General features: G+C 39.7%; 2 protein-coding genes across 2 annotated transcripts; both read left to right on the top strand.

The window, feature by feature from the left end:
* The first annotated feature begins 1,304 nt into the window (after nt 1-1,304).
* Nucleotides 1,305-9,347, top strand: LOC115815917 (adhesion G protein-coupled receptor E3-like). The gene is made up of 12 exons (XM_030778887.1): nt 1,305-1,593; nt 4,469-4,522; nt 4,883-4,996; nt 5,166-5,347; nt 5,645-5,809; nt 7,189-7,369; nt 7,551-7,809; nt 8,072-8,138; nt 8,323-8,414; nt 8,524-8,701; nt 8,844-8,915; nt 9,273-9,347. The coding sequence occupies exons 1-12, from the start codon at nt 1,305-1,307 to the stop codon at nt 9,345-9,347; spliced, it is 1,728 nt and encodes a 575-aa protein (XP_030634747.1).
* A 10,504-nt stretch (nt 9,348-19,851) lies between these two features.
* LOC115815916 (adhesion G protein-coupled receptor E3-like) lies at nt 19,852-40,951 on the top strand. The gene is made up of 14 exons (XM_030778886.1): nt 19,852-20,011; nt 27,278-27,380; nt 27,655-27,670; nt 29,593-29,660; nt 32,959-33,176; nt 36,151-36,204; nt 36,588-36,701; nt 36,891-37,072; nt 37,371-37,535; nt 39,370-39,603; nt 39,761-39,993; nt 40,256-40,322; nt 40,507-40,598; nt 40,708-40,951. Exons 1-14 carry the CDS (start codon nt 19,852-19,854, stop codon nt 40,949-40,951), a joined length of 1,950 nt encoding a protein of 649 aa, XP_030634746.1.
* The last annotated feature ends 26,549 nt before the right edge of the window (nt 40,952-67,500 follow it).

The following is a 67,500-nucleotide window of genomic DNA, read 5'->3' as shown; positions in this document are numbered from 1 at the left end:
TGAAGAAATATTGATGTTAAGCAGTTGATTGATTAGTATTTTTGCAAGCTGTATAACAGTATAAAAGTGTATCTGTCCTTCACTGGGAGCACTTCTTAACATGTTCATGCTTTTGCACAAGTAGTTTTTTTGTCTGACGAGTGCCAACGGCATAAAGGTTCAAGTCTGTGTTGGATGCTCAAATGCCTGAAGCATGTTAAAAAAAAAAAAAAAAAAAAGTCAGTAACCATGACAGCCTATGTCTGAGATAATGTCCTACTGCTCTATCTACGTATGCATTTGCCATAGTTAACACTGTAACTTCTGTACTTTGAGTGTTAACCTTCAGAATATTAACCAAAGATCTTTTTTGGGTTTGGGCCAAAAGTTCAAACTGTGTATTCACAGTTCCATGCCTGAGAAAGAGAGATAAACTGTAACAGTTGGTGGCTGATTGCGCAAAAACACAAAGCGTTTCCAACCCCATAACACTCTTAATGCTGTTTACGCTGCTCTGACCTAAGACCCTCCCTTTACTGCTCTTTCGTGAGTTTCATGAGGACATGCAACCGTCTCAAGCCACACATTCAAGGAATTGAGGATCGTTATTGCTACGGCCAAATTTCTGTCAAAGAGGCCGAGGAAATTTCAAGTCTCAGCTCAAACGTGGTTAGATGGTTCTGGAAGAACCTGTTGCTACTCCAACTGGAAGGTGACAGAATAAGTTTAGAACATTAGAATCTCCCAACTGTTGTGGTATTGTACTAGGCAGGAATAGATGTAACATCTGTTAGTTTATCAAAATGTGGACTTTTCATATTGTCATTTGGATTGTTCTCTCAGGTGAGTTTTGTTTGTTTTTGGTTGCTTTTTTTTTCAAACGAGATCAAGCTTTTCGATAAAATTGTTGAAAGATAGTTGTATGACATGCTAAAACTAGTTAATTACGGTGGAGTTCTGCTTTGACTGCAAGCCAGAGAATGATGTTCACTCACTACGGTCATGACCATTGGATAGGTAAGGTTAGGGCACAGTTCATCTAGAATCCAGAACTCAAATATAGATGTTCTTAGACCTGATTACTGCCTAAACCCACGTCTTAAAAGTCAGACAGTAATCTATGCACTGTAGTATCTCTTTTGGCAACTATAGCAACAAAAATACAAGGGATATATTAATGTGTTCATAGACAATGAATAATCCAAAATCAATAAATAAGCAAAAAGCTACTTATATCAACTGTGTGTTCATGTGTGTGTGTGTGTGTGTCTTGTGTTTGTGTGTGTGTGTGTGTGTGTGTGTGTGAGACAGGTGAGAGGTTTATGATGTCCTCCCAGTCACTGCGTGCACATGTCGGAGAAACAATTAATGTGACTTGCCCAGCCCGTGATTCTGGGCGGGGAACCAGAAAGTTTGTCTGTAAGAAACCGTGTGGTATCAATGACTTCACCATCATGTCTGATCAGCCATCGTATGGGAGATACACAGTGGAGACCTCAGGAACAGGAGAGTTCATTGTGACCATCAGTAAACTGCAGAAGTCAGATGCTGGGACGTACCAGTGTGGAGCGGGCGCCTTTACATATTATGACGTGGATGTCACAGTTGTGGGCGGTAAGATTAAGAACAAAAGTACATTAAGTATATTAAAACAGATTCATTTATTGATTGATTAATTCATAGATTAAGGGACTGATTGTTTGTACAGACCCTTGTTCCCTTTATCCAATTTCATGATCTTGACAGGTTCTGGGGACCCTCTATTGATTTTCACTATAACAAAAGTAAACAATAACAACTTAATCCTAACCCTTACATTAACCCTACTCTAACCAAAAATACTTTCGAAATTAGCTTTACCAAGATGCTTTATCAGAAGTAGTTTTACCAATATATTTTATAAAAAGCAAATGTGCAATGGTTTTTAGTAGTGTTGCCTATGTCTTTCACGGTTTTCCCAGCATGTCCCCAGTACAACAGGGTTCTTTCAGTCAGCTATCTCCCTAAGTTAGCAAAAACAAGTATTCACATTCATTCTCTCTCTCTCTCTCTCTCTCTCTCTCTCACACACACACACACACACGTGCACACACACATAGTCACTGCTAAGTTTAACAAAGATGTTGCGAGATGAGAGCTAGATATGCTATTTCCCAGAACCAGAGCTGTACCATGGGAACAGGATGTATGACCATATCAGGTGATCTGTGAGGAAGTAACACAGGAATTTGTTTTCGCAGAGCAAAAAAGAGACACAAAACTGGTCAGAACATTCCTTTTTCTTTTTAAGAATGAGATATGTGATGTAAATTCATGATGCCATTCATGACAGTAGGCATGAGAGAACAGGACATCAGTATTCTGATGTGGAGAAGCTGGCTGAGGAAATTAATGTCAGGGGGCCATGTCTCCCATCTCTGTTCTTGCACACCAAAGCTTGTTAACTGAAAATGAAGAGGAGGCCCTTCAACAGGCAACATCTCGAAAAACTCAGAGATACTCTTTGAAACTTTTTGGTCACATTTGGACCATTTGAGTCAGTAGTTGGTCAAGGTGTAGATTTCAGCTGCAGGTGCTCTTTCTAAACAACTGGTAAAAATACAAGGACATACACAATGTCATCATTCAGTTATGTATCAACACAAAGTCCTCTACCTGACCCTCAGTGTTAATTATAGAGCCTTTACACAATCTGTTGGATGACTGGTTAATAGCAACATTTACCTCTCTCTGTCTGCTGTGCCTGTGGGGCATTTTTGTGGGATATGAAAACCCCAGTTTGCATTAGTCAATACTGAACATCCATATATTTTCCCCAATTTTTTTTTACTCCATTTTTCATTCTTTACAGGCTACGAAATATAAACCTCCTGTTTATGGTTATCAGTGTCTGAAGGATGAGTTTAAATGGCTTCCTGGTGCAACAGTGAGCCTACAGCAGGATAGTACATGATTGTATCTCAGACTGGTACTACAGTACCCTCAGTGTCATCATTAAGTAAAAGCCTGGCATCATGCCACTTATTGGACTGGTAGGACAAGTACAGATTAACATGAACTGGTTCCTCCCAAACAGGCCTGCCCAGCAATGTTGATTAATAAACATCCCCTAAACAGCCTAAGTGGGAGGCTTACGCTTCACCCATACAGTCACTATGCTCTTCATCAACACTGTCACCTTCTATATCAATACATCATCATGTTGTGTCCCTGAGATAAATGTACTTCTGGATGGCTTAATTAGCCATGCCCCTTTGAGGTTTGTGGTTCTGAGATGTGGTTTATGATGATGGGGAATTACAGGACATTGCCAGTAAAGACACAGCCTATCAGTTTGACCTATCAGAGTTTGACTTTAGTTTCACAGTCTGAAAGCACCTCTGTGCGGTGAACATTAATCATATGTTGAAATAACCAGCAACAGATAACAGAAAGATTATAGAGTTTATAAGTCAGTATAACTTTTAGGAGTAGTTACATATACTGAGAGGCTATGCCCTCTCTTGGAAACTTTTTAAAATATGCACAGAATATTTTTTTATATTGTTACTTTTTTATTTCTTTGAGTCTATAATCAATAAATTAAAAAGAAAAGTGCTTATACTTTCATACTTCACAAATATTTCTCTCTCTCTCTCTCTCTCTCTCTCTTTCATTCTAACAGGAAACGATATTGACTTGCAAAAGGCGTGGAAGGTATACATGAGAGTAACTGATGATTATCACGGATTTCAGACCAGTGACCAATGAACTGTCATTAATAGGACACAATAACTTTTTTTTTTTAACTTTGGTGCAATATTTTCTAATTTCTTCTTCTGAAATAACCTGGCAGGATGAATACAGATATACTGAACAGATGTATAATGTGGTGACACGCTTGGATGAAGTGATTTTATATTTTATGTTAAAATGCAGGAAAGTTACAGCAAAGATCACGGTGTGACATTTCTGGAATGGTTACGAAATATCTCATCATTCACTGTGCTGCCAGAGGATGTGAGTTACAGTGAAGAAATTGCCTATCTATCTATCTATCTATCTATCTATCTATCTATCTATCTATCTATCTATCTATCTATCTATCTATCTATCTATCTATCTATCTTCCCACCTCTTGGAGTGCTGTCCCATTTTGTTCTGTGTGCTCACATGGATGTCTTAAAGTTCTCATGTAATATACTACACTCTCTGTTGTGTTTCCCCTTCATTGTTATTCACAGTTAAATTAAAATGAAAAGAATTAAAGTCCTACTCACAGGAAATACTATAATAATAATGTAAAAAGGTGTAGAAATGTTCCATTGCAAAGTTGAATTCATTTTATCTATTAATTATTCATAACTTTTTTTTAAACAGCAGGTAAAAGCTCAACTGGATGAGGTGTTAAATACACTGGAGAGAAAATCTGATAAATCCAGTGAATCAGAAATTCCGGCAACATGGGTAAACACAGTTCTGAACATCTGTGAGGCACTGGTCTCTTTAGTGGTGAAACCAACAGACACAGAAGAGCTCCTCAACTTTACCTCCAACACCACTGGTACATAATGTCTTTACTCTGACATCACACACACAGTACCCTCTATCAGATACGTTTACCTATGCATGGATGGACTCCATGTCAAATACATTCAAAACAGATCAGTGTTCCTCTAGCTCTGGACTTGCATATCGCTGTTTTAGACCAACCTACCTAAATGGTGCAAGACAACAAAAACCTAACAAAAACCTTCAGTTAGGAACACAGGCAATGGACTCAAATGTCTCCAGATGTGTTTTAACAGGAACAATAATACTCTTAATGGATGGAAGAACAGCACTTATATGTGCATGCCCTTCATGTCTTCTGATTAATGTGATGTGGAACTGTCTGTTTAAATTCATGTTGTCTGTCTGTCAGAGGTCAAAGTCTACACTGTTGGACCAAACGCCACTTTAGAAAGCATCACTCGACTGAATAATACTGCCGCTCTCCTGGATATCGACATCATCAGTATCGCCAAGAACAACAAGGGTAAGTTTAAAATCTGATTATGCAGAAATTATGATGGTTGGCCTTGATGTGTGTTTGTTAAGTTTGACTAAATGTTAAGGACTCAACATTAAACACTGAATAACAGAGGGTACTGTGGTGATACATTTTTGGTAGTTTGGATTTAAACTATTATTTATCTGAAACTCAGGACATGCATCTGTGGCCTTCATGACGTATGACAACATGTCAGAAATACTGAAGCCCACCTTCTTCCCCTCAAAGAAAGACACAGTCAACACTATGATGTCCACAGTAGTCTCAGCCTCCCTGCCCAAAACCACCAACAAAACACTTACCAATCCAGTTAACTTCACCCTGAAACACATCAGAGTAAGCATTTTAACTTCTTAAATGGATATATGGAAGGAAATAGGGGATCATGACATGAATACAGCATTACGTATGATAAATGAGAAAATAAATAAATACTTCATATGAGCAATAATAACATATGCCACAATAAGCATAATCACAAATCATTAAAAAACATGTGATATACATATGAATGTACATTTAGACATGTGAGAAGGAGGCACTTGTGTAGAAAGACAGAAACACACAAGCATTCCATTTCATTTTATTGGATTTTACACTTAAATTTACACATGTTCCACCTCCACTGACCAGGAGATGGATCCTACAGGAACCCTTTACTGTGTCTACTGGGACAAAACTGCATGGAGCACAAATGGCTGTGTGAGAATCAGTGAGGAAAATTCCAATGATACAATCTGTTCCTGCACACACTTGTCTACCTTTGCTCTCCTCATGCAAACTGAAAAATTACCTGAGGTAAGGGATCACAGGTACTTTATCATGTAGATAAAAGTAAAATATAGTACAGAATGAGGAAGTAATGGCATTTGAATAAACTTGTTACTTTGTGTCATGATTAATGTGTGGAGTGATGTCAGCATCACAGCATTTTTTTGGGAGAAAGTGTCAATAGTTGACGTAGTTGCGATGTCATTCTCTGTCCATTAGTGGCCGCTAATTTTCCCATCTTGGTTCTAATTTTTACTTTCATCAAGATTTCATGGATTTATCTCATTCATAAAAGTGACCAACAAGGTAATATTTCCAAAGTCACAATATAGCTTATGTGATATTTCATAAGGGATGATAGATAGACAGTGATGATTTTTTTTTTATTATTACGTTAGTATGTACGTTTCCTTGTGAGATCTGTTTGTAGTAATGTAACATACGTATATATACTCAGTGGCCATAGATGCAGTTGTTCATGGAAGCAGCACTTCATTCACAATGATAAATGACTTCTAGTGATTCAGGTAACCATGGCTTTATAGATAAAACAGAGAGATACTGTATCATGGGATGCAGATTCTGATCAGTTGTATATAATGAGAAAAATGACTGACTTGACTCACTGTTGCTGTGACATTATTGTCAGTTGAACATCTCAGTCAGTCACCCGGCTGGGCTGTTCACCAACAACAGTGGATGGGATTTATTTAGAAATGTGTGTCAAACAAAAAATACCCTCTGAGCAGCAGTTCTGGGGATAAAAGTAGCTCTTCAAACTTCAGAGTTTAAAGATGAATGCAAAGAATAGTTCAGTCTAGCACGAGGATGACAAGCACGTGAATTATAGTGCAGAATCACTCTGGAGTGCAGAGCGGTATCTCAGAATATAGAAAACTTTTCGACCCCTGTCAGAGATAGACCCCACCAGATTCTATTATCATTACCACCAACACCAACCAGCTGAGTGAATCCTGGTTCTTTATGCATCAAGCTGTGAACAGTGTCTGGATTTAGTGTAAGCAGTAATAAACCGTGGACATGTCCTGCCTGGTATCAAAGTCTGGTTGTTGTGGTTTAATAGTGAAGGGAAAGATTTCCTGAGATCCATGAGGTCATTTTGAAATAAATGCTTGTACACTTAAATGCCACAGCTTACCATAATATTAGAACAGGCCCAGTGCATGTTTCATATTCACAGTTTATCCTTTACCACATGGATGCGTTGGGTAGGCAGAGAGTTCACTTTCTTTAGACCTTTTTCAGTGTGAATGTGGAGTCCATTACAGCAGCATGGACCATTATTCAATTGAAACCTTTCTAGCAACTTGTAGGATCAAACATCTGAAGAGTTGAGAAAAAAATCATCTAACTCTGTTCAACTTGAACCACTTGTCGTTTTTCAGAGTCATCGCTTGGAGCTGCTGAGCACCATTGCTTTTGCAGTAGGACTGACATTCCTGTTCTTGGCTGTTTTGACCTTCATCCTGTTTCGTAAGAACTCGAGAGTGAGCAGCGTACTTCGAATGAACCTCTGCATCTGTCTGCTGCTAGCACACCTCCTCTTCCTGCTTACTCAACGTTTTCTGGCTGGCAGCAGTTACAAGGTGTTGTTAATGGCATATCACCCATCATCAATTCACTTCTATTAATGAAATGGTAACAGTGGTGTACTTGAAAAATAGCATGATAATAAGTTACTTTATCAAAGTCATGAAGATGCGTTATGATGATGATGATGATGATGATGAGAACTAACATATTTCTTTCTCTAACATCTCGCCTTCTGCTCAGGGAGCATGTGCTGTGTTTGCGGGAATATTGCACTTCCTTCTTCTCTCTGCATTTGTGTGGATGTTCCTTGAGGCCATAACTCTCTTCATCTCAGTGAAGAACCTATCAAAGATCAAATCCAGGCGGAGGGAGGTGCTTCACTGGAAATACCAACTTGTGATTGGTTATGTGGTCCCCACTCTTGTGGTTGGTGTATCTGTGGCTGTTCAGCGTGACGGTTATGACAGTGAGACGTGAGTACAGACAGAGCATTGTGTTCTATCCACCATCGATTAAATTCTTCAAATGATTTTCAAGTTTTTCAGTTAACAAGAACATGATGGTAATTGCACATTACTGAGAATTTAGAAATCAAAGTGTGATAGACAGGATGAAGCATTCAATTTTAAAGTGCTGTGTTGGTCAGTAACAAACAATAACAAAACATTTGGTGTAAATTTGGTGTAATGTTTTACACTGTATGATTTGTGATGGATACTCTTCTCTTCTGTGTAGGTGCTGGATTAAGTTGGAGACGAGCTATGTGTGGAGTTTTTTGGGTCCTGTTTGCTTCATTCTTGCAGTGTGTATCCTTTAGTGATCCTATTCTGTGTTGCTCAGATACTCTTGCCTCTTATACTGTGAATATACTAATACAGAAGGTGATGGGAGTTCCCTAGGTCCTGAACAGGTTTAAAGTAAAGTAATGTACTTAAACCAGTTTTAGAATCAGCAACTGAAATTTTAATTTGCTCTCACCTGTCCAGATGAATTTGATCCTCTTCATCACCATCATCATCACTCTTCAGTGTACACTGATGCACCTGAGCGGTGATGTCTCGCAGATCAAAACCAGCAGGTAACACAGAGAGACCCACAACACACTCCTTCACATAAACATCTACATTTTTCTACCACTCTATTACTAATGTCATTAATGCACCTGCAAACAAACTGACACTCTTTAGGACTATGGTGTTCAAAGCACTGGCCCAGTTTTTTATACTGGGTTGCCCCTGGATACTAGGGTTCTCCATAAAGCATGGTGAAGGGGTGGAGATCATCTTCCTACTCCTCACTTCTCAGCAAGGCACCTTCATCTTCCTGGTCCACTGTGTCCTCAGTGAAGAGGTAAAGCAGAATCAAGTTCAGAAACCTTTGAATTGTTTCTCATGCATATGTTTCCAAATGCACTGCAACCTGCATCCGTGAACTCTGGCCATGATATCTTTCTCAAACTGTTTCTCTTTGACCGCCCCCCCCCCCCTTCTTTTATGTTTATTTCCAGGTCAGAAAGCAGTACAAAAAGTTGTGGTACACCCTCTGCCCTCACCATGAGACCAATGAACAGATGACACAGGTGAGTGACATTAGGTGACACCAGTCAGATTCAAGTTTCACATTTTCTTGGTTTAGGACACGACTTGGACTTGAAATAAAAGACTTAGGGAAGTCTTGAGCTGCTGTCTTTTTTCTTTTTAGTTGTTTTTGCTCCACCAATTCACTGTACAGCATTTAAACACAATAAGAAATGGAATGAACTGTTGGAAACAATTATGCTGGTTGGATATCTCCAAAGGGTCCGTTTAGCACCTGTTATCAGTGTTAATGCTAAGGTTACGATTTAAAAATCAAAGTATATATAAAATAACCACTTTCTTACTACTCTGTCACCATTAATTTTGCCTTTGTGTGTGTGTGTGTGTGGGTTCTGCAGAATGTGAGGACTGTCCAGAGTACCATTTACAGTAATGACGCTGATCCTAGTGTTGACCTGGATAAAAAGGATTAGCAGGGAGAGGAGAGGAGAGGAGGGGAGAGGAAAGGAGAGGAGAGGAGAGGAGAGGAGGGGAAAGGAGAGGAGAGGAGAGGAGTGGAGAGAAGAGGTGTCTACAAACAGTTTAGTTCCTGATTTCGTCTTTTAGCCCCTAATTCATTGTTTCTGATGTATTTAGCAGAACAACCCATGGGCATTTCTGTACTAATTAGAGCAGTTTTTCTCAACCCAGTTCTTAACAAACATTCTCATATTTAATTGTCTGCAGTTCTGTACTGTGTTCTCTCACACAAAAACTGGATCCCTTGTCAGTTGGTGTCCTCTGACTCTCATAGGACATAATGTTGAACAGTGTGACACAGAGAACTCACTAGGAATGAACGCACCGCTTTACCTGTTATTTCTGGACATTATGGGTGACTTTCATAATTTACAGAGCAATTCCTGAATTCTGCACTTGACAGAAAATGGCAAATCTCAGCCCTTTAACAGTTAGTGGAATTTGAGTCACTGCTATAGATTTAGCCTCACCGTCACATGCTATAAACTGAGCCTCATTCTCACGCGTGATACAGTAGCGGCCTATAGGAAGTGGTTTATGAATATAAGGGAGCAGAATGAGGATAAAAGACCGTGACTAATAAAGCTGGTCATTCTCTCTCATGTCTTCTCAGAGGATGCCACTATGCACTGATTCTGCTTTACATTCTGCCTTTTGTATTTAGCAGTGCTAAAGTTGACAGGTGATCGTTTTGCCCTGTCTGAATCTATGCTAAATAACATGTTTAGCTTTAAGGCAAACTACCATGTATGTGATGTAGTTGTGATACACGGTTATTTTCATGAAGTTTAATACCGTACATTTCTGAGTGATCACCACGGCCCGGTTGTTCAGAAGTAATCTGATTGGATTTCGGCTGTCGGATTGGATCAAATCTTGAAAATGCGTTGTTCAAAAGAAAAAAAGGATTCTGAAATCAGATTAGATCATGTATTCTTGATCAAACCTTCAGTATGTGTTGTTCAAAACATTTTAGTAGGATTGGGATACCTTTGATCCGAAAAATCAGCATTATCCTGATCCCAGCAGGAGGGCGGATTCAGGGTGGATTTCAGGATCAAAATGTAATAAAACTTTAAAACTGGTCAGATAATACAGCTTTTGCTCCATGTAGTACATATACATTTGTTTATATTTTGTACTTGATTTGTTGAACCGTTGCAGTGATAAAGTAGACACTAGAGTACCTATTAGGCTACCTACCTAAGTCTTTCAGTGCAATAAAAAAAGTAGGGGGGGGGGGTCCCCAAAAATAATCCCCCAAACAGCTGTCAATATCAAATAAAAATAATATATTTATTTTGAACTGTCATTTATCACTGTATACTAATTACAAAGACACAATCATCAGAGATGAACCAGTGAAAAGTAGTCTCTCACAATTGCATCCCTTATTGCACATCCAGTCTGTCCCTCATTCTTTATCGTATTGGATGTTTGTATTGGTTTATTGTGCTGTTTTCTGTCTCTTCAAATAAAGTAATCCCACACCGGCTATTCCACCTGTTGTTCTTTTACATAGCTAGGAGCCAGCTACATTGTGATATGTAGTCCCATTTAGAGCACTGGTAATCCAGATTTGGTGATCTTGAAAAGTTTGTGTCTGGATCAGGGTGATCCAATCCAATGTTGCTTTGAAAAAAACAGCACAAAAGTAAGATGGATTACCTGTTCCTGGATAGCAAAACATGGAATTTACAAATGTGGATCATTCTGATCCAGATTAAACATTTTGAACAACTGGGCCCACCTGTTTGTCACAGTACTAATGAAACATTAGCAAGCTTAATGAGATAATATTTATTAAAGTTAAATGATTGAATCCAGATGTCTTCTGACCTGTTGTGTTTTTTTATTTATGAATCTAATAAAAGTAAAATTAAAAAGTGTTACAAACCATTAAAAAACAACAAGCTGAGGACAGAGCATGTGGAACATGGTTTTTATCTGCATGGGTGACTGTCTTGCCACTAGAGGGAGTCATTTCTACAGCTTACCCAAAAAGTAAGTACAAGCCTGTCTTCATTTTTGTCAATTGAAATAGATGTTATGAGTCATATCCTGGAGCGAGATTCCCCAGTGCATCACAGGACTAACTGCATTGTAAAGTCCATTCTAGGATCATTTGTTAAACACTGTGTCACATGGTGGGAGGCACGGTGGTGTAGTGGGTAATTAGGATAAGCAGCTTAGATAATGAGCGAGTGAGTTTTTCATACGGTTATATAATACTCACATACTTAGATCTGAAAGTGTCAAAACATCTGACAAACTTTGGCTGAGTACATTCTCATAAAAGAGATGAAGAACTCCCTCAAGATGTCAAGAAAGTTAAAAACAGTGTGATGTATGGACTTTGTGGGACAATTCCTCCAAACTCCAGTCTTCAGGGCAAAGTTGGCAGGAATATTGCTTCTAAATCAGCACCAGCACACTTGATTCAACTTCCTACAAGGGAAGATTTTTGCGGGCTGTATCCACTGCTGTTAGTGCTAAAGAGAAACTGAAAGTAACCTTTACAGAGAGTTGTGAGTTGGTTAGGTCTGATACATGTAAAAACTAAACAGCTAAATAAACAGAAATGTTCAGTTTATCTATACTCTGTTCTCCTCTGTCTTTTATTCCTTCTACTGCAAATACAGGTGGTCCCCGACTTACGATTTTTTGATTTTTCGAAAGCAATACGCATTCAGTAGAAACTTTGAATTCATACTTCGAATTTTGACCTTTTCCCGGGCTAGCCATACGCGGTACGATACTCTCTCGATGCTGGGTAGTGGCAGCGAGCCGCAGCTCCCAGTCAGCCACTCGATCATGATGGTAAATAACCGATACTCTACAGTGTACTGTGTTGCCATCACTTCTGAGCACGTTTCAAATAGGCTAGGCTTAGCTATGATGTTCGGTAGGTTAGATGTACTGTATTAAATGCATTTTCGACATACGATATTTTCGACTTATCATGGGTTATGATGAGCAACTGGATTGTTATTTTTCATATCTGACTAATGGTAAGCGTGGTAAGGTTGGTTTTATATTCGCATATTCGCTTGATATTCGGTGGCCGTGTAAGGGACCGTCTGCAAATTACCCATTTCACGGATGTTTCCTTTTTCACATGTTCGTTGGTATTAAAAGAATATTCACTGAAAATGAATAAAATCCACTTTACACCTCTACAACATTCTAATGATTCCAAAATGAAGAAACTGACTTCCTACAATGCGTATTTAGAAGAAATTCCCTGTTTCTGGAGGTTTCTTACAGAAATATTCACTAAAAATACATAAAATGATTCTGATGGCTGTAGTAGCTCGAAATTAGAGTGTATCACTTACTACAGGTGTAAATTTATCGAAAAGTGAAATTACTAGTAACTAAAGAGGATTTATTTCTGAAAAATATTCACTAAAAATCAACTAAATGACCTTTTCTCATTCTGATTACTGTAGTAGTTCCCAATTGCAGTGTCTTACTTACTACAGGAGAGATTTCTGAGAAAGGTCAATCTAGGTTTGCGCCTTCCTACCTGTCTGGCTTAATTACACCCTATAACCCACCTCGCACCCTGCGCTCTCAAGATTCTGGATTATTAGTCATTCCAAGAGTTCAAAAGAAGTCCGCTAGCAACCGAGCCTTTTCCTACCGCTCTCCCTTCCTTTAGAATGGTTTACCTAAAGAAGTTAGAGAAGCAAACTCTCTCAATACCTTTAAAACAAAACTAAAGACTTATCTATTTTCTCAAACTTATGCATGATATAATTTTGATTTGACTTTGTTATAGACATGTAAAACCCTTTGAGACTATAAATAGTGATATTGGGCTCTAAATAAATATTATTACTATTATTATTATTATATGGGAGCAGGAGTCATTTATTTCTGAAAAATATTCACTAAAAATCAACTTAAAGACTTTTTCTCATTATGAAAGCTGTAGTACTTTCCAATTACAGTGTCTTGCTTACTACATGTGAGATTTTTGAGAAAGGCCAATTTATATGGAAGCAGGAGTCATTTATTTCTGAAAAAATATTCACTAAAAATCAACGACATGACTTTTTCTCATTCTGACTGCTGTAGTACTTGCCAACAACAGTGTGTAACTTACTACAGGTGAGGTTTTTGAGAAAGGTCAACATGCATGGGAACAGGAGTCATTTATTCTTGAAAAATATTCACTAAAAATCAACTAAAAGACTTTTTCTTATTCTGATTGCTGTAACATTTCCCAACTGCAGTGCATAACTTAATACAAGTGAAATTTTGTGAAATGTCATCTTATATGGAATCAGGGGTCAATTATTTCCTGAAAAATATTCACTAAAAATCAAACAATACACATTTTCTCATCCTGATTTCTGTAGCAGTTCCCAACTACAGTGCGTAACTTACTACAAGTGAAAATTTTGTGAAATGTCATCTTATATGGAAGCAGGGGTCAATTATTTCTGAAAAATATTCAATAAAAAACAAAGACATGACTTTTTCTCATTCTGATGACAGTAGTAGTTCACAATGAGAGTGTGTAAGTTACCATAGGTGAGGTTTTTGAGAAAGGTCCACACTCTAACTAGGGACTACTAAAGCCTTTGGAATTCAATAAGGTCATTTACTTGATTTTTTGAATGTGTTTAAAAGAAATAATTCACTCCTGTTTCCACCGATTGAACCGAATTACTGCTGTTTTCCTGTCTAAGCCAGCTGTGAAACAGGGGTGCTTTGCCATATTCCTTAAAATAGACAGTCACTTCTTGATCCTATACTTGAGGTAGCTGCCAATGCAGGTTGCAGGCTGAAAAAAACCCTCATGTCCTTGACTTCATCTCCCTGTTCATCTCCCATTTCACAAAAATTTCACATGCAGTAAGCAATACACTCTAAAGTGGATCTCCTACAGCAATCAGAATGAGAAAAGGACATGTAGTTGATTTTTAGTGAATAATTTTCAGAAATAATTGACTCCTGTTTCCAAATAAGTTGACATTTCATAAAAGTTTCACTTGTAGTAAGTTACACACTGTAATTGGGAATCACTACAGCAATCAGAATGAGAATAAGTCATGTCATTGATTTTTAGTGAATATTTTTCCGAAATAAATGACTCCTGCTTCCATTAAGTTGATTTTTCTCAAAAATCTCACCTGTAGTTACAGCACTGACCACTCTACACTCTGCACAATGTTTCAACACATGCGCACTATGGCTGGTTGATCCAAGTACATACCCATGTCACACTCTGTTTAAACGTTTACATACTGGATACAGTTCTACAATGTACACTTTATTTATATTGCACTCCCTGTCTTTTGTACAGTACCTGTTTACACACTATTACTGTTTTACAGTTCTGCACTATTAAACTTATTTATATTCAACGCACTGTGTTTTCCTAGAATACAAAGGGACAACATCACCTAATGATATGACAAAGTTATACACTGCCTGGCCAAACAAAGTTGCTGTTTGGATTTGGAGCCTCTGGAGGCAGTGTTATGATCTGGGGTTACTTCAGTTGATCAGGTCTAGGCTCAGCAACGTTATGTGGCAATAAAATGAAGTCAGCTGAGTACCTGAATGTGATGTGATGGCCCGGGCATATTCCACGATGACGAGGCCAAGATTCATCGGGCTCAAATTGTGAGAGAGTGGTTCGGAGAGCACGAGGAATCATTTTTCACACGTGAATTGGCCACCACAGAGTCCATACCTTAACCTCAGTGAAAGTCTTTGTGATGTGCTGGAGAAGACTGTGTGTCATGAGAATCTTCCCTCTCCTGCTGTCACTCTCACTGTCACATGTGAGTGAAAAAGAATCTGATCAATGATTCTTGTAGTAATTTAATATAATTTGCATATCAGATCCTGAAACAGCTCAGTCCTTATTTTTTTTATAAAGACATTTGTGTAGAAAATTATTTTAAGTAACTTAGTCCCAAGGGCTTAATTCATAGGCATGAAAAAAACACAAATGGCACACCAAAGATAAACTGAGTTCTAAAATTCATGTTATTCTCAATACATCAAAAATACAACATTATAAAATATTATAAGGTACATGTAGAAAAGAAAGAAGAAAAGAAATTTCAACTGACCTGTACAGCAAAGCAGAATAATGACATATATTGAACCAATCAATGTTATAGCCGTGAACATACTATAGGACTTTAGATAACCACTGTCTGATTAACCAACAGCTGGCAAAAGCTCTCAGGCTGTCGGTGAACCTAAGATGTTCGCAATGTTAGAGCAAACATATTTGATATCTGCTGGTTGTCGCAATAAATGTTTACATTTGTGTTTCTGTACATGAGAAATCACTTCCTATTTTATTGAATGTGAAGAGTATTACTGTACTTGTTACATTAATGTTATTATTCAATATATGTTGATGTTAATGAAGAGTTATTCTGAATAATTTCTCGGTTCAGTGTTCAGACTACTGTGCTATGAATAGAGTTTTCAGAATAACTGTAATTTCACAGTGTTCAGGTTCTTAAATAAGGTTAAAATTAAAGCTAAGTGATATTAGTATTAAGTCTCATATTCATAGTGAACCATTAACCAGATTTTCTCTATACCACTGGCACATTAGGTGCCTTCACAGTTGGAGGAAATAAACGTTTTTCAGCAAGATATTTAAATCAAACCCCAACATGCTCTCTGCCGGCATCCTGCCCTGACACACATGACTGCACAGAGAGACAGAGAGAGAGAGAGAGAGAGAGACAGAGAGACAGAGAGACAGAGAGAGAGAGAGAGAGAGAGAGAGAGAAATAGAGATTCAAGCACTTTTCTTTAACCACTTCCTCTTTTTTCATCTGAAAATTCTTCAACTTCAGCTGGGCTAGAGTTAACATTAGTGTTAAGTAGCCAAGCAACTTTGAGAAATGTACTCGTGTGTGTGTATATATAAGGTTAAAGGTTATATATATACACATATATTTTTCTTTCATTTCACCATGAATAATCCACAGTGGCTGCTAGTGTTATTCTGTCGTAAGGCTGCATTTTAATAGCAGTAGAACTGAATACAACTATAGCTTTTTCTGAAACTTGTTTTGTAAAGTAGTTTACAGAGAGCTGAAAATGCTGCTGTGGAGAGAATCAAGTAACACTGCTTGTTCATACAGTTGATTAAATAAGCGTTCAACAATACTGTGTAATCATAATGATATTTGTTAGTGGAAACATATCAATGTGTATAAATTATGTGGGGTTTTTTTTGGCACGTCATGTATTTACTTTTTCATTCCAAATGTAATGATGTCATAGTTATTTATTTATTTATTTTCCACTGTTTGCTACTGTCACAAGATTCTTGTACTTCAAATAAATGTCATGTTGTAGTTTTCAGAATTCAGTACATTGTGGGGAAAACCAAGTGGGTATTTACACTGAATTTTCAAGTTATTTTGTAATTGAGCACACGCAAAAGAGAGATATGATTCAACAGGACTGTGGAAAACAGGGAAAAGATTAATAAGCTGGGGTGATCATGGTAGTAAACAATACTATTAAAGTAAATCAAATTAACATGCATGTGTGCGCACACACGCACACATACACACACGCGTGCACGTGCACACACACACACAAACAAACACACACATCACAAAAATGTTGAAAATAAAATACAATATTAAAAGTATACAGGGAAGTCTGAAGCAGAGGAACTAAAAATGAACTAAAAGAATGATGACAATAAGGAAAAAAGACAGAGGGAAATACAGAAATACAACAAAGGTCAAGACAAGGCTCTCACCGCAGGTCACCCTCAGCCAGCTGAGAGAGGTCAAATGTGCAGTTGTTTACTTCCTATATTCTCATATTCTCTTGCATAATCACAAAATTGGTCACTAGTGACAGGAAAGGGGAAAACTGTTTTTAGGCCCAACTCTTTTTTTTTGTCTCAGCAAGGTTGTTTCAGGCTTTCAGCCTATGATTTCTCAGCAAGGTTGTTTCAGCCTGTGGTTTTCTGGTGACTCTGAATATTTGCATTACAGTAGAAATAATACCTGATTCAGTTATTTCATGTAATATCCTGCAGTTTGGCCCTCTACTGCATGCATAACAATATATACAGTACAGACACAGACATGTTCAGCGGTAAAATCATTCAGGCAGCCCAGGGCTCAACCAAATCCCACCTTGACTCACCTGAAACCCTCTTAGACTAAACAAAGACATGTTCACTGGGAAAGACTGAACAGTTTGAAGGTACCGGCAATCTTATATGCCTGAGACATTTTGTTTTGCTTGACCTGATTTACACTACAGATGTGTGCATGTGCTGTGTTTCAAAAATGTTTTTGTCATATGTACATATGTGTACTTATTCTACAATGGGGTCTTATTACCTGATTCATTTGGAAACTTACAAATAAATTTATAGATTTAGATTTTTATTTTTTCTATTTTAGAAAACATATAAACCACACAGACAATTATTAATTTTTGAATGCAGAACTTTAGAAGCCTTTTGTGATGGAAGAGTTTCTGTTTGAGAATCAGGAAGAGACAGGAAGTAACAAGACACAATGCAATGAGAGAAGTGTATAAGAACTCAGTGTTGCCATAGCAATGGTGCCATGTTGCTAAACACTGGACTTTCCTTGACCTAAAAGTTCAAATTTGGCTGTTTGCACCATATCAGAAAAGAGAGAGAGAGATAGAAAGAGAGACAGAGAGAGAGAGAGAGAGAGAGGAGTAAAGGGAGAGAGAGGCACAGGATTTCCTCATCCTGTGACTGAGTGCACTCCTCTCTATCTTTCATTACATACAAATGACTGACTTGGGGATTAACTCTAGTTCATTTTTGGCTGATCTGAAAGCTCCAACCAAACTGACATATGATCTTAATAGTTCAAACTCTGGCTGACTGAACTTAAATCAGTCACAGACAACTGTTGACATGGTAATTATTCAGACATTGACATCGGGTATCGATACCAGGCATCGATACCAAAGTTTTCACCACAGACATCATGAAGGCAGTTGTTAAGAAATGGACTAACTGATTAGTATTTTAATTACAACTTTGTCATCTTTAATCAACTGAGTAATTACACACCTTGAATAACCTGATGTAACAGTCAATCTGTCCTTCACTGGGAGCATTTGTTAACATGGTGATGCTTTTGCACAAGCAAATATTTTTTTTTTTGCCTGGCAAGTTATAAAAGCATAGAGCTTCAGGTCTGTGTTGGATGTTCAAATGCTTTAGCAATGGAAAAAAAAAGAAAAGAAAAAAAAAGTTTTAAAAAAGGCAGTAACCCTGACAACCTGTTTTTGAGATAATGCCCTATTGCCCTATCTACAAATACATTTGTCAAAGTTAACACTGTAACTTCTTTGCTTTGAGTGTTAACCTTCAGAGCACCAACTAAAGATCTTTTTTTTGGGTTTGTGTCAAAAGTTCAAACTATGTTCCATGCCTGAGAAAGAGAGACAAACCGTGACAGTTGGTTGCTGACTGCGTAAAAACACAAGGCATTACCACAGCACTTGTAATGCTGTTTACACTGCTGTGACCTAAGCCCTTCCCTTTACTGTTCTTTCGTGAGTTTCATGAGGACATGCAACCGTCTCAAGCCACACATTCAAAGAATTGACGACCGTTATTGCTGCAGCCAAATTTCTGTCAAAGAGGCAGAGGGTATACCAAGTTTTAACTCAAACCCCAGTTAGTTCTAGAACAACCTGTTGCTACTCCAACTGGCAGTTTAGAACATTAGAATCCACCAACGGTATCTGACCGGGCAAGACTAGAGGCAACATCTGTTAGTTTGTCAAAATGTGGACTTTTTGTATTGTCATTTGGATTGTTCTCTCAGGTGAGTTTTGTTTGTTTTTGATTGTTTTTTTTTTTCAAGCAAGTTCAAGCATTTCGATAAAGATGTTGAAAGATAGTTTTTTGACATGCTGAAACTATGCTGACGGTGGAGTTCTGCTTTGACTGTAAGTCAGAGAACGATGTTCTCTCACTATGATCATGACCGTTGGATAGGTAGGGTTAGGGCTCAGTTCATCTAGAATCCAGAACTCAAATATAGATGTTCTTAGACCTGATTACTAGCTAGAACCCACATCTTGAAAGCCAGACAGTTATCTATGCACTGCAGTATCTCTTTTGGCAACTATAGCAACAAAAATACAAGTGATATATTAATGTGTTCATAGACAATGAATAATCCAAAATCAGTAAATAAGCAAAAAGGCTCTTACATCAACTGTGTGTTCATGTGTGTGTGTGTGTGTGTGTGTGTGTGTGTGTGTGTGTGTGTGTGTATGTGTGTGTGTGTGTGCGAGACAGTCGAGAGGTTTGTGATGTCCCCCCAGTCACTGCGTGCACATGTCGGAGAAACAATTAATGTGACTTGCCCAACTCGTAATTCTGGGCCGGGAACCAGAAAGTTTGTCTGTAAGAAACCATGTGGTGGAAATGATGTCTTCATCATGTCTGATCAGCCATCGTATGGGAGATACACAGTGGAGAAATCAGAAACAGGAGAGTTCATTGTGACCATCAGTAAACTGCAGAAGTCAGACGCTGGGACGTACTGGTGTGGAGTGGGTGGCTCTAAATATGATGAAGTGGATGTCACAGTTGTGGGCGGTAAGATTAAGAACAAAAGTACATTAAATATATTAAAACAGACTCATTTATTGATTGATTAATTGATTGATTGACTCATTGTTTGTACAGACCCTTGTTCCCTTTATCCAATTTCACGATCTTGTCAGATGTCAGGTTCTGGGGACCCTCTATTGATTTTCACTGTAACAAAAGTAAAGAATAACAATTTAGTTTTACAAATAGCATCAGTAAATTTGATAAAAAGCACCTGTGCAATGGTTTTTAGTGGTGGGGGCTACCTTTTTGACCGCTTTGTTAACGTGTCCCCAGTAGAACACTGTTCTTTCAGTCAAATTTCTTCCTTAATTAGCAAGAACAAGTACTCACACACACACACACACACACACACACACACACACACACACACACACACACACCAGAGAAATTGTTTAATTAAATAGATGGTGAGAGATAAGACCCAGACATGCTATTCCCTAGAAACAGAGTTGTACCATGAGGAACAGGATGTATGACCATATAAGGTGATCTGTGAGGAAGTGACACAGGCATTTGTTCTTGCAGAGCAAAAAAGAGACAAAATTGGAACCATTCAAAAAAAAAAAAAAAAATAGATAGATACATGATGTAAATTAATGATACCATTCATGACAGTGGGCATGAGAGAACAGGACATCAGTATTCTGATGCGGAGAAGCTGGCTGAGGAAATTAATGTCAGGGGGCCATGTCTCCCATCTCTGCTCTTGCACACCAAAGCTTGTTAACTGAAAATGAAGAGGAGGCCCTTCAACAGGCAACATCTCCAAAACTGTCCTCAGAGATACTCTTTGAAACTTTTTTGTCACATTTGGTCCATTTGAGAGTCAGTAGCTCCAGCTGTAGTTCTGCTCAAGCTGTAGATTTTAGCTGCAGGTACTGTCCCTAAATGACTGGTAAAAATACAAGGACATACACAATGTCATCATTCAGTTATGTATCAACACAAAGTCCTCTACCTGACCCCAGGGACCATGCTTCATCAGTCAATGCAGAACATCCATATATTTTCCCCAATTTTTCTCCTCCATTTTCCACAGTTTTTCACAGCATGACTGGTACAGGCTACGAGATAAAGACCTCCTGTTCATAGTTCCTTCCTGGCATTGCTGTTGGGAAGTTGTTTACTGGGCCTCTCTGTCGTGCACATTATCACCATCACTCCTAACAAACATCCTTCTCCAATTTTCTGCAGATGATGAAACTACCACAACTGTTTTGAAGATGACTACTCAACCTGCTGTGACAGATCATAGAGGTTAGTAAGAAGAACACTATTCATCGACCTTACCTCCACCCTCACTGCCTGTTCCAACATTGGCCTATACCATTATCTGTCTCTGTAGAATGAGTTTAAATGGCTTCCTGGTGCAACATTGGGCCCACACCAGCATGGTACATGATTGTATCTCAAGCTGTTACTACATCACACTACTCTCAGCCATCAGCATTTGGCAAAAATCTTGCATTTGTCCATGCAGAACCTCCATGTGTTTTCTTCAATTTTTTTCCACAACTTTTCACTTCTCTGCACAACATGACTGGTACAGGCCATGAGATAAAAACCTCCCGTTTATAATTCCTCCCTGATGTTGCCGATGGGAAATGATTTACTGGGCTTCTCTGTCGTGCCCATTATCACCATCACTCCTAACAAACATCCTTCTCCAATTTTTTGCAGATGATGAAACTACCACAACTGTTTTGAAGATGACTACTCAACCTGCTGTGACAGATCATAGAGGTCAGTAAGAAGAACACTTTTCATTGACCTTACCTCCACCTTCACTGCCTGTTCCAACATTGGCCTTTACCATTATATGTCTCTGTAGAATGAATTTAAATGGCTTCCTGGTGCAACAGTGGGCATATACCAGCATAGTACATGATTGTATCACAAGCTGTTACTACACCACACTACTCTCAGCCATCAGCATTTGGCAAAAACCTCGCATTTGTCCGTGCAGAACCTCCATGTTTTCTTCAATTTTTTTCCACACCTTTTCACTCCTCTGCACAACATGACTGGTACAGGCCATGAGATAAAAGACCTCCTGTTCATAGTTCCTTCCTGGCGTGGCAGATGGGAAAAGTTTATTGGGCTTCTCCGTTGTGCCCAGTATCACCATCACTCCTAACAAATATCCTTCTCCAATTTTTTGCAGATGATGAAATTACCACAACTGTTTTGAAGACGACTACTCAACCCACTGTGACAGATCATACAGGTTAGTAAGAAGAACACTATTCATCGACCTTACCTCCATCTTCACTACCTGTTCCAACATTGGCCGTTACTGTTATCTGTGTCTGTAGAATGAGTTTAAATGGCTTCCTGTGGCAACATTGGGCCCACACCAGGATAGTGCATGATTGTATCTCAAGTTGTTACCACACCATACTACTGTCAGCCATCAGCATTTGGCAAAAACCTTGCATCATGCCACTTATCGACTGGTAGAATAACTATCGGTTAACATGAACTGGTTCCTCCCAAACAGGCATGGCCAGCAATGTTGATTAATAGGAATCCGCTAAACTGCTTAAGTGGGCGACTTACATTTCCCCAATACACTCACTATGCTTTTGGTCAACACTGTCAACTCCTACATCAAAGACGTACATCTTCAGTAGACTGAAACATCCTTGAGAATAAGTATAGGGATCCTCTTTGCTTTTCTTGCTGCTTTCTCTTGTGTTTAGCCTTTGAGTGAGTGCCAAATGAACTTTGAATCTGAGACCTTGTCAGGGTTCCTACACCGTCTAAAACATGAAATTCAAGGACTTTTCAAGGACTTTCCAGGCCCAGTTTCCTCAAATTCAAGCTTCCAACATGGCATAGTTTGAGACACGCATCAAGGTTAATTACTGTTATGTTAGCTATTTCACTTGCTTGCCGCTGTTTAACCTGCATCATTCCACTTCAGTAACCTATGTGCGCATGTGGCTGTCGCGCTTTCTCGAGGTAGGTGGCGTGTGAAACAACGACGCACAGACGGCGGGAGACACACACGCAGACAGCGGAACATTTACTTACTGACGTTAGGCAAAAAAAAAAAAAGAATCAAAACGGCTTCAGTTTCTATTCTTTCACAAAATACATAAATGCAAGCACTTTCAATGATCCATGTCTATGTATGTCTATTTTCAAAAACTTTAAAGGCTTTGATTTTTTTTTTCTAAAATTCACAAACTTTCAAGGATGTCAAGGACCCATGGACACCATGCCTTGTGTCTACAATGAATCTATGTGATGGCCTTGTCTCTCGTAAGGTCTTCCAGCTACGGGCTGGTCTAAATCCTCAGCAGATGACTTTCCCTGAGCCCTCTGCCCAGTGGAGGCTGAGGAGGCCTAATATCCCTCTTTTTAGATGATTTAGACAATTTAGTTATTTGGCAGACGCTTTTTACCAAAGCGACTTACAATCAGTGCGTCAGTCGGATTTCTAATACCTTGTGAGCAGAGATCACAATAAAACTGAGCGTCAAATTGTCCCTTCGCATTGCGCCCCTGGAATACTTTGACAAACACAGATACAAGACAAAGGGTTTTTTTCCCCTAGGAAAGGGAGGTTAGGCATTGGGGGACAGGTGAGTTCTAAAGAGGTGGGTTTTCAGTTTCCTGCTGAAGATGGTAAGAGATTCCGCAGTCTTGACTGCATGGGGGAGGTCGTTCCACCACCGAGGGGCAATGGCGGAGAAGATGCGTGGTCGGGAGGAGCAGCTGCCGGGTTCCCGGAGTGAGGGGACCGTCAGTTGACCAGAGGTCGTAGAGCGGAGGGTCCTAGTTGGGGTGTACGGAGTTATAAGAGACCGAAGGTATGATGGGGCGGAGCCTCTTGTGGCCTGGTAGGCCAGCACCAGTGTCTTGAACTGGATGCGGGCTGCTACCGGAAGCCAGTGGAGCGCAGTAAGCAGGTGGAGTGACATGAGAGTGCTTAGGGAGGTTGAATACCAGGCGTGCAGCGGCGTTCTGCACGAGCTGGAGCGACCTAATGGCGCAGGCCGGCAAGCCAGCCAGTAGCACGTTGCAGGAGTCCAGGCGGGAGATGACAAGCACTTGGACCAGGAGCTGGGTCGCCTGTTGTGTGAGGAATGGGAGGATTCTCCTGATGCTGTACAGGGAGAATCGGCAGGATCGAGTGACTGCTGCGATGTGACCGGAGTAGGTCAGCTGGTTGTCGAGGGTTACGCCAAGGTTTTTGGCTGCTGTGGTGGGGAACACCACAGATCCCTCGATGGTGATTGCAGTGTCGATCGCTGGGGAGTTCTTAGCAGGAAAAAACAGGAGCTCCGTTTTCTCCGGGTTGAGTTTGAGATGGTTAGCAGACATCCAGGAGGCAATGTCAGCTAGGCAGGCTGCGATGCGAGGTTGAACCTGGGAGTCAGAGGGGGGGAAGGAGAAGAACAGCTGTGTGTCATTAGCGTAGCAGTGGTAAGAGAGGCCATGGGTGGAGATAACTTGACCGAGTGATCTGGTGTAGAGAGAGAAGAGGAGTGGACCAAGTACTGAACCTTGTGGGACACCCGTGTGTAAAGGGCGGGTGGAGGAGACCGATTCCCTCCAAGAGACCTGGTAGGAACAGTCAGACAGATAGGACTTGAACCATGCGAGTGCAGAACCCGCGAAGCCCAGCCCAGCAAGGGATGAGAGGAGGATGTGGTGGTTGACCGTGTCGAATGCTGTGGAAAGGTCTAGGAGTATGAGGACAGAGCTGAGAGACTTCGCTCTGGCCAGGTGGACCTCCTCAGTGACAGCAAGGAGGGCCGTCTCGGTGGAGTGGCCGGCTTTGAATCCGGATTGATTCTGATCCAGGAGATTGTACTGCAGAAAATATGGTGAGAGTTGGTTATATACTGCACATTCCAAGGTTTTGGAGAGAAACGGTAGGAGAGAGACTGGACGGTAGCTACTGACATCAACAGGGTCTAGGGTGGGCTTCTTGAGCAGTGGCTTGACCCATGCTGTCTTCAGGGCAGAAGGAACCGTGCCAGTAGATAGGGAGCTGTTGATCAAGGACGAGATGAAGGGCAGAATGTCGTCCGAGATGGCCTGAAAGAGAGGGGAGGGGATGGGATCCAGAGGACAGGTAGTGGGACGATGGGATTTTATAAGTAAGAGAGCTTCAGCATCAGATAGAGGGGAGAAGGAGGAGAAGATAGTGGGGGGGGGGTGCAGGATCCGAGGTGGGAGGGGAAGGGGGGAAGGAGTCGCAGATGTCATTGATCTTCTTCTCGAAGGAGACAAAGTCATCAGCAGATAGGGATGAGGGAAGAGGAGGAGGAGGAGGAGAGAGGAGGGAGGAGAAGGTGGAGAAGAGTTTGCGGGTGTTGGAGGAGGCAGAGTTGATCCTAGAGTGGAAAAAGGCAGATTTGGCAGCGGACAGGTTAGAGGAGAAAGAAGAAAGAAGAGAGTGGTAGTGGGATAGGTCGTTGGAGGATCTCAGCTGTGCGAAGTTTGGTTCTGTCAGCACGGATACTATCAGTCAACCAGGGACTGGGAGCAGAGAGGCGAGCAGGTTTGGTGACTGGGGGGCAGAGGGTGTCCAGGGTGGAGGCCAGCGCAGAGAGGACCGTAGAGGATTTCTCTTCCACGGGGAGAAGTGAGAAGGCTCCTACAGATGGGAGAGAGGAGCAGACCATGGAAGAGAAGGCACTAGAGGAGAGAGTGCGAAGGTTACGTCTAGCTGCGACTGGCAGCTTGGGAGCTGAGGATTTCAGGGAGGGAGAGATCGAGAGAGAGAAGGACATGAAGAAGTGATCTGAGGTATGAAGCGGTGTGACCGTGAGATCAGGAACTTGGCAGCCTCTTGTGAAGACCAGGTCCAGTTGATTACCACCCTTGTGCGTTGCAGGGGACTCCACGAAGGTAAAGTCAAAGGACTGAAGGAGGGAGAGTAGGCCATCAGATTAAGTAGAATTCGGAAGGTTGAAGTCTCCTAGCAGCAGGATGGGAGTGCCGTCTTCAGGGAAGGCGCTGAGGAGGATGTCATGTTCATCTAGGAATGACTGCAGAGGGCCTGGGGGGCGGTAGAGAACAGTCATATGTAGTTTATAAGCGGAATAAACAGAAACAACATGAAATTCAAAAGGTGCTGGGGAGATAAAAGGGAGAGAGGTTGCTTGGAAGCTCCATGAGGGGGAGATCAGGAAGCCAGTTCCCCCACCCCTCCCCAAGGGTCTGGGAGTGTGGGAGAAGGACAAGGCAGTGGAGAGGGCAGCGGGAGTGGCCATGTTCTCTGGTATGATCCACGTCTCAGTGAGGGCCAGAAAGTGCAGGGACAGCAAGGAGGCTTGAGCGGAGATGAAGTCGGCCTTCTGTACCGCTGGTTGGCAGTTCCAGAGACCACCTGAAATGCCAGTAGCAGTGTTAGCAGAGCGTGGTGGATGGATGAGGTTAGACAGGTTGCGTCCACGAGGATGCATCGGACACCACCTGCGGAGAGGAAACTTGAACCGGAATAGGGAGATGACACATGATTAGTGTGAGGGGGACAAGGTATTTTAGGAGGTAGGGAAGAGACACAATTACACAGATAAGCAAATGAAAATAAATAAATCAAGATGAAAATAAATCGCTTAGAGTACAGCAGATAGGCAGCAGTTGTCTTCCGCTTCCTCGTTGTCCTTCCTCGGTGGACTCCCGCAGGTAGACTCCCTTGTCTTAGTCCGACCGAGTCTTCGTCCGACGAGACAAGGGAGATGAGACCACTACAGCTGCCGCTACAGCTGCCGCTTGGCGGAAGCACTATTACTAATGAGTCTTGTGACTACAGCGTTCGCGGCTTAAGGGCTGGCTACAGCCCCGCCCCCTCAGAACAAAGCATAAATTGACTGAGACCGAGAGTAACAAACAAATGCAAATCAGCAACTCAGCAGCTGATGCGACAGGAATTCAATACAAACACCCTAGTAAAGTAAGCTAACAATGCTACCAGACAGTGAACACAGTTCTAAACAGACGGACAACCTAAGGTAAAGCAAACCCTGAAAGAATCACGCACAAAGTAAATTATATACGGTAAACGACAGCAGAGTATACAGAGCAAACAGAAATCGCGGTTACTCGGACAATCACACGCAACAGAGACAAGAGAGAGCCCAGAAATCGCAGCTACTAAGCAATTTAAAGCAAAGTCTTACTTGGAATCTGCTCTGAAGGAGAAGTAATCTGACTAAAAATCATCTGGTGATGGGTGACTCTGTCTGGTGATCGTGTCATCCATCTTTGCATGTGGCCCTTTTTTAGTATATGATGGTATTCTAATTGGAATAGTCCATGTGAAGCTTCCAAAGTCTTTCATTCTTATGTCCAGCATATCTGGCACAGCCCAAGAGGGTCAGCATTCCAGGTGGGAAGTGTGTGTGTGTGTATGTGTGTGGGGGGGGGGGGGGGGGGGGGGGGGCTTTGTCGTATCTGTTATCACCATGACTCCTGACATTGTTTTCCATTTTTCTGCAGATCCTGAAACCACTTCTCCTGTTTTAGTCTCTAGTTTGTGAGAGCAATGTTTCTGTAATGATGACGAGATTTTGACATGTTTCATTCAGGTCCTTTGAGTGGTGTTATATATGCTGTTATTGGATTCTGTGCTGGGCTCTTTACTGGTGCCATCATTCCCATAGGCATTCTGTGGAGGTGGTAAGTGAATGAATTTTATCTTGAAGGAGTACATCCCCTATGTGCAATACCGTTGTTCACACTCGCCACTTTAAATTTTAATTTTAAGCCTTCTTCGCATGTATATAGTGTATATTTCATATTCTATTTCATATTCTGTTATATTTATTGCACACCCTCCTTGTACCTTAATTGTTCATTGCTCATACCTCTCTTTTCTATTTTTTTCTTAGTTAACTCCTTATTCTTCTACTCTTACTTTTTTAATCCGCTATTTTGCTCTATTCTGCTCCTTAGTGTCTTACTCTTTAGTTAATTAAATCCCCTACTGTACTCTTATTCTTATGACTAGTGTCTTACTCTTTATTTATTTAAATCCCCTACTGTACTCTTATTCTTATGACTAGTGTCTTACTCTTTATTTATTTAGATCCCCTACTGTACTCTTGTTCTTATGACTAGTGTCTTACTCTTTAGTTAATTAAATCCCCTACTGTACTCTTATTCTTACGACTAGTGTCTTATTCTTTATTTATTTAAATCTCCTACTGTACTCTTATTCTTACTACTAGTGTCTTACTCTTTAGTTAATTAAATCCCCTACTGTACTCTTATTCTTACGACTAGTGTCTTATTCTTTATTTATTTAGATCCCCTACTGTACTCTTGTTCTTATGACTAGTGTTTTACTCTTTAGTTAATTTAATCCCCTACTGTACTCTTATTCTTACGACTAGTGTCTTACTCTTTATTTATTTAAATCTCCTACTGTACTCTTATTCTTACGACTAGTGTCTTACTCTTTATTTATTTAAATTCCTTACTGTACTCTTACTCTTACGACTAGTGTGTTCTTACTGCTGAGTTGACCTGTTTCTCTCGTCGCACACCTCTCATTGTACCGTTGACCCTGTGTTAACCTACATATGACAAATAAACTCTGAAACTTAAACTTAAATTCTCTTTCACCCTGGAAAGCTTTTGCATTCTTTCTTTTCAATCAAAAAAGGGACATTTCATAGCTTAAACCTTACTGTGTGTGATGACTTATGAAACAAAGTACTTTGCGGTGTCGAGAAAAGAAGTGGTCAGTAATTGAAACACATAATTAAAGAGACTAGTTTAACCCCCCCCCCCCCCCCCCCCCCCCCGACCAATGTAGGGTTTTGCACATGGCATACGATGGAACTGGTCACTAAATATGTAGAAAGGAGAGAGAGAAAAAAATCAGGAGGAAAAATGTCTCCTTTTAAACATGGCAATTCTTTTCTGTCAACAGGAAGAGAAAGCATGAAGGAAAATGTGACCAACGAGTACAGTGGGTGAGGAGTTACATTCAATTGCTGCTTTTGCAGATAAAACAAACAACAGATTATAAATGATCAATCATGACTGAAATCTGGCAATGTTTATTAGACACTCTCCAAACATCTCAGCTGTTGCCTTCTTGAAGTTCAGTATTTTAGAAATGTTTAGCAGGCGTGAACTGATGCTGCTGTCCATGGTCCTGAATTGATACTTTTCACAAGCAAGGTTCTGAATGTACAGCTCTCCCTACAGGCCAAAGTTGGTGTTACAGCTGGTTCTCCCTTCACGTTACAGCTGTTCTAAACATACAGTCAGCTTCAAAAGTTTTACAGACAGTGAAACATTTTTTATCAGCTTGGCTTGTTTTTTTCCTGCTGCAGATTTCAAATGATGCAGTGAAATTAAGATGGTGAAAATACAATCCAGCAACTTTAATTTGATGTTATTTTCACATCATCTATTCAAAAATAAGTGCTCAGTTTGTACACACCCTCCTCTTCTTTTCTTTCGTTCCTTTTCTCAGCCAATCTCACCATCTTTCATGCTCTCTCTCTCTCTCTCTCTCTCTCTCTCTCTCTCTCTCTCTGTCTCCCTGTGTCTATCTCTGTCTGTCTGTCTGTCTCTCTGTCTCTTAGGCTGCCAATGATAACATGTACATGACTCTCGACATCACATCCAGATCTGATTCAGGCTATGTCCCACAGTGAGTGAACACTCAAATCGGTTTCTAGAACTTTTTCATTCCAATTTTGTTTTAAACCCCAAAATCATAAATAATGCAAATTTAATCTTTACTTGCAAAATTTTTGTGGAAAACTTCTTTCTTTCCAACACTTTCTCTCCTTTCAACAGCTGCAGTAGATGAGAACTTGTAACACTTCATATTTGGCGTTTGAAATGATGTGTGTGTGTGTGTGCATGTGTGTGTAAGTGTGTCTGTGTGTGCGTGTGTGTGTGTGTGCGTGTGTGTGTGTGTGTGTGCAGCTTCTCAGTGGTACTCATCTATCTGTTCTTTCATGTGTCATTGTCTGTCTTCAACATTCAACAGAGAGGAGCTCAAAAGTGAGTGTTATTGTTTTCTGGACTTTTAATAACTAGTGTAAGGTTTTCCATTTTTGATTTCACTTCTTTTTCTAATTACATGAGTGCTGAATAAATGTAAGCTTGCTACACATCTTTGTTCTTTTAATTCGCTATGAAGAGGGAACCTCATGTGTCTTCCTTAAATCTTCCATTAGATTAAATGAAAATCAGGAAAGTCATTTGAATCCAGGTGGGAGCTGCAAGAGAGTTGCTGTGATTGGATAAAACGTGTCATGTCTCAGAGGCAGTGCCTGGAATTCAACACCGAGAGCTAAAATCATCATTGGTGATGTCATTCAATATTCCCAGCATGTTGGCTGTCACGCCCCCTCCTCTTAAAGGGACAGGGCGGACAAAAAGAGCCCTGTCGCCACTGCCATGAAATGTCTTTTTGTTCTTCTCCTTTTTTTTAAAAAAAAAAATCTTTTTAACAGTTTTTATGCACTTTCTGAATTCCTTGGAAACTATTTTTGGACTTGTAATAAATTGTGGTAAACCTGCTTTCCTGTTTCTGTTGTGTCTCTTCCCTTTGTATCTTTTCGGAGGTCCTGTTCCTCTATCTAGAAAGACTAGGTGACAGAGTTCACTTCTCCTTTAAAGCGACACTAACTCTTAAGTTTCTGTGTTAAAGGGATGCTGTTACTCTAATGTATTGAATATCTTACTCATGAAGAGGTCTAAGTGATGTTCTAGTGGAGTTACGTACAGTTTGGTAGTGAGTAGTGAGGGAAATGAAACAGAAGGGAGAGGAAAGCAGGCCCAGTCCAGCTCCAGTCGGGTGTGGGGGGGTCCAGAATTTTTTTGCCAGCCATGCGTTTTGGGGAGGGGGGGGGGGGGGCTACCTTGTAGTTCCTCAAAACAGGAACTATACACACACACAGAGAGAGAGAGAGAAAGAGGGAGAGAGAGAGAGAAAGAGAGAGAGAGGGGGATGTGCTGTGATGTGATGTGATGCAGTGTATCATCAAGCTTATTGGTTTCACATTCACATTTCACATTCATGATTCATGTAACACAAGCTAGTCATTGGTAATGAGACATTTGAAATATTCCATTCTTTTAAATCCAAATGCTTAATAAGGCTTCACAATAAAACAATGACAAAACAAACTAAACTGATTCTTAAGAAATGTTTGTGTGTGAAGGTTAATTTTGACTTCATTTGCATTTAGGAGGGGCATGCTTTTCACCCAAGAAAGAAGAAGTGAAAGGCTTGGTTGAAGTGAGACAATTTTAGTGGAGACTGAGAGAAACTGTTCGGAAATGACTGAAGGTTTTGTAAATGAGAAAATGTCAAATACAGTGGAATTATGGCAGAGACAAGCTGCTTCTTTCTATAGTAAAGTGAATAGAAACATATAATATTCTTATACAGGGTGCTGTGGTGGTGTTATTCAAAATGTCGTTTCCTCCATCTTGCCTTTGTAATTATGGTTCAAGTTCAGTCTGTCTTTCCATTTTAACCATTAACAAAACAACTGAAAAGAAAACTTAATAAATCTGACAGTGATATGTGCATTTATGAGCATTTCAGAGTTTCTGTTGGTAGTGATTAACTGTAACTCAGGCTTAAGTGTACTATGACCTGTCAAATATTACACATATGTCCATACAAGGACTTCCTCATCTTCTCCTGCCCTCTGATTGGCTCTTTTTGTTTTTTCTGTTTCTCCCCACCCCCTCATATTTTCTGTGGATCAGTGAGTACCAACAGCATAGAGGCTCAAGTTTGTGTTGGATGCTCAAAAGCCTGAGGCATGTAAGAAAAAAAAAAAGGCAGTAATGATGACAGCCTATGTTTCAGATAATGTCCTACTGCTCTATCTACGTATGCATTTGTCAAAGTTAACACTGTAACTTCTGTGCTTTGAGTGGTAACCTTCAGAGCATTAACCAAAGATCTTTTTTGGGTTTGTGTCAGAAGTTCAAACTGTGTATTCACAGTTTCATGCCTGAGAAAGAGAGATAAACTGTGACAGTTGGTGGCTGATTGCGCAAAAAGACAAAGCGTCTGTGCAGTTCACGCTGCTCTGACCTAAGACCCTCCCTTTACTGCTCTTTCGTGAGTTTCATGAGGACATGCAACCGTCTCAAGCCACACATTCAAGGAACTGAGGATCGTTATTGCTACGGCCAAATTTCTGTCAAAGAGGCCGAGGAAATTTCAAGTCTCAGCTCAAACGTGGTTAGATGGTTCTGGAAGAACCTGTTGCTACTCCAACTGGAAGGTGACAGAATAAGTTTAGAACATTAGAATCTCTCAACTGTTGTGGTATTGTACTAGGCAGGAATAGAGGTAACATCTGTTAGTTTGTCAAAATGTGGACTTTTCGTATTGTCATTTGGATTGTTCTCTCAGGTGAGTTTTGTTTGTTTTTGGTTGTTTTTCTTTTTTCAAGCAACATGAAGCATTTTGGTAAAGATGTGGAAAGATAGTTGTATGACATGCTAAAACTAATTACAGTGGAGTTCTGCTTTGACTGCAAGCAGAGAATAATGTTCACTCACTATGGTCATGACCATTGGATAAGTAAGGTTAGGGCACAATTCATCTAGAATCCAGAATTCAAATATAGATGTTCTTAGATCTGATTACTGCCTAAACCCACATCTTAAAAGCCAGACAGTAATCTATGCACTGCAGTATCTCTTTTGGCAACTACATCAACAAAACTACCAGGGATATATTAATATGTTCATAGACAACGCACAATCCAAAATCAATAAATAAGCAAAAAGGCACTTATATCAACTGCTTGTTTGTTTGTGTGTGTGTGTGTGTGTGTGTGTGTGTGTGTGTGTGTGTGTGTGTGTGTGTGCGTGCGCGAGACAGGTGAGAGGTTTGTGATGTCCCCCCAGTCACTGCGTGCACATGTCGGAGAAACAATTAATGTGACTTGCCCAGCTCGTAATTCTAGGCCGGGAACCAGAAAGTTTGTCTGTAAGAAACCATGTGGTGGAAATGATGTCTTCATCATGTCTGATCAGCCATCGCATGGGAGATATACAGTGGAGACCTCAGAAACAGGAGAGTTCATTGTGACCATCAGTAAACTGCAAAAGTCAGATGCTGGGACATACCGGTGTGGAGTGGGCGGCTCTGTGTATCATGACGTGGATGTCGCAGTTGTGGGCGGTAAGATTAAGAACAAAAGTACATTAAGCATATTAAAACAGATTCATTTATTGATTGATTAATTCATAGATTAACTGATTGATTGTTTGTACAGACCCTTGTTCCCTTTATCCAATTTCACGATCTTGCCAGATGTCAGGTTCTGGGGACCCTCTATTGATTTTCACTATGACAAAAGTAAACAAGAACAACTTAATCCTAACCCTTACGCTAACCCTACTCTAAACAAAAATACTTTCGAAATTAGCTTTACCAAGATGCTTTATCAGAAATAGTTTTACCAGTATATTTTATAAAAAGCAAATGTGCAATGGCTTTTAGTAGTGTTGCCTATCTCTTTCACCCTTTTCCCAACATGTCCCCAGTACAACAGGGTTCTTTCAGTCAGCTATCTTCCTAAATTAGCAAAAACAAGTACTCACATTCTCTCTCTCTTTCTTTCTCTCTCTCTCTCTCTCTCTCTCTCTCTCTCTCTCTCTCTCTCTCTCTCTTTCTCACACACACACACACACACGCACACACACGTCGTCACTGCTAAGTTTAACAAGATGGTGAGAGATAAGAGCCAGACATGCTATTCCCCAGAAACAGAGCTGTACCATGATGAACAGGATGTATGACCATATAAGGTGATCTGTGAGGAAGTAACACAGGCATTTGTTTTTGCAGAGCAAAAAAGAGACACAAAACTGGTCAGAACATTCCTTTTTCTTTTTAAGATTGACATATGTGATGTAAATTCATGATACCATTCATGACAGCAGGCACGAGAGGACAGGACATCAGTATTCTGATGTGGAGAAGCTGGCTGAGGAAATTAATGTCAGGGGGCCGCGTTACCCATCTCTGCTCTTGCGCACCAAAGCTTGTTAACTGAAAATGAAGAGGAGGCCCTTCAACAGGCAACATCTCCATAATGGTCCTCAGAGATACTCTTTGAAACTTTTTTGTCACAATTGGACCATTTGAATCAGTAGCTCCAGCTGTAGTAGATTTCAGCTACAGGTGCTCTCTCTAAATGACTGGTATAAATACAAGGACACACACAATGTCATCATTCAGTTATGTATCAACACAAAGTCCTCTACCTGACCCCAGGGACCATGCTTCATCAGTGTTAATTATAGAGCCTTTACACAATCTGCTGGATGACTGGTTAAAATCAACATTTACCTCTCTCTGTCTGCTGTGACTGTGGGGCATTTTTGTGGGATATGAAAACCCCATTTTGCATTAGTCAGTACAGAACATCCATATATTTTCACTCCATTTTTCATTCTTTACAGGCTACGAAATAAAAACCTCCTGTTTATGGTTATCAGTGTCTGAAGGATGAGTTTAAATGGCTTCCTGGTGCAACATTGTACCTACAATGGGATAGTACATGATTGCATCTCAGACTGGTACTACAGTACCCTCAGTGTAATCATTAAGCAAAAGCCTGGCATCATGCTACTTATTGGACTGGTAGGACAGGTACAGATTAACATGAACTGGTTCGTCTCAAACAGGCCTAGCCAGCAATGTTGATTAATAAACATCCCCTAAACAGCCTAAGTGGGAGGCTTACGCTTCACCCGTACAGTCACTATGCTCTTCATCAACACTGTCACCTTCTATATCAATACATCATCATGTTGTGTCCCTGAGATAAATGTACTTCTGGATGGCTTAATTAGCCATGCCCCTTTTAGGTTTGTGGTTCTGAGATGTGGTTTATGATGATGGGGAATTACAGGACTTTGCCAGTAAAGACACAGCCTATCAGTTTGACCTATCAGAGTTTGACTTATCTTAGTTTCACAGTCTGAAAGCACTTCTGTGGGGTGAACATTAATCATATGCAACAGATAACAGAAAGATTATAGAGTTTATAAGTCAGTATAACTTTTAGGAGTAGTTACATATACTGAGAGGCTATGCCCTCTCTTGGAAACTTTTTAAAATATGCACAGTACATTTTTTTACATTGTTACTTTTTTATTTCTTTGAGTCTATAATCAATAAATTAAAAAAAAAGTGCTTATACTTTCATACTTCACAAATATTTCTCTCTCTCTCTCTCTCTCTCTCTCTCTCTCGCTCTCTCACTCACTCTCTCTCTCTCATTCATTCTAACAGGAAACGATATTGACTTGCAAAAGGCGTGGAAGGTATACATGAGAGTAACTGATGATTATCACAGATTTCAGACCAGTGACCAATGAACTGTCATTAATAGGACACAATAACTTTTTTTTTTTTTAAACTTCGGTGCAATATTTTCTAATTTCTTCTTCTGAAATAACCTGGCAGGATGAATACAGATATACTGAACAGATTTATAATGTTGTGACATGCTTGGATGAAGTGATTTTACATTTTATGTTAAAATGCAGGAAAGTTACAGCAAAGATCACGGTGTGAAATTTCTGGAATGGTTACGAAATATCTCATCATTCACTGTGCTGCCAGAGGATGTTAGTAACTTTATCTATCTATCTATCTATCTATCTATCTATCTATCTATCTATCTATCTATCTATCTATCTGCCTGTCTGTCTGTCTGTCTATCTGTCTGTCTGTCTGTCTATCTATCTATCTTCCCACCTCTTGGAGTGCTGTCCCATTTTGTTCTGTGTACTCACATGGATGTCTTAAAGTTCTCATGTAATATACTACACTCTCTGCTGTGTTTCCCCTTCATTGTTATTCACAGTTCAATTCACTCACAGGAAATACTATACAAATAATGTGAAAAGGTGTAGAAATGTTCCATTGCAAAGTTAAATTCAATATTTATTATTTAGAAAGTTGCAATTCATTTTATCTATTAATTATTCATAATAACTTTTTTTTAAACAGCAGGTAAAAGCTCAACTGGATGAGGTGTTAAATACACTGGAGAGAAAATCTGATAAATCCAGTGAATCAGAAATTCCGGCAACACGGGTAAACACAGTTCTGAACATTTCTGAGACACTGGTCTCTTTAGTGGTGAAACCAACAGACACAGAAGAGCTCCTCAACTTTACCTCCAACACCACTGGTACATAATGTCTTTACCCTGACATCATACACACAGTCCTCTCTATCAGATATGTTTACCTATGCATGGATGGACTCCTCCATGTCAAATACATTCAAAACAGATCAGTGTTCCTCTAGCTCTGGACTTACATACCCCTGTTTTAGACCAGACTACCTAAATGGTGCAAGACAATAAAAACCTAACTGTGTATCTGTAGCTTAATACTTCCTGTTCAGTTAGGAACGCAGGCAATGGACTCAAATGTCTCCAGATGTGTTTTATCAGGAACAATAATACTCTTAATGGATGGAAGAACAGCACTTATATGTGCATACCCTTCATGTCTTCTGATTGATGTGATGTGGAACTGTCTGTTTAAATTCATGTTGTCTGTCTGTCAGAGGTCAAAGTCTACACTGTTGGACCAAACGCCACTTTAGAAAGCATCACTCGACTGAATAATACTGCCGCTTTCCTGGATATCGACATCATCAGTATCGCCAAGAACAACAAGGGTAAGTTTAAAATCTGAACTCAAAATAATAGTCCGTGTTATGCAGAAATTATGATGGTTGGCCTTGATGTGTGTTTGTTAAGTTTGACTAAATGTTAAGGACTCAACATTAAACACTGAATAACAGAGGATACTGTGGTGATAAATTTTTGGTAGTTTGGATTTAAACTATTATTTATCCGAAACTCAGGACATGCATCTGTGGCCTTCATGACGTATGACAACATGTCAGAAATACTGAAGCCCACCTTCTTCCCCTCAAAGAAAGACACAGTCAACACTATGATGTCCACAGTAGTCTCAGCCTCCCTGCCCAAAACCACCAACAAAACACTTACCAATCCAGTTAACTTCACCCTGAAACACATCAGAGTAAGCATTTTGACTCCTTAAATGGATATATGGAAGGAAATAGGGGATCATGACATGAATACAGCATTACATATGATAAATGAGAAAATAAATAAATACTTCATATGAGCAATAATAACATATGCCACAATAAGCATAATCACAAATCATTAAAAAACATGTGATATACATATGAATGTACATTTAGACATGTGAGAAGGAGGCACTTGCGTTGTAAGACAGAAACACACAAGCATTCCATTTCCTTTTATTGGATTTTACACTTAAAGTTTACACATGTTCCACCTCCACTGACCAGGAGATGGATCCTACAGGAACCCTTTACTGTGTCTACTGGGACAAAACTGCATGGAGCACAAATGGCTGTGTGAGAATCAGTGAGGAAAATTCCAATGATACAATCTGTTCCTGCAAACACTTGTCTACCTTTGCTCTCCTCATGCAAACAGAAAAAATACCTGAGGTAAGGGAACATAGGTACTTTATCATGTAGATAAGAGTAAAATATATTACAGAATGAGAAAGTAATGGCAATTGAATATACGTGGTACTTTGTGTCATGATTAATGTGTGGAGTGATGTCAGCATCACAGCATTTTTTTGGGAGAAAGTGTCAATAGTTGACGTAGTTGCGATGTCACACTCTGTCCATTAGTGGCCGCTATTTTTCCCATCTTGGTTCCAATTTTTACTTTCATCAAGATTTCATGGATTTATCTCATTCATAAAAGTGACCAACAAGGTTATATTTCCAAAGTCACAATATAGCTTATGTGATATTTCATAAGGGATGATAGATAGACAGTTTGTGATGATTTTTTTTTTTATTACGTTAGTATGTACGTTTCCTTTTGAGATCTGTTTGTAGTAATGTAACATGTATATATACTCAGTGGCCATAGATGCAGCTGTTCATGGAAGCAGCACTCCATTCACAATGATAAATGACTTCTAGTGATTCAGGTAACCATGACTTAAATGATTCAGGTAACCATGGCTTTGTAGATAAAACAGAGAGATACAGTAGTCCCTCGCTATAACGCGGTTCACCTTTCGCGGCCTCGCAGTTTCGCGGATTTTGTCTCCTGTACAGTACAGAATGCGTTCAGCTTGCCAAATTTACATAAATCTTCGATTGCTAGCAGTGTGACTCTGAAGTGCTGTACTGTATGTTTGCAAGTTTTCTCCCCAACAAACCCCACAATGTCGACGAAATGTTCTGCACCGTCAAAGGCACCTGCGGTAGCACCCAAAAGGCAGAGGAATATGCTAACCATCGCACAAAAAGTTGGACTTCTGGACATGCTAAAGTTTTACAGCCTTAAAACATCTATAATAATTGTAAAAAATAAAGCTGACTACTTCGCGGATTTCGCCAATTGTGGGTTATTTTTAGAACGTAACTCCCGCGATTAACGAGGGACCACTGTACTGTATCATGGGATGCAGATTCTGATCAGTTGTATATAATGAGAAAAATGACTGACTTGACTCACTGTTGCTGTGACATTATTGTCAGTTGAACATCTCAGTCAGTCACCCTCCTGGGCTGTTCACCCACAACAGTGGACGGGATTTATTTAGAAAAGTGTATCAAACTAAAAAAATACCCTCTGAGCAGCAGTTCTGGGGATAAAAGTAGCTCTTCAAACTTTAGAGTTTAAAGATGAATACAAAGAATAGTTCAGTCTAGCACGAGGATGACAAGCACGTGAATATATAGTGCAGAATCACACTGGAGTGCAGAGCAGTATCTCAGAATATAGAAAGTTTTCGACCCCTGTCAGAGATAGACCCCACCAGATTCTATTACCGTTACCACCAACACCAACCAGCTGAGTAGAAAAACACCACCCCAGTGAATCCTGGTTCTTTGTGCATCAAGCTGTGAACAGAGTCTGGATTTAGTGTAAGCAGTAATAAACCGTGGACATGTCCTGCCTGGTATCAAAGTCTGGTTATTGTGGTTTAATAGTGAGGGGAATGATTTCATGAGATCCATGAGGTCATTTTGAAACAGATACTGGTACACTTAAATGCCACAGCTTACCATAATATTAGAACAGGCCCAGTGCATGTTTCATATTCACAGTTTATCCTTTACCACCTGGATGCGTTGGGTAGGCAGAGAGTTCACTTTCTTTAGACCTTTTTCAGTGTGAATGTGGAGTCCATTACAGCAGCATGGACCATTATTCCATTGAAACCTTTCTAGCAACTTGTAGGATCAAAGGTCTGAAGAGTTGAGAAAAAACTCATCTAACTCTGTTCAACCTGAACCACTTGTTGTTTTTCAGTGGAGTGATCGCTTGGGGCTGCTGAGCACCATTGCTTTTGCAGTAGGACTGACATTCCTGTTCTTGGCTATTTTGACCTTCATCCTGTTTCGTAAGAACTCGAGAGTGAGCAGCGTACTTCGACTGAACCTCTGCATCTGTCTGCTGCTAGCACACCTCCTCTTCCTACTTACTCAACGTTTTCTGGCTCACAGCAGTTACAAGGTGTTGTTAATGGCATATCGCCCACCATCAGTTCACTTGCATTAATGAAATGGTAACAGTGGTGTACTTGAAAAATAGCATGATAATAAGTTACTTTATCAAAGTCATGAAGATGCGTTATGATGATGATGATGATGATGATGAGAACTAACATATTTCTTTCTCTAACATCTCGCCTTCTGCTCAGGGAGCATGTGCTGTGTTTGCTGGAATATTGCACTTCCTTCTTCTCTCTGCATTTGTGTGGATGTTCCTTGAGGCCATAACACTCTTCATCTCAGTGAAGAACCTATCAAAGATCAAATCCAGGCGGAGGGAGGTGCTTCACTGGAAATACCAACTTGTGATTGGTTATGTGGTCCCCACTCTTGTGGTTGGTGTATCTGTGGCTGTTCAGCGTGACGGTTATGACAGTGAGACGTGAGTACGGACAGAGCATTGTGTTCTATCCACCATCGATTAAATTCTTCAAATGATTTTAAAGTTTTTCAGTTAACAAGAACATGATGGTAATTGCACATTACTGAGGATTTAGAAATCAAAGTGTGATAGACAGGATGAAGCATTCAATTTTAAAGTGCTGTGTTGGTCAGTAACAAACTATAACAAAACATTTGGTGTAAATTTGGTGTAACGTTTTACACTGTATGATTTGTGATGGATACTCTTCTCTTCTGTGTAGGTGCTGGATTAAGTTGGGGACGAGTTTTGTGTGGAGTTTTTTGGGTCCTGTTTGCTTCATTCTTGCAGTGTGTATCCTTTAGTGATCCTATTCTGTGTTGCTCAGATAGACTTGCCTCTTATACTGTGAATATACTAATACAGAAGGTGATGGGAGTTCCCTAGGTCCTGAACATATTTAAAGTAAAGTAATGTACTTAAACCAGTTTTAGAATCAACAACTGAAATTTTAATTTGCTCTCACCTGTCCAGATGAATTTGATCCTCTTCATCACCATCATCATCACTCTTCAGTGTACACTGATGCACCTGAGCGGTGATGTCTCGCAGATCAAAACCAGCAGGTAACACAGAGAGACCCACAACACACGCCTTCACATAAACATCTACATTTTTCTACCACTCTATTACTAATGTCATTAATGCACCTGCAAATAAACCGACACTCTTTAGGACTATGGTGTTCAAAGCACTGGCCCAGTTTTTTATACTGGGTTGCCCCTGGATACTGGGGTTCCTCACAAATGTAAGTATGGGGCTGGAGATCATCTTCTTACTCCTCACTTCTCAGCAAGGCACCTTCATCTTCCTGGTCCACTGCGTCCTCAGTGAAGAGGTAAATCAGAATCAATTTCAGAAACCTTTGAATTGTTTCTCATGCATATGTTTCCAGATGTTCTGCGACCTGCATCAGTGAACTCTGGCCATGATATCTTTCTCAACCTGTTTCTCTTTGACCTCCCCCCCTTCTTTTATGTTTGTTTCCAGGTCAGAAAGCAGTACAAAAAGTTGTGGTACACCCTCTGTCCTCACCATGAGACCAATGAACAGATGACACAGGTGAGTGACATTAGGTGACACCAGTCAGATTCAAGTTTCACATTTTCTGACGTGAGTGAGATGTAGTGTGTCTTGGTTTAGGACATGACTTGGACTTGGACTTGAAATAAAAGACTTAGGGAAGTCTTGAGCTGCTGTCTTTTTTCTTTTTAGTTGTTTTTGCTCCACCAATTCACTGCACAGCATTTAAACACAATAAGATATGGAATGAACTGTTGGAAACAATTCTGCTGGTTGGATATCTCCAAAGGGCCGTTTAGCACCTGTTATCAGTGTTAATGCTAAGGTTACGATTTAAAATCAAAGTATATATAAAATAACCACTTTCCTACTACTCTGTCACCATTAATTTGGCCTTTGTGTGTGTGTGTGTGTGTGTGTGTGTTCTGCAGAATGTGAGGACTGTCCAGAGTACCATTTACAGTAATGACGCTGATCCTAGTGTTGACCTGGATAAAAAGGATTAGCAGGGAGAGGAGAGGAGAGGAGAGGAGAGGTGTCTACAAACAGTTTAGTTCCTGATTTTGTCTTTTAGCTCCTAATTCATTGTTTTCGATGTATTTAGGAGAACAACCCATGGGCATTTCTGTACTAATTAGAGCAGTTTTTCTCAACCCAGATCTTAACAAACATTCTCATATTTAATTGTCTGCAGTTCTGTACTGTGTTCTCTCACACAAAAACTGGATCCCTTGTCAGTTGGTGTCCTCTGACTCTCATAGGACATAATGTTGAACAGTGTGACACAGAGAACTCACTAGGAATGAACGCGCCGCTTTACCTGTTATTTCTGGACATTATGGGTGACTTTCATAATTTACAGAGCAATTCCTGAATTCTGCACTTGACAGAAGGGTGGCAAATCTCAGCCCTTTAACAGTTAGTGGAATTTGAGTCACTGCTATAGATTTAGCCTCACCGTCGCATGCTATAAACTGAGCCTCATTCTCACGCGTGATGCAATAGCGGCCTATAGGAAGTGGTTTATGAATATAAGGGAGCAGAATGAGGATAAAAGACCGTGACTAATAAAGCTGGTCATTCTCTCTCATGTCTTCTCAGAGGATGCCACTATGCACTGATTCTGCTTTACATTCTGCCTTTTGTATTTAGCAGTGCTAATGTCGACAGGTGATCGTTTTGCCCTGTCTGAATCTATGCTAAATAACATGTTTAGCTTTAAGGCAAACTACCATGTGTGTGATGTAGTTGTGATACACGGTTATTTTCATGAAGTTTAATACTGTACATTTCTGAGTGATCACCACGGCCCAGTTGTTCAGAAGTAATCTGATTGGATTTCGGCTGTCGGATTGGATCAAATCTTGAAAATGCGTTGTTCAAAAGAAAAAAATGGATTCAGAAATCAGATTAGATCATGTATTCTTGATCAAACCTTCAGTATGTGTTGTTCAAAACATTTTAGTAGGATTGGGATACCTTTGATCCGAAAAATCAGCATTATCCTGATCCCAGCAGGAGGGCGGATTCAGGGTGGATTTCAGGATCAAAATGTAATAAAACTTTAAAACTGGTCAGATAATACAGCTTTTGCTCCATGTAGTACATATACATTTGTTTATATTTTGTACTTGATTTGTTGAACCGTTGCAGTGATAAAGTAGACACTAGAGTACCTATTAGGCTACCTACCTAAGTCTTTCAGTGCAATAAAAAAAGTAGGGGGGGGGTCCCCAAAAATAATCCCCCAAACAGCTGTCAATATCAAATAAAAATAATATATTTATTTTGAACTGTCATTTATCACTGTATACTAATTACAAAGACACAATCATCAGAGATGAACCAGTGAAAAGTAGTCTCTCACAATTGCATCCCTTATTGCACATCCAGTCTGTCCCTCATTCTTTATCGTATTGGATGTTTGTATTGGTTTATTGTGCTGTTTTCTGTCTCTTCAAATAAAGTAATCCCACACCGGCTATTCCACCTGTTGTTCTTTTACATAGCTAGGAGCCAGCTACATTGTGATATGTAGTCCCATTTAGAGCACTGGTAATCCAGATTTGGTGATCTTGAAAAGTTTGTGTCTGGATCAGGGTGATCCAATCCAATGTTGCTTTGAAAAAAACAGCACAAAAGTAAGATGGATTACCTGTTCCTGGATAGCAAAACATGGAATTTACAAATGTGGATCATTCTGATCCAGATTAAACATTTTGAACAACTGGGCCCACCTGTTTGTCACAGTACTAATGAAACATTAGCAAGCTTAATGAGATAACATTTATTAAAGTTAAATGATTGAATCCAGATGTCTTCTGACCTGTTGTGTTTTTTTATTTATGAATCTAATAAAAGTAAAATTAAAAAGTGTTACAAACCATTAAAAAACAACAAGCTGAGGACAGAGCATGTGGAACATGGTTTTTATCTGCATGGGTGACTGTCTTGCCACTAGAGGGAGTCATTTCTACAGCTTACCCAAAAAGTAAGTACAAGCCTGTCTTCATTTTTGTCAATTGAAATAGATGTTATGAGTCATATCCTGGAGCGAGATTCCCCAGTGCATCACAGGACTAATTGCATTGTAAAGTCCATTCTAGGATCATTTGTTAAACACTGTGTCACATGGTGGGAGGCACGGCGGTGTAGTGGGTAATTAGGGTAAGCAGCTTAGATAATGAGCGAGTGAGTTTTTCATACGGTTATATAATACTCACATACTTAGATCTGAAAGTGTCAAAACATCTGACAAACTTTGGCTGAGTACATTCTTATAAAAGAGATGAAGAGCTCCCTCAAGATGTCAAGAAAGTTAAAAACAGTGTGATGTATGGACTTTGTGGGACAATTCCTCCAAACTCCAGTCTTTAGGGCTCAGTTGGCAGGAATATTGCTTCTAAATCAGCACCAGCACACTTGATTCAACTTCCTACAAGGGAAGATTTTTGCGGGCTGTATCCACTGCTGTTAGTGCTAAAGAGAAACTGAAAGTAACCTTTACAGAGAGTTGTGAGTTGGTTAGGTCTGATACATGTAAAAACTAAACAGCTAAATAAACAGAAATGTTCAGTTTATCTATACTCTGTTCGCCTCTGTCTTCTATTCCTTCTACTGTAAATACAGGTGGTCCCCGACTTACGATTTTTTGATTTTTCGAAAGCAATACGCATTCAGTAGAAACTTTGAATTCATACTTCGAATTTTGACCTTTTCCCGGGCTAGCCATACGCGGTACGATACTCTCTCGATGCTGGGTAGTGGCAGCGAGCCGCAGCTCCCAGTCAGCCACTCGATCATGATGGTAAATAACCGATACTCTACAGTGTACTGTGTTGCCATCACTTCTGAGCACGTTTCAAATAGGCTAGGCTTAGCTATGATGTTCGGTAGGTTAGATGTACTGTATTAAATGCATTTTCGACATACGATATTTTCGACTTATCATGGGTTATGATGAGCAACTGGATTGTTATTTTTCATATCTGACTAATGGTAAGCGTGGTAAGGTTGGTTTTATATTCGCATATTCGCTTGATGTTCGGTGGCCGTGTAAGGGACCGTCTGCAAATTACCCATTTCACGGATGTTTCCTTTTTCACATGTTCGTTGGTATTAAAAGAATATTCACTGAAAATGAATAAAATCCACTTTACACCTCTTCAACATTCTAATGATTCCAAAATGAAGAAACTGACTTCCTACAACACGTATTTAGAAGAAATTCCCTGTTTCTGGAGGTTTCTTACAGAAATATTCACTAAAAATACATAAAATGATTCTGATGGCTGTAGTAGCTCGAAATTAGAGTGTATCACTTACTACAGGTGAAAATTTATGGAAAAGTGAAATTACTAGTAACTAAAGAGGATTTATTTCTGAAAAATATTCACTAAAAATCAACTAAATGACCTTTTCTCATTCTGATTACTGTAGTAGTTCCCAATTACAGTGTCTTACTTACTACAGGAGAGATTTCTGAGAAAGGTCAATCTAGGTTTGCGCCTTCCTACCTGTCTGGCTTAATTACACCCTATAACCCACCTCGCACCCTGCGCTCTCAAGATTCTGGATTATTAGTCATTCCAAGAGTTCAAAAGAAGTCCGCTGGCAACCGAGCCTTTTCCTACCGCTCTCCCTTCCTTTAGAATGGTTTACCTAAAGAAGTTAGAGAAGCAAACTCTCTCAATACCTTTAAAACAAAACTAAAGACTTATCTATTTTCTCAAACTTATGCATGATATAATTTTGATTTGACTTTGTTATAGACATGTAAAACCCTTTGAGACTATAAATAGTGATATTGGGCTCTAAATAAATATTATTACTATTATTATTATTATATGGGAGCAGGAGTCATTTATTTCTGAAAAATATTCACTAAAAATCAACTTAAAGACTTTTTCTCATTATGAAAGCTGTAGTACTTTCCAATTACAGTGTCTTGCTTACTACATGTGAGATTTTTGAGAAAGGCCAATTTATATGGAAGCAGGCGTCATTTATTTCTGAAAAAATATTCACTAAAAATCAACGACATGACTTTTTCTCATTCTGACTGCTGTAGTACTTGCCAACAACAGTGTGTAACTTACTACAGGTGAGGTTTTTGAGAAAGGTCAACATGCATGGGAACAGGAGTCATTTATTCTTGAAAAATATTCACTAAAAATCAACTAAAAGACTTTTTCTCATTCTGATTGCTGTAACATTTCCCAACTGCAGTGCATAACTTACTACAAGTGAAATTTTTGTGACATGTCAACTTATATGGAATCAGGGGTCAATTATTTCCTGAAAAATATTCACTAAAAATCAACCAATAGACATTTTCTCATCCTGATTTCTGTAGCAGTTCCCAACTACAGTGCGTAACTTACTACAAGTGAAAATTTTGTGAAATGTCATCTTATATGGTAGCCGGGGTCAATTATTTCTGAAAAATATTCAATAAAAAACAAAGACATGACTTTTTCTCATTCTGATGACAGTAGTAGTTCACAACGAGAGTGTAAGTTACCATAGGTGAGGTTTTTGAGAAAGGTCCACACTCTAACTAGGGACTACTAAAGCCTTTGGAATTCAATAAGGTCATTTACTTGATTTTTTGAATGTGTTTAAAAGAAATAATTCACTCCTGTTTCCACCGATTGAACCGAACTACTGCTGTTTTCCTGTCTAAGCCAGCTGTGAAACAGGAGTGCTTTGCCATATTCCTTAAAATAGACAGTCACTTCTTGATCCTATACTTGAGGTAGCTGCCAATGCAGGTTGCAGGCTGAAAAAAACCCTCATGTCCTTGACTTCATCTCCCTGTTCATCTCCCATTTCACAAAAATTTCACATGCAGTAAGCAATACACTCTAAAGTGGATCTCCTACAGCCATCAGAATGAGAAAAGGACATGTAGTTGATTTTTAGTGAATAATTTTCAGAAATAATTGACTCCTGTTTCCAAATAAGTTGACATTTCATAAAAAATTCACTTGTAGTAAGTTACACACTGTAATTGGGAATCACTACAGCAATCAGAATGAGAAAAAGTCATGTCATTGATTTTAAGTGAATATTTTTCAGAAATAAATGACTCCTGCTTCCATTAAGTTGATTTTTCTCAAAAATCTCACCTGTAGTTACAGCACTGACCACTCTACACTCTGCACAATGTTTCAACACATGAACTCTATGGCTGGTTGATCCAAGTACATACCATGTCACACTCTGTTTAAATGTTTACATACTGGATACAGTTCTACAATGTACACTTTATTTATATTGCACTCCCTGTCTTTTGTACAGTACCTGTTTACACACTATTACTGTTTTACAGTTCTGCACTATTAAACTTATTTATATTCAACGCACTGTGTTTTCCTAGAGTACAAAGGGACAACATCACCTAATGATATGACAAAGTTATACACTGCCTGGCCAAACAAAGTTACTGTTTGGATTTGGAGCCTCTGGAGGCAGTGTTATGATCTGGGGTTACTTCAGTTGATCAGGTCTAGGCTCAGCAACATTATGTGGCAATAAAATGAAGTCAGCTGAGTACCTGATTGTGATGTGATGGCCCGGGCATATTCCACGATGATGATGCCAAGATTCATCGGGCTCAAATTGTGAGAGAGTGGTTCGGAGAGCACGAGGAATCATTTTTCACACGTGAATTGGCCACCACAGAGTCCATACCTTAACCTCAGTGAAAGTCTTTGGGATGTGCTGGAGAAGACTGTGTGTCATGAGAATCTTCCCTCTCCTGCTGTCACTCTCACTGTCACATGTGAGTGAAAAAGAATTTGATCAATGATTCTTGTAGTGATTTAATACAATTTGCATATCAGATCCTGAAACAGCTCAATCCATATTTTTTTATAAAGACATTTGTGTAGAAAATTATTTTATGTAACTTAGTCCCAAGGGCTTAATGCATAGGCATGAAAAAAACACAAACAGCTGTACTTACATCACACCAAAGATAAACCGAGTTCTAAAATTCATGTTATTCTCAATACATCAAAAATCCATTATAAAATATTGTAAGGTACATGTAGAAAAGAAAATTAAACTAACCTGTACAGTAATCCAGAATAATCGCATGTATTGAACCAAGAATCAGTGCTATAGCTGTGAACATACCATAGGGCTTTAGATAACCACTGTCTGATTAATCAACAGCTGGCAAAAGCTCTCAGGCTGTCAGTGAACCTAAGCTGTTCGCAATGTTAGAGCAAACATATTTGATATCTGCTGGTTGTCGCAATAAATGTTTACATTCATGTTTCTGTTCTCTAAGTACATGACAAATCACTTCCTATTTTATTGAATGGGAAGAGTTTTACTGTACTTGTTACATTAATGCTATTATTTAATATATGTTCACATTGCATTTTCAAGTTATTTTGTAACTGAGCACACCCAAAAGGGAGATATGATTCAGCAGGACTGTGGAAGACAGGGAGAAGATTAATAAGTTGGGGTGATCATGGTAGCAAACAATATTATTAAAGTAAATCAAATTAACATGCATACACGCACACACACACACACACACACATACGCACACACACACAAACACACATGTGCGCACACACACACACACACAGACACAGACACACGCACATACACACAGACACACATGAACGCACACACACACAAACACACGTGCGCACACATATACACACACACACACATACACGCATGCAAACATGCGTGCAGACACACACACACACCACAAAAATGTTGAAAATAAAATAAAATGCTAAAAGTATACAGGGAAGTGTGAAGCAGAGGAACTAAAAGTGAACTAAAAGAATGATGACAATAAGGAAAAAAGACAGAGGGAAATACAGAAATACAACAAAGGTCAAGACAAAGCTCTCACCGCAGGTCACCCTCAGCCAGCTGAGTGAGGTCAAAAACAGGCAGTTCTTTATTTCCTAAATTCTGATATTCGCTTGCATCATCACAAAATTGATTACTAGTGACAGGAAAGGGGAAAACTGTTTTTAGGTCCAACTCTTTTTTTTTTTCTCAGTAAGGTTGTTTCAGCCTGTGTTTTTCTCAGTAAGGTTGTTTCAGCCTGTGTTTTTCTCAGTAAGGTTGTTTCAGCCTATGTTTTTCTCAGTAAAGTTGTTTCCTGTGTTTTTCTGGTGGCTCTGAATATTTGCATTACAGTAGAAATAATACCCGATTCAGTTATTTCATGTAATTTCCTGCAATTTGGCCCTCTACTGCATGCATAACAATATATACAGTACAGACACAGACATGTTCAGTGGTAAAATCATTCAGGCAGCCCAGTGCTCAGCCAAATCCCACCTTAACCCACCTGAAGCCCACTTAGACTAAACAAAGACATGTTCACAGGGAAAGACTGAACAGTTTGAAGGTACCAGCAATCTAATATGCCTGAGACATTTTATTTGACCCGATTTACACGACAGATCTGTATATGTGCACATGAACATATGAACATATGTGCACTTATACTACAACGGGGTCTTACCTGATTCATTTGGAAACTTACAAATAAATTTATAGATTTAGATTTTTATTTTTTCTATTTTAGAAAACATATAAACCACACAGACAATTATTAATTTTTGAACTTTGTCATCTTTGATCAACTGAGTAATTACACATCTTGAGTAACGTGATGTAACAGTCAATCTGTCCTTCACTTGGAGCATTTGTTAACATGGTGATGCTTTTGCACAAGCAAATATTTTTTTTCTGCCTGGTAAGTAATGAAAGCACAGAGATTCAGGTCTGTGTTGGATGCTCAAATGCTTCAGCAATGTAAAAAAAAAAAGAAAAAGAAAAAGAAAAAAAAAGTTTTAAAAAAGGCAGTAACCTGGACAACCTGTTTTTGAGATAGTGCCCTACTGCCCTATCTACAAATACATTTGTCAAAGTTAACACTGTAACTTCTGTGCTTTGAGTGTTAACCTTCAGAGCATGAACCAAAGATCTTTTTTGGGGTTTGTGTCAAAAGTTCAAACTGTGTGTTCACAGTTCCACGCCTGAGAAAGAGAGAAAAACTGTGACAGTTGGTTGCTGACTGCGTAAAAACACAAGGCATTACCACAGCACTCGTAATGCTGTTTACACTGCTGTGACCTAAGCCCTTCCCTTTACTGTTCTTTCGTGAGTTTCATGAGGACATGCAACCGTCTCAAGCCACACATTCAAAGAATTGAGGATCGTTAGTGCTACGGCCAAATTTCTGTCAAAGAGGCCGAGGGTATACCAAGTTTTAACTCAAACCCCAGTTAGTTCTGGAAGAACCTGTAGCTACTCCAACTGGCAGTTTAGAACATTAGAATCCACCAACGGTATCTGACCGGGCAAGACTAGAGGCAACATCTGTTAGTTTGTCAAAATGTGGACTTTTTGTATTGTCATTTGGATTGTTCTCTCAGGTGAGTTTTGTTTGTTTTTGATTGTTTTTTTTTTTTTTCAAGCAAGTTCAAGCATTTCGATTAAGATGTTGAAAGATAGTTTTATGACATGCTGAAACGATGCTGACGGTGGAGCTCTGCTTTGACTGCAAGTCAGAGAATTATGTTCACTCATTATGGTCATGACCGTTGGATAGGTAAGGTTAGGGCACAGTTCATCTAGAATCCAGAACTCAAATATAGATGTTCTTAGACCTGATTACTAGCTAGAACCCACGTAATAAAAGCCAGACAGTAATCTATGCACTGCAGTATCTCTTTTGGCAACTATAGCAACAAAAATACAAGTGATATATTAATGTGTTCATAGACAATGAATAATCCAAAATCAGTAAATAAGCAAAAAGGCACTTACATCAACTGTGTGTTCATGTGTTTGTGTGTGTGTGTGTGTTTGTGTGTGTGCGTGCGAGATAGTCGAGAGGTTTGTGATGTCCCCCCAGTCACTGCGTGCACATGTCGGAGAAACAATTAATGTGACTTGCCCAACTCGTAATTCTGGGCTGGGAACCAGAAAGTTTGTCTGTAAGAAACCATGCGGTGGGAATGATGTCTTCATCATGTCTGATCAGCCATCGTATGGGAGATACACAGTGGAGAACTCAGGAACAGGAGAGTTCATTGTGACCATCAGTAAACTGCAGAAGTCAGACGCTGGGACGTACTGGTGTGGAGTGGGTGGCTCTATGTATCATGAAGTGGATGTCACAGTTGTGGGCGGTAAGAGTAAGAAAAAAAGTACATTAAGTATATTAAAACAGATTTATTTACTGATTGATTAATTGATTGATTCATTGTTTGTACAGACCCTTGTTCCCTTTATCCAATTTCACGATCTTGTCAGATGTCAGGTTCTGGGGACCCTCTATTGATTTTCACTGTAACAAAAGTAAAGAATAACAATTTAGTTTTACAAATAGCATCAGTAAATTTGATAAAAAGCACCTGTGTAATGGTTTTTAGTGGTGGGGACTACCTTTCTGACCGCTTTGTTAACGTGTCCCCAGCAGAACAGTGTTCTTTCAGTCATATTTCTTCCTTAATTAGCAAGAACAAGTACTCACATACACACACACACACACACACACACACACACGCATGCACACACAGAGACAGTGTTTAATTCAATAAAGATGGTGAGAGATGAGAGCCAGACATGCTATTCCCTAGAAACAGAGTTGTACCATGAGGAACGGGATGCACGGCCATATAGGGTGATCTGTGAGGAAGTAACACAGGCATTTGTTCTTGTAGAGCAAAAAAGAGACACAAAACTGGAACCATTAAAAAAATGAGATATATGATTTAAATTAATGATACCATTCATGACAGTAGGCATGAGAGAACAGGACATCAGTATTCTGATGTGGAGAAGTTGGCTGAGGAAATTAATGTCAGGGGGCTGTGTCTCCCATCTCTGCCCTGGCTCATCAAAGCTTGTTAACTGAAAATGAAGAGGAGGCCTTTCAACAGGCAACATCTCCATAATTGTCCTCAGAGATACTCTTTGAAACCTTTTGGTCAAATTTGATTCATTTGAGAGTCAGTAGCTCCAGCTGTAGTTCTGGTCAAGCTGTAGATTTCAGCTGCAGGTACTTTCCCTAAATGACTGGTAAAAATACAAGGACATACACAATGTCATCATTCAGTTATGTATCAACACAAAGTCCTCTACCCTACCCCAGGGACCATGCTTCATCAGTCAGTGCAGAACATCCATATATTTTCTCCAGTTTTTCTCCTCCATTTTCCACAGTTTTTCACAGCATGACTGGTACAGGCCATGAGATAAAAAACCTCCCGTTTATAGTTCCTTCCTGGCATTGCAGATGGGAAGTGGTTTACTGGGCTTCTCTCTCGTGCACATTATCACCATCACTCCTAACAAATATCCTTCTCCAATTTTCTGCAGATGATGAAACTACCACAACTGTTTTGAAGACAACTACTCAACCCACTGTGACAGATCATACAGGTTAGTAAGAAGAACACTATTCATGGATCTTACCTCCACCTTCACTGCCTGTTCCAACATTGGCCTTTACCATTATCTGTCTCTGTAGAATGAGTTTAAATGGCTGCCTGATGCAACATTGCGCCCACACCAGCATAGTGTATGATTGTATCTCAAACTGTTACTACACCACACTACTTTCAGCCATCAGCATTTGGCAAAAACCTTTGTCCGTGCAGAACCTCCATGTGTTTTCTTCAATTTTTTTCCATGATTTTTCACTCTTCTGCACAACATTTATGGTACAAGCTACGAGATAAAAAACCTCCCGTTTATAGTTCCTTCCTGACGTTGCAGATGGGAAGTGATTTACTGGGCCTCTTTTTTCGTGCACATTATCACCATCACTCCTAACAAACATCCTTCTCCAATTTTCTGCAGATGATGAAACTACCACAACTGTTTTGAAGACAACTACTCAACCCGCTGTGACAGATCATACAGGTCAGTAAGAAGAACACTATTCATCGACCTTACCTCCATCTTCACTACCTGTTCCAGCGTTGGCCTTTACTGTTATCTGTCTCTGTAGAATGAGTTTAAATGGCTTCCTGGTGCAACAGTGGGCATACACCAGCATAGTGTATGATTGTATCTCAAACTGTTACTACACCACACTACTCTCAGCCATCAGCATTTGGCAAAAACCTCGCATTTGTCCGTGCAGAACCTCCATGTGTTTTCTTCAATTTTTTTCCTACAACTTTTCACTCCTCTGCACAACATGACTGGTACAGGCCATGAGTTAAAAACCTCCTGTTCATAGTTCCTTCCTTGCGTGGTAGATGGGAAGAGGTTCATTGGGCTTCTTTGTCGTGCCCATTATCACCATCACTCCTAACAAACACCCTTCTCCAAGAGAGAGAGAGAGGGAGAGAGAGAAAGAGAGAGAGAGAGAAAAAGAGACACACACAGAGAGAGAGAGAGAGAGAGACAGAGAGAGAGAGAGAAATAGAAGTTCAAGCACTTTTCTTTAACCAATTCCTCTTTTTTCATCTGAAAATTCTTCAACTTCTGCTGGGCTAGTGTTAATATTAGAGTATTAAGTAGCCAGGCAACTTTGAAAAATGTACTCGCGTGTGTGTGTATATATAAGGTTAAAGATTATATATATACACATATATTTTTCTTTCATTTCACCATGAATAATCCACAGTGGCTGCTAGTGTTATACTGTCATAAGGCTGCATTTTAATAGCAGTAGAACTGAATACAACTATAGCTTTTTCTGAAACTTGTTTTGTAAAATAGTTGACAGAGAGCTGAAAATGTTGCTGTGGAGAGAATCAAGTAACACTGCTTGTTCATACAGTTAATATTAAATAAGCGTTCAACAATACTGTGTAATCATAATGACCTCTGTTATTGAAAACATATTGATATGTATAAATTAGGGTTTTTTTTTTTGGCGCGTCATGTATCTACTTTTTCATTCCAGATGTAATGATGTCATAATTAATTATTATAATTATTTATTTATTATTTATTTATTTTCCACTGTTTGCTGCCGTTGCAAGATTCTTGTACTTCAAATAAATGTCATGTTGTAGTTTTCAGAATTCAATACATTGTGAGGAAAACACAGTGGGTATTTACATTGAATTTTCAAGTTATTTTGTAATTGAGCACATGCAAAAGAGATATATGATTCAACAGGACTGTGGAAAACAGGGAGAAGATTAATAAGCTGGGGTGATCGTGGTAGTAAACAATACTATTAAAGTAAATCAAATTAACACGCATGTGTGCGCACACATGCACACACACACACACACACACACACAAACACACGCACATACACACGCGCGCGCGCACACACACACCACAAAAATGTTGAAAATAAAATAAAATACTAAAATATACAGGGAAGTGTGAAGCAGAGGAGCTAAAAGTGAACTAAAAGAATGATGACAATAAGGAAAAAAGACAGAGGGAAATACAGAAATACAACAAAGGTCAAGACAAAGCTCTCACCGCAGGTCACCCTCAGCCAGCTGAGTGAGGTCAAACATGTGCAGTTGTTTACTTCCTATATTCTCATATTCTCTTGCATAATCACAAAATTGGTCACTAGTGACAGGAAAGGGGAAAACTGTTTTTAGGACCAACTCTTTTTTTTTTTTATTTCTCAGTGTTTTTCTCAGTAAGGTTGTTACAGCCTGTGTTTTTCTCAGTAAGGTTGTTTCAGCCTGTGTTTTTCTCAGTAAGGTTGTTTCAGCCTGTGTTTTTCTCAGTAAGGTTGTTTCAGCCTGTGTTTTTCTCAGTAAGGTTGTTTCAGCCTGTGTTTTTCTCAGTAAGGTTGTTTCAGCCTGTGTTTTTCTCAGTAAGGTTGTTTCAGCCTGTGTTTTTCTCAGTAAGGTTGTTTCAGCCTGTGTTTTTCTCAGTAAGGATGTTACAGCCTGTGTTTTTCTCAGTAAGGTTGTTACAGCCTGTGTTTTTCTCAGTAAGGTTGTTTCAGCCTATGGTTTTCTCAGTAAGGTTGTTTCAGCCTGTGTTTTTCTCAGTAAGGTTGTTTCAGCCTATGTTTTTCTCAGTAAGGTTGTTACAGCCTGTGTTTTTCTCAGTAAGGTTGTTTCAGCCTGTGTTTTTCTCAGTAAGGTTGTTTCAGCCTGTGTTTTTCTCAGTAAGGTTGTTACAGCCTGTGTTTTTCTCAGTAAGGTTGTTACAGCCTGTGTTTTTCTCAGTAAGGTTGTTTCAGCCTGTGTTTTTCTCAGTAAGGTTGTTTCAGCCTGTGTTTTTCTCAGTAAGGTTGTTTCAGCCTGTGTTTTTCTCACTAAGGTTGTTACAGCCTGTGTTTTTCTCAGTAAGGTTGTTTCAGCCTGTGTTTTTCTCAGTAAGGTTGTTTCAGCCTGTGTTTTTCTCAGTAAGGTTGTTTCAGCCTATGTTTTTCTCAGTAAGGTTGTTTCAGCCTGTGTTTTTCTCAGTAAGGTTGTTTCAGCCTGTGTTTTTCTCAGTAAGGTTGTTTCAGCCTGTGTTTTTCTCAGTAAGGTTGTTTCAGCCTGTGTTTTTCTCACTAAGGTTGTTTCAGCCTGTGTTTTTCTCAGTAAGGTTGTTTCAGCCTGTGTTTTTCTCAGTAAGGTTGTTTCAGCCTGTGTTTTTCTCAGTAAGGTTGTTTCAGCCTGTGTTTTTCTCAGTAAGGTTGTTTCAGCCTGTGTTTTTCTCAGTAAGGTTGTTTCAGCCTGTGTTTTTCTCAGTAAGGTTGTTTCAGCCTGTGTTTTTCTCACTAAGGTTGTTTCAGCCTGTGTTTTTCTCAGTAAGGTTGTTTCAGCCTGTGTTTTTCTCAGTAAGGTTGTTTCAGCCTGTGTTTTTCTCAGTAAGGTTGTTTCAGCCTGTGTTTTTCTCAGTAAGGTTGTTACAGCCTGTGTTTTTCTCAGTAAGGTTGTTTCAGCCTGTGTTTTTCTCAGTAAGGTTGTTTCAGCCTGTGTTTTTCTCACTAAGGTTGTTTCAGCCTGTGTTTTTCTCAGTAAGGTTGTTACAGCCTGTGTTTTTCTCAGTAAGGTTGTTTCAGCCTGTGTTTTTCTCAGTAAGGTTGTTTCAGCCTGTGTTTTTCTCAGTAAGGTTGTTTCAGCCTGTGTTTTTCTCAGTAAGGTTGTTTCAGCCTGTGTTTTTCTCAGTAAGGTTGTTACAGCCTGTGTTTTTCTCAGTAAGGTTGTTTCAGCCTGTGTTTTTCTCACTAAGGTTGTTTCAGCCTGTGTTTTTCTCAGTAAGGTTGTTACAGCCTGTGTTTTTCTCAGTAAGGTTGTTTCAGCCTGTGTTTTTCTCAGTAAGGTTGTTACAGCCTGTGGTTTTCTCAGTAAGGTTGTTTCAGCCTGTGGTTTTCTCAGTAAGGTTGTTTCAGCCTGTGGTTTTCTCAGTAAGGTTGTTTCAGCCTGTGTTTTTCTCAGTAAGGTTGTTACAGCCTGTGTTTTTCTCAGTAAGGTTGTTTCAGCCTGTGTTTTTCTCAGTAAGGTTGTTTCAGCCTGTGTTTTTCTCAGTAAGGTTGTTTCAGCCTGTGTTTTTCTCAGTAAGGTTGTTTCAGCCTGTGTTTTTCTCAGTAAGGTTGTTACAGCCTGTGTTTTTCTCAGTAAGGTTGTTTCAGCCTGTGTTTTTCTCAGTAAGGTTGTTTCAGCCTGTGTTTTTCTCAGTAAGGTTGTTTCAGCCTGTGTTTTTCTCAGTAAGGTTGTTTCAGCCTGTGTTTTTCTCAGTAAGGTTGTTTCAGCCTGTGTTTTTCTCAGTAAGGTTGTTTCAGCCTGTGTTTTTCTCAGTAAGGTTGTTTCAGCCTGTGTTTTTCTCAGTAAGGTTGTTTCAGCCTGTGTTTTTCTCAGTAAGGTTGTTACAGCCTGTGTTTTTCTCAGTAAGGTTGTTTCAGCCTGTGTTTTTCTCAGTAAGGTTGTTTCAGCCTATGTTTTTCTCAGTAAGGTTGTTTCAGTCTATGTTTTTCTCAGTAAGGTTGTTTCAGCCTATGTTTTTCTCAGCAAGTGTCATGCAGGTGGTGTGGTGCAGGACCCATGCGCAAGACACGAAGATTGTAGTGACAAAAGGAAGACTTTACTTACAAATTGAAGATCAAAATAAAAGTGCAAACAGGAATCAAACCGATAACAAAAAAGTGCAGCGAAACAGTGTGTTCAAAGCACAAACAACGATAGACAAGAGACAGGGGAAACACAAGGGCTTAAATACAAAAGGTAAACTAAACAGGGCAAACATGATTGGATGAAATTAACAAGGTTAATAATTGGGACAAACAGGAACAGGTGAGGGGCGGAGACAGACAAAACAGGAGCACAAAGACAGAACAAAACAAGAGTCCAAAATGGAGGTGCAGGCTGTGACAGTAAGGTTGTTACAGCCTGTGTTTTTCTCAGTAAGGTTGTTTCAGCCTGTGTTTTTCTCAGTAAGGTTGTTTCAGCCTGTGTTTTTCTCAGTAAGGTTGTTACAGCCTGTGTTTTTCTCAGTAAGGATGTTACAGCCTGTGTTTTTCTCAGTAAGGTTGTTTCAGCCTGTGTTTTTCTCAGTAAGGTTGTTTCAGCCTGTGTTTTTCTCACTAAGGTTGTTTCAGCCTGTGTTTTTCTCAGTAAGGTTGTTTCAGCCTATGGTTTTCTCAGTAAGGTTGTTACAGCCTGTGTTTTTCTCAGTAAGGTTGTTACAGCCTGTGTTTTTCTCAGTAAGGTTGTTTCAGCCTGTGTTTTTCTCACTAAGGTTGTTTCAGCCTGTGTTTTTCTCAGTAAGGTTGTTTCAGCCTGTGTTTTTCTCAGTAAGGTTGTTTCAGCCTGTGTTTTTCTCAGTAAGGTTGTTTCAGCCTGTGTTTTTCTCAGTAAGGTTGTTTCAGCCTGTGTTTTTCTCACTAAGGTTGTTTCAGCCTGTGTTTTTCTCAGTAAGGTTGTTTCAGCCTGTGTTTTTCTCAGTAAGGTTGTTTCAGCCTGTGTTTTTCTCACTAAGGTTGTTTCAGCCTGTGTTTTTCTCAGTAAGGTTGTTTCAGCCTATGGTTTTCTCAGTAAGGTTGTTTCAGCCTGTGTTTTTCTCACTAAGGTTGTTTCAGCCTGTGTTTTTCTCAGTAAGGTTGTTTCAGCCTGTGTTTTTCTCAGTAAGGTTGTTTCAGCCTGTGTTTTTCTCAGTAAGGTTGTTTCAGCCTGTGTTTTTCTCAGTAAGGTTGTTTCAGCCTGTGTTTTTCTCAGTAAGGTTGTTTCAGCCTAGGTTTTTCTCAGTAAGGTTGTTTCAGCCTAGGTTTTTCTCAGGAAAGTTGTTTCAGCCTGTGTTTTTCTCACTAAGGTTGTTTCAGCCTGTGTTTTTCTCAGGAAAGTTGTTTCAGCCTGTGTTTTTCTCACTAAGGTTGTTTCCTGTGGTTTTCTGGTGGCTCTGAATATTTGCATTAAAGGAGAAATAATACCTGATTCAGTTATTTCATGTAATATCCTGCAATTTGGCCCTCTACTGCATGCATAACAATATATACAGTACAGACACAGACATGTTCAGTGGTAAAATCATTCAGGCTGCCTAGTTCTCAGCCAAATCCCACCTTAACCAACCTGAAACCCTCTTAGACAAAGACATGTTCACAAGGAAAGACTGAACAGTTTGAAGGTACCGGCCATCTAATATGCCTGAGACATTTTGTTTTGTTTGACCTGGCAGAATTAACTCTAGTTCGTTTTTGGCTGATCTGAAAGCTCCAACCAAACTGACTTATAGTCTTAATAGTTCAAACTCTGGCTGACTGAACTCAAATCAGTCACAGACAGCTACTGATATGGTAACTATTCAGACATTGACATCGGGTATCAATACCAGGCATCCATACCAAAGTTTTCACCACAGACATCATGAAGGCAGTTGTTAAGAAATGGACTAACTGATTAGTATTTTTAATTACAACTTTGTCATCTCTAATCAACTGAGTAATTACACACCTTGAATAACAGTCAATCCGTCCTTCACTGGGAGCATTTGTTAACATGTTGATGCTTTTGCACAAGCAAATTTTTTTTTTTTTTGCCTGGTAAGTAATAAAAACACAGAGATTCAGGTCTGTGTTGGATGCTCAAATGCTTTAGCAATATAAAAAAAACCCCACAAAAAAACCAAAAGAGTGTTAACCTTCAGAGCACGAACCAAAGATCTTTTTTGGGGTTTGTGTCAAAAGTTCAAACTGTGTGTTCACAGTTCCACGCCTTAGAAAGAGAGAAAAACCGTGACAGTTGGTTGCTGACTGCGTAAAAACACAAGGCATTACCACAGCACTCGTAATGCTGTTTACACTGCTGTGACCTAAGCCCTTCCCTTTACTGTTCTTTCGTGAGTTTCATGAGGACATGCAACCGTCTCAAGCCACACATTCAAAGAATTGACGACCGTTATTGCTGCAGCCAAATTTCTGTCAAAGAGGCAGAGGGTATACCAAGTTTTAACTCAAACCCCAGTTAGTTCTGGAAGAACCTGTAGCTACTCCAACTGGCAGTTTAGAACATTAGAATCCACCAACGGTATCTGACCGGGCAAGACTAGAGGCAACATCTGTTAGTTTGTCAAAATGTGGACTTTTTGTATTGTCATTTGGATTGTTCTCACAGGTGAGTTTTGTTTGTTTTTGATTGTTTTTTTGTTTTTTTTCAAGCAAGTTCAAGCATTTCGATTAAGATGTTGAAAGATAGTTTTATGACATGCTGAAACGATGCTAACGGTGGAGCTCTGCTTTGACTGCAAGTCAGAGAATGATGTTCTCTCACTATGATCATGACCATTGGATAGGTAAGGTTAGGGCACAGTTCATCTAGAATCCAGAACTCAAATATAGATGTTCTTAGACCTGATTAATAGCTAGAACCCATGTATTAAAAGGCAAAAAGTAATCTATGCACTGCAGTATCTCTTCTGGCAACTATAGCAACAAAGCCAAAGCGACTTACAATCAGTGCATCAGTCGGATTCCTGACTGTAAGTCGCTCTGGCTAAAAGCGTCTGCCAAATGCTAAATTGTAAATTGCAAATTGTAATCACTTGTATTTTTGTTGCAATAGTTGCTAGAAGAGATACTTCAGTGCATAGATTACTTTCTGGCTTTTAAGACGTGGGTTCTAGGTAGTAATCAGGTCTAAGAACATCTATAAGTGATATATTAATGTGTTCATAGACAATGAATAATCCAAAATCAATGTGTGTGTGTGTGTGTGTGTGTGTGCGAGACAGTCGAGAGGTTTGTGATGTCCCCCCAGTCACTGCGTGCACATGTCGGAGAAACAATTAATGTGACTTGCCCAACTCGTAATTCTGGGCTGGGAACCAGAAAGTTTGTCTGTAAGAAACCATGCGGTGGGAATGATGTCGTCATCATGTCTGATCAGCCATCGTATGAGAGATACACAGTGGAGAACTCAGAAACAGGAGAGTTCATTGTGACCATCAGTAAACTGCAGAAGTCAGACGCTGGGACGTACTGGTGTGGAGTGGGTGGCTCTACATATGATGAAGTGGATGTCACAGTTGTGGGCGGTAAGAGTAAGAACAAAAGTACATTAAGTATATTAAAACAGATTTGTTTATTGATTGATTAATTGATTGATTGATTCATTGTTTGTACAGACCCTTGTTCCCTTTATCCAATTTCACGATCTTGTCAGATGTCAGGTTCTGGGGACCCTCTAGTGATTTTCACTGTAACAAAAGTAAAGAATAACAATTTAGTTTTACAAATAGCATCAGTAATTTTGATAAAAAGCACCTGTACAATGGTTTTTAGTGGTGGGGACTACCACTAAAAACTTCAGTCATATTTCTTCCTTAACTAGCAAGAACAAGCACACTCACAGACACTGACACACACACACACACACACATACATGCACGCACCCACACACGCAGAGACATTGTTAAATTCAACAAAGATGGTGAGAGATAAGAGCCAGACATGTTATTCACCAGAAACAGAGTTGTAACATGAGGGGCAGGATGCATGGCTGAGGAAATGAATGTCAGGGGGCCATATCTTCCATCTCTGATCTTGCACACCAAAGCTTGCTAACTGAAAATGAAGAGGGGGCCTTTCAACAGGCAACATCTCCATAAGTGTCCTCAGAGATACTCTTTGAAACTTTTTTTTCACAGTTGGTCCATTAGAGAGTCAGTAGCTCCAGCTGTAGTTCTGGTCAAGCTGTAGATTTCAGCTGCAGGTGCTCTCTCTAAATAACTGGTAAGAACACAAGGACATACACAATGTCATCATTCAGTTATGTATCAACACAAAGTCCTCTACCTGACCCCAGGGACCGTGCTTCATCAGTCAGTGCAGAACATCCATATATTTTCTCCAGTTTTTCTCCTCCATTTTCCACAGTTTTTCACAGCATGACTGGTACAGGCTACGAGATAAAGACCTCCTGTTCATAGTTCCTTCCTGGCGTTGCAGATGGGAAGTGATTTACTGGGCCTCTTTGTCGTGCACCATTATCACCATCACTCCTAACAAATATCCTTCTCCAATTTTCTGCAGATGATGAAATTACCACTTCTGTTTTGAAGACGACTACTCAACCCACTGTGACAGATCATACAGGTTAGTAAGAAGAACACTGTTCATTGACCTTACCTCTATCTTCACTACCTGTTACAACATTGGCCTTTACCATTATCTGTGTCTGTAGGATGAGTTTAAATGGCTTCCTGGTGTAACATTGGGCCCACACCAGGATAGTGCATGATTGTATCTCAACTTGTTACCACACCATACTACTCTCAGCCGTCAGCATTTGGCAAAAACTGGCATCATGCCACTTATTCGACTGGTAGGATAGGTATCGGTTAACATGAACTGGTTCCTCCCAAACAGGACTGGCCAGCAATGTTGATTAATAAGCATCCCCTAAACCGCTTAAGTGGGCGGCTTACATTTCCCCAATACAGTCACTATGCTTTTGGTCAACACTGTCAACTCCTACCACAAAGACGTACATCCTCAGTGGCCTGAAACATCCTTGAGAATAAGTTTAGGCTTTGTCGTGTCTGTCATCACCATGACTCCCGACATTGTTTTCCATTTTTCTGCAGATCCTGAAACCACCTCTCCCTGTTTTAGTCTCTAGTTTGTGAGAACAATGTTTCTGTAATGATGACGAGATTTTGACTTTTTTCATTCAGGTCCTCTGAGCGGTATTATATATGCTGTTATTGGGTTCTGCGCTGGGCTCTTTATTGGTGCCATCATTCCCATAGGCATTCTGTGCAGGTGGTAAGTGAATGAATCTTATCTTGAAGGAGTCTTAACCTAATAGCATTTGAAGGCAGAATAAGTGTATGTAATATCTTAGTGATTTTCCAGAATGTGAGAGAAATTCTCTTTCACCCTGGAAAGCTTTTGCATTCTTTCTTTTCAATCAAAAAAGGACATTTCATAGCTTAAACCTCACTGTGTGTTATGACTTATGAAAAAAGTACTTGCGGTGCGGAAAAAAGGGCGGTGTCGAGAAAAGAAGTGGTCGGTAATTGAAACACATAATTAAGGTGACATGTGTTAGTTTAACACCCCTCAGTGTAGGGTTTTGCACATGGCATACGATGGAACTGGTCACTAAATATGTAGAAAGGAGAGAGAGACAGAAAAAAAAATCAGGAGGAGAAATGTCTCCTTTTAAACATGGCAATTCTTTTCTGTCAACAGGAAGAGAAAACATGAAGGAAACAAACACAGTGGGTGAGGAGTTACATTCAATTCCTGCTTTTGCAGATAAAACAAACAACAGATTTCAAATAATTAATCAAGACTGAAATCTGACAATGTTTATTAGACACTCTCCAAACATCTCAGCTGTTGCCTTCTTGAAGTTCAGTATTTTAGAAATGTTTAACAGGTGTGAACTGATGCTGCTGTCCATGGTCCTGAATTGATACTTTTCACAATCAAGGTTCTGAATGTACAGCTCTCCCTACAGGCCAAAGTTGGTATTACAGCTGGTTCTCCCTTCACGTTACAGCTGTTCTAAACATACAGTCAGCTTCAAAAGTTTTACAGACAGTGAACCATTTTTTATCAGCTTGGCTTGTTTTTCTCCTGCTGCAGATTTCAAACGATGCAGTGAAATTAAGATGGTGAAAATGCAATCCAGCAACTTTAATTTGATGTTATTTTCACATCATCTATTCAAAAATAAGTGCTCAGTTTGTACACACCCTCCTCTTCTTTTCTTTCATTCCTTTTCTCAGCCAATCTCACCATCTTTCATGTTCTCTCTCTCTCTCTCTCTCTCTCTCTCTCTCTCTCTCTCTGTCTCCCTGAGTCTATCTCTGTCTGTCTGTCTGTCTGTCTGTCTCCTAGGCTGCCAGTGATAACATGTACATGACTCTCGACATCACGTCCAGATCTGATTCAGGCTATGTCCCACAGTGAGTGAACACTCAAATCGGTTTCTAGAACTTTTTGACTTCATTTCATTCTAATTTTGTTTTAAACCCCAAAATCATAAATAATGTAAATTTAATCTTTACTTTTAAAATGGTCCCTGTTTGAGAGTTACACATTAATGCAAATTTAATCTTTACTTTTAAAATGGTCCCTGTTTGAGAGTTACACATTAATGCAAATTTAATCTTTACTTTTAAAATGTTCCCTGTTGGAGACTTACACATTAACGCAAATTTAATCTTTACTTTTAAAATGGTCCCTGTTTGAGAGTTACACATTAATGCAAATTTAATCTTTACTTTTAAAATGGTCCCTGTTGCAGACTTACACATTAATGCAAATTTAATCTTTACTTTTAAAATGATCCCTGTTTGAGACTTACACATTAATGCAAATTTAATCTTTACTTTTAAAATGGTCCCTGTTTGAGACTTACACATTAATGCAAATTTAATCTCTACTTTTAAAATGATCCCTGTTTGAGACTTACACATTAATGCAAATTTAATCTTTACTTTTAAAATGATCCCTGTTTGAGACTTACGCATTTTTGTGGAAAACTTCTTTCTTTCCAACACGTTCTTTCCATTCAACAGCTGCAATAGATGAGAACATGTAAGACATATTTGGTGTTTGAAATGGTGTGTGTGTGTGTGTATGTGTTTGTGTGTGTGTGTGTGTGTGTGTGTCTGTGTATGTGTGTCTGTGTATGTGTGTGTATGTGTGTCTGTGTGTGTGTGACTTCTCAGTGGTACTCATCTATCTGTTCTTTCCTGTGTCATTGTCTGTCTTCCACATTCAACAGAGAGGAGCTCAAAAGTGAGTTTTATTGTTTTCTGGACTTAATAACTAGTGTAAGGTTTTCCATTTTTGATTTCACTTTTTCTAGTTACATGAGTGCTGAATAAATGTAAGCTTGCTACACATCTTTGTTCTTTTAATTTGCTATGAAGAGGGAACCTCATGTGTCTTCCTTAAATCTTCCATTAGATTAAATGAAAATCAGGAAAGTCATTTGAATCCAGGTGGGAGCTGCAGGAGAGTTGCTGTGATTGGATGAAACGTGTCATGTCTCAGAGGCAGTGCCTGGAATTCAACACCGAGAGCTGAAATCATCATTGGTGATGTCATTCAATATTCCCAGCATGTTATCTGTCACGCCCCCTCCTCTTAAAGGGACAGGGTGGACAAAACGAGCCCTGTCGCCACTGCCATGAAATGTCTTTTTATTCCTCTCCTTTTTAAAAAAAAAAAAAAAAAATTAACAGTTTTTATGCACTTTCTGAATTCCTTGGAGACTTCGTATTTTTGGACTTCAAATTGTAATAAATTGTGGTAAACCTGCTTCCCTGTTTCTGTTTCTTTGACAAACCCACAGGATGTTAAGCTGGGTTTCTCTAGGTGACAGAATTCACTTCTCCTTTAAAGCAACACTAATTCTTAAGTTTCTGTGTTATGCTAATGTATTGAATATATTACTCATGTCAAAACCACAAACACTACAGAAAAGATACTGAGTCTGGGGCTGACAGAGAGAGAGAGAGAGAGAGAGAGAGAGAGAGAGAGAGAGAGAGAGAGAGAGAGAGAGAGGAACGTATACATTAGCTGAACGGACGATTATAACATGTGTCCTGCTTAACTTTAATGACAATGTTGACCAAGTTACCATTTTTAAAAGCGGCAAAACTCATGGTGTCATAACTCAGAGCATAAATAACATATTATACTGGAGTATATGAATATGAATTAAGATTCTCAGTTTTGCAGAGCTTTGTTGTTCCTCATGCAAAAGTTGTTATTTTGTGTTAAATTTATATATTGTTCAGTTTGGAGCTGCTTCCGTTTTCTTTCAACCCAAACCAAGCTGAACTGTGTCTCAAAAACCGACACAATTGCTTAAAAGGGCGAACTGTTACACGTCTAGTGGAAACTAAATATAACTAAGCACTTCCTTCAGCAACATTTGGTAAATTAGGACTAGATCTCCTCACAGCATGGAAGTCAGCATTGTTGATCTTTTTCACGATGATGAAAAGTGTTTCAGTTTTACAGTGCCCTCTAGAGGAATTCTACTATTACAGCAAGAAACTAACTTTCACAGAGCAGTGCATTTCACGAGGGTTACAAAAGGAGTGTAGGACAGTTATTGTATGTATTGCTAATGAATTATTGAGGAAGTCAGGAAATTTGGAGCATTTGTTGAGCACTGTCTGTGCACACTTCTTATGGCAAGTAAACTGAGAGGAGAGAAATGTTTAGTATTGGGGTGTAATGTTTGGTGAATTCAAAGGTGTCACAGCTTTTTTAATCTTTTCATCTGTGAGTTTCTCCATGACAAACCCACAGTATCCTGTGTCAAACCATTCACACAAAGACTCTCTATTGGAGGAAACTGTTTGGGGAAAACACTAAACTTCAGGTTACCTCCTCTCTTAACTTAACATCAGAGGAGCAATCAAATAGCACGGAGCACATGGTTCCAGCTCCTGTCTTAATTTGTTACCAACATTGACAGCAATTTCCTGCACGACTTGGGTTTCATATCAGTTGTAGTAGCAGTAATTCATCACACAGACATAAAATGTTCCTCCCCTTTACTCTGCTCAGTGGCCCATTGTAAAACTCCTTAACCAAACAGGAGAGATCTTGACTATCCGTTTGTTTTTGGTTGTTTTTTTTTTTCAAGCAAGATCAAGCATTTCGATAAAGATGTTGAAAGATAGTTGTATGACATGCTAAAACTAATTACGGTGGAATTCTGCTTTGACTGCAAGCCAGAGAATGATGTTCACTCACTATGGTCATGACGGTTGGATAGGTAAGGTTAGGGCACAATTCCTCTAGAATCCAGAACTCAAATATAGATGTTCTTAGATCTGATTACTGCCTAAAACCCATGTCTTAAAAGCCAGACAGTAATCTATGCACTGCAGTATCTCTTTTGGCAACTACATCAACAAAACTACCAGGGACATATTAACATGTTCATAGACAACGCACAATCCAAAATCAGTAAATAAGCAAAAAGGCACTTATATCAACTGCTTGTTTGTTTGTGTGTGTGTGTGTGTGTGTCTTGTGCGTGTGTGTGTGTGTGTGTGTGCGAGACAGTCGAGAGGTTTGTGATGTCCCCCCAGTCACTGCGTGCACATGTTGGAGAAACAATTAATGTGACTTGCCCAGCCCGTGATTCTGGGCGGGGAACCAGAAAGTTTGTCTGTAAGAAACCGTGTGGTATCAATGACTTCACCATCATGTCTGGTCAGACCTTGGATGGGAGATACACAGTGGAGACCTCAGGAACAGGAGAGTTCATTGTGACCATCAGTAAACTGCAGAAGTCAGATGCTGGGACGTACTGGTGTGGAGTGGGCAGCTCTGTGTATCATGACGTGGATGTCACAGTTGTGGGCGGTAAGATTAAGAACAAAAGTACATTAGGTATATTAAAACAGATTCATTTATTTATTGATTAAGGGATGATTATCCTCTACTTGCCCTTGATCAGCCCTTGCATCACCACAGGCCCGGATAGTCAAGATCTCTCCTGTTTGGTTAAGGAGCTTTACAATGGGCCACTGAGCAGAGTAAAGGGGAGGAACATTTTATGTCTGTGTGATGAATTACTGCTACTTCATCAACTGATATGAAACCCAAGTCGTGCAGGAAATTGCTGTCAATGTTGGTAACAAATTAAGACAGGAGCTGGAACCATGTGCTCCGTGCTGTTTGATTGCTCCTCTGATGTTAAGTAAAGAGAGGAGGTAACCTGAAGTTTGTGACCTTCTTACTGTGAGGCGACAGCACTACCCACTGCCCCACCCCCCACAAATGAAAAACAATCAGATGTGATATCCTCTTTCCATATCATGAATTTATTTGTTCCTTGAACAGAAGGAAGAGGAGAGGAAGTGACATGCCTGCAGAGCAATCCTCAAAACAGGAACTACACAGTGAGAGAGAGAGAGAGAGAGAGATGGAGAGGGAGAGAGAGAAAGAGAGAGAGAGAGAGCCAGAGAGAGAGAGAGATGGAGAGGGAGAGAGAGAAAGAGAGAGAGAGAGAGCCAGAGAGAGAGAGAGACAGAGAGGGAGAGGGAGAGGGAGAGGGAGAGGGAGAGAGAGAGAGACAGAGAGAGAGAGAGAGAGAGAGAGAGAGAGAGAGAGAGAGGGAGAGGGAGAGGGAGAGAGAGAGAGAGAGAAAGAGAGAGAGAAAGAGAGAGAGAGAGAGAGACAGAGAGAGAGGGAGAGAGAGAGAGTGAGAGAGAGAGAGATGAAACACCAGCTGTTAGTCAGTCCTTGTGTTTCTGAGCTCTGATCATTCCTAGTGAGAGTAAGATTTGGTTCCAACTGGGTCAGGGTGTAGGTTCCAAATGAGACCAGGAAGTTCACATAAAGTTCACATAAAGGGTAGTTGCCCTGTGCCAAACACGTACCTGCTTCACTGATTTTGTCTTAGGTCTGAGAAATGGGTAAAATAAGCCCAACGTGCTCTGTAGGTATCTGGTGTGAAACTCCTTTTAAATGACCCTACTGGGAATAAGGGTGATAGCAGTGCTGTGATGAGGAGTTATGTTCAAAAGTTGGACATTTTC

This window comes from Chanos chanos, chromosome 7, assembly GCF_902362185.1.
Source record: "Chanos chanos chromosome 7, fChaCha1.1, whole genome shotgun sequence".
In the NCBI taxonomy this organism is placed as follows: Eukaryota; Metazoa; Chordata; class Actinopteri; order Gonorynchiformes; family Chanidae; genus Chanos; species Chanos chanos.
Note: the sequence above shows the minus strand (reverse complement) of the source record. Positions and strands in the feature narration are given on the sequence as shown.

Coding starts and splice junctions, on each gene's coding strand:
- LOC115815917 (XM_030778887.1), top strand. CDS start 1,305: ATGTCCTCCCAGTCACTGCGTGCACATGTCGGAGAAACAATTAATGTG. Junction 8,415..8,523: donor TCGCAGATCAAAACCAGCAG/GTAACACAGAGA, acceptor GACACTCTTTAG/GACTATGGTGTTCAAAGCAC. Junction 8,702..8,843: donor AAGAGGTAAAGCAGAATCAA/GTTCAGAAACCT, acceptor GTTTATTTCCAG/GTCAGAAAGCAGTACAAAAA.
- LOC115815916 (XM_030778886.1), top strand. CDS start 19,852: ATGTCTGATCAGCCATCGTATGGGAGATACACAGTGGAGAAATCAGAA. Junction 20,012..27,277: donor GGATGTCACAGTTGTGGGCG/GTAAGATTAAGA, acceptor GCCCTTTTTTAG/TATATGATGGTATTCTAATT. Junction 33,177..36,150: donor GGATGTCGCAGTTGTGGGCG/GTAAGATTAAGA, acceptor TGGTCTCTTTAG/TGGTGAAACCAACAGACACA.